Source organism: Trachypithecus francoisi, unplaced genomic scaffold (genome assembly GCF_009764315.1).
Source record: "Trachypithecus francoisi isolate TF-2019V2 unplaced genomic scaffold, Tfra_2.0 Lachesis_group17, whole genome shotgun sequence".
In the NCBI taxonomy this organism is placed as follows: Eukaryota; Metazoa; Chordata; class Mammalia; order Primates; family Cercopithecidae; genus Trachypithecus; species Trachypithecus francoisi.
Window position 1 is genome coordinate 43,557,596 of NW_022681462.1, and position 72,089 is coordinate 43,629,684.

The 72,089-nt window shown below is 45.1% G+C and overlaps 3 pseudogenes; 1 reads left to right on the forward strand and 2 right to left on the reverse strand.

The window, feature by feature from the left end:
* Positions 1 to 3,166: 3,166 nt before the first annotated feature.
* On the reverse strand, positions 3,167 to 12,345 carry LOC117062834 (annotated as a pseudogene).
* Positions 12,346 to 15,605: 3,260 nt separating this feature from the next.
* LOC117062835 lies at positions 15,606 to 29,455 on the forward strand (annotated as a pseudogene).
* A 1,811-nt stretch (positions 29,456 to 31,266) lies between these two features.
* On the reverse strand, positions 31,267 to 45,658 carry LOC117062836 (annotated as a pseudogene).
* Between the last annotated feature and the right edge of the window lie 26,431 nt (positions 45,659 to 72,089).

Consider the following 72,089-nt stretch of genomic DNA (forward strand, 5'->3'; position numbering starts at 1 on the left):
TAGCAAACTGAATCCAGCGACACATCAAAAAGTTAATTCACCATGATCAAATAGGTTTTATTCATGGGAGGCAAGGTTGGTTCAACACATGCAAATAAATAAATGTGATTCACCAAATAAACAAAATTTGCAAAAGACACAAACACAAGCAAAAATTTCATGATCATCAATAGATGCAGAAAAAGTTTTAAATGAAACCCAACATCTCTTCATGATAAAAACTGTCAATAAATTAGACATCAAAGGAGTATACCTCAAAATAATGAGTCATCTATGACAAACCCACAGCCACGCTCATACTGAACTGGCAAAACCTGGATGTGTTCCCCGTAAGAATCAGAACAAGACAGCGTTGCCCATTCTCACTATTCTGACTCAACGTAGTACTGGTAGTCATAGCAGAGCAGTTATGCAAGAGAAAGAAAAAGAGGAAATCCAAATAGGAAAATAATAAGTCAAACTGTCTCTCTTCGTAGACGATATTGCTGAATACCTAGAAAACCTTAAAGACTACCAAAAAATTCCAACAACTGATAACTTCAGTAAAATTTCAGAATATATAATCAATGTACAAAAGTCAGTAAAAGTTGTATATAGCAATAACGTCCAAGCTGAGAGCCAAATCAAGAATGCTATCCCATTTATAATGGCCACACACACACAAAAAAAACACCTAGGAATATATCTAACCAAGGGTGAAAGAACTCCATAAGAATCACAAAAATTTCTGCTGAATGAAATCACAGATGACACAAACAAATTGAAAAACATTCCATGTTCATGGATGGGAAGAATGAGTATCATTAAAATAGCCATACTGCCCAAAGCAATCTCTAGATTTAACACTATTCCTATTAAACTACCAATGTTGTTTTTCACAGAATTAGGGAAAAAAACTACTCTAAAATCCATATGGAATGGAAAAAAGAGCAGGAATCACCAAAGCAATCCTAAGCCAAAAGAAAAAGAAAAAGAAAAAGAAAAAAGCCAGAGACAATCACACTATCCAACTTTAAACTGTATTAGAAGGCTGCATAACCAAAACACTACAATACTGGTACAAAAGCAGATACATAGACCAGTGGGACGGAATAGAGAATCTAGAAATAAAATCACACACCTACAACCAAGTGAATATCCACAAAGCTGACAAAAATAAGCAATAAGGAAAGGACTCTCTATTCAATAAATAGTGCTGGGATAACTGCCTATCCATAGGCAGAATGAAACTAGCTCCTGTTCACTGATCTGTGTCTTCTATTCCTAGAAGCCCAGTCTCTATTGCCCTGTGACCAGCAGGTATTGGGAGATCCATAGCTAAGACACCAGAACCTGCTGCAAGCCTAGAAATGGAACTGTTGACATTCAGGGATGTAGTCACAGAATTCCCTCCAGAGCGTGGCAATGCCTGGGCACTGCACAGCAGAATTTGTCTAAGAATCCGATGTTAGAGAGCTACAGAAACCTGGTCTCTCTGGCTTTGTGTTCTCGTTTCACCCAAGATCATTGACCAGAGCAGAGCATAAAAGATTCATTCCAAAAAGTAGTACTAAAAAGATATGGAAAATATAGACATAAGAATTTACAATTAATGAAAGCCTGTAAGAGTGTGGATGAGGGTAAGATGCAGAAAGGAGGTTATAATGAACTTAGCCAATGATTTTCAACTACATAGAACAAATTTTTTTTTCAAATGTCCCACATTTATTTACATATGAAATGTGTTTCGTACAGTTATGATGGATGGAGTGTACAATACCTGACAGCAGTGAGACCTTTTGAGGAACTGAACATTGACTACACTGTATCATGCAAGTATCTATATATACACAAAAGAATTCTTTTTCTTAAAAAAAAAGTACAAAACATGTTCAGGGATAAATACAAGATATAAAATGCAAAAGAAAACACAAAACGAAACCAAAAAAACATAACTATCTCAGAGAACTATAAACAGAAGGGACAGAAGAGTACCTCTGCTGCATTTTAGTAAAGCAGAACTACCGACGTTAAATATACTTCTTGAAATGACTGAACTAATCCCTCGTGGCTCAGTGCTTAAGGTAACGACCAATTGCGATACACAGCCAGCCGCAATGATAAGTCGGTGGTTGACGTCGTGCATTCCAACTCTAAGTTCTAGACCGTTTGGCAGTAGCACGCAGAACAGGAAATGCCAACTCTTTTGACAGCAAAGGATTAAGTCGACTGATTCTTTTTTCTATCAAGAGCCAGAGAAATACTTGACATTCTTAGTTGTGTTTCCGTAATAGTTAATAAATCACGTGACAAAAACTCGACTATATAGATCTATTGGTCTAACTACGTATTTGTAACTTTTATAGTTGTCCAGTCCTTTTGTTACTTTCCCTCCTTGTGCTCTTAAAGCCAGCCTTGCAGATCTGCCCAGAAAACTAGTCCCATTTTTTTTTTCTTTAAAGCCTTCCCCATTCCTCAAAATGAAACTGAGGAAATCAGCATTCCTTATTAGAGTCCTGGCTTCAGTTTTTATCCATTGCTGGGAAAGGAGCAACTGCAAGGCTGCTTTAACACCCTTCGGCATGGCCGGAAGGCAAAGGCACGCCTACTCTGGAGTGCAGTTGTCTCAAACGTGCACTTGCTCCCTCAGAGTAGGTGCACTGAGGAAGTGCTAAGACAGTTAAAAGTTCCTAGTGTTTTTGAGACCCACAATTACTTATAATTTATGTAGTGAATTCTAAAAATTAAAAACACTAAAAAAGCCTTTGTTTTAGTCTGAAATTAATTAACCCATTCAAATTCAAAACATACAAAATCATTTATTTGAATTCAGGAACTGCCCCTGTTACTAAGAACTCTGTTTTAAAGAAACAGTACAAAAAGAAAAATTCTAACCCAAAACAACTGAAAACGTTTTCCACTAAATACTTATACAAACGTGTAACAAAGAGTATAAAAAGTTATTCATTTAAATATATACAAACTCTTTTAAACTCAAATACTGTTTTAATACTTAACAAGGATATATACCAGGAGGTGAAGAAGGAAGACATGTTGAAACAGAATATATTGCAACAGCCTAGACAGTACTGTTAACCCTATTATACTGCAAACTTTTTGTAACAAAAATGTCTTTTTTATTCCAATGTGGACAGGGATTTTCCTCATGGAGCATCTGTGGCTGTTTCTAGGCTGAGCTCATCCTTTTGAATTTGATGAAGGCCATGCCGTGTGTCCGCATGTGAGTGTTTAAGGCAATTTCAGTTTCGAAAGTTTTTGCACATACTTTGCACTTTCTGTCTGACACAGCGTCATCAGGAGATTCATCCTCATGGCTGGGTTTGTTCTCCTGTTGGTTATCTTCCCCAGCCCCGTTTTGCTTGGACACTGGCTGAGGTTCCTTTAACTTGTGTATGACGAAGAGGTGCCTGGACAGAGAGGCACGAGACGTGTAGCAGAGGCCACACTCCCGGCACTGGCAGGAAGAACCATCTGATTTGTGCTGAGGGATGTGTTCGTGGAACTGCAGCACATTTTCGGCGGTGAAGCCACACACGGCACTCTTGTGAACCTTAAAAACGTTGATTTTCAGCTTTTTCGGTGGTTGAGTGATTGCTCCTCTGGGAGGCCTGAACTCCAGAACCGGTTCTTTCAGCTTCCACTTGGGCCTGGGGACCTTAGCGTCTTCTTTTGTTTGTTTTCTCCTCATTGGTGGCGTCTCACTTCTTTCAGGCCAGGGTCCTTGATGCCATGCATCGCTGGAAATGCTTCTCCAGCATCAACCATTTGGTAAAGGTACCTCTGGAGTCCGGGCAGTGCGAGCAGGCGTACACTTTCCTGACGCCTTTGTGCTTGATGCGGTTGTGTGGGCACAGGCTGTGGGACAAGTCTAACGGCTTGTCATGCTGGCAGCAGGGGTGCTTCTTCATTTGCTTCCTGTGCTCCTTCCTCACGTGGGATATGTACACATCTCTCTGCATGAACAGGTGGTCACATCCCAACACGTCCACCCAAGACTGGCCACTTTCTTGGTTTCCATTGATTTTTTTTCAAAGGAGATGGAGATTTCTTTTCCAATTTCTCTTTCCCATTCATGGATTTGGTGTCCTCTCTTTTCTGATATGCTGAATTTTGAGTTGCAGGCTTAATGCTCAAAGGCAAGTTTACACCCAAGTTCAGAGGCCCTTCAATACTTTTCAATGTTCCATGCATAGACTTGATATGGTCCATCATAAGGTGCTTCTGTGCATATAAAAGAGAACAGTCTGGACACTTGAAAACAGAGACTTTCTGGTTTTCAAGGTGTTGGTCAAGGTGGCGATACAGCAAGGTTTGCAGGGTGAACACAGTGTCGCACATGGAACACTTATATATCATTTTTGGTTCTCCTATCTTGATGCCAGGATGCTGTGTGTAGGCGTGGGAATGTGTGCTTGGGGCAGACTTAAACGCTATTGGACAAACAGGACACTTGTGAAGACTTCACAGTGAGAACCTTGAATGCGAGACTTCAGAGCAGCCACATCAGAGTACACAACATTGCAATGCACACATCGAAAACCAACTCTCCTCGTGTAGTGCAGACAGTTCTTGGTGACGTGGGTCTGGAAGTGCACCGACCTGCAGATGGCCCTGCACTCAGGGCAGGTGTAGGGAGATTTGTGCTGATGGATTCTCTGGTGTGATGCATAACTGCACCGGTTAGGAAGCAGCATCTGGCAGACAGTGCAAGTCTTCTGTCCGCTTATATCTGCAGCCTGCTGGAAATGTGTAGCCAGCGATGTCTTGTCCTGGAAGATTTCATTACACTCCAAACATTTTAGACTGTGTCTACACGGTTTGGAGGGGTCTTCATCTAGGGGTATGGCTGTGGTGATGGGAGTGCTTGAAGGAGCCGATATGACTATCCCAGTTATGCCAGACTGAATTTTTGTGACACTGTGTGTGCCGGCTCCCACAGGGCTCTGAAGAGTGGAAGATGAAGAGGAAGTACTGCTTGATGGAGAAACTATCATTTGACGTGCTGGGACTGGCTTTAAAATTGAGTAGGAATATTGCATTACCACCCCTTTCTCCTTACACCCACGGGCATGGGAAAAGAGGCTGCATTTGTTGTAAAAAACGAGGTTCTTTGTACAATGGTTGCACGTTACTTTGATGCTCACGCTCCATCTGTCGTAGTTCTGGGTCAGACTCTTTTCAAGTGCAAAGTAGTCCCCACACTCCAAGCACTTGTATCCACTCATCGGTAATGTGATCCCTGCATTGGCAGGAGGACTGAGGTTTCGGATGTAAACAGGGACTGGATTGACACTGCCCAGCACCTTGTCGAAAGTTTCCACCACAGAACTCTGCAAGGACGACACCACCTGGACTCGAGACACCTTTTTGGGGGGTTGCGAGGCTGCTGCATTGATTATTGCCTTCTTTATTTGTTGCTGAGTTTTGGTTAGCACTTGGCGGAGTTCAGAGGTGGCCTGGGCACCCGGAGGCAGAAGGTTAAGGTTGGCGAAGTGCACAGTCTTTGGCACAAGTTTGGCGTTGGCCAGGCTAGATGCTGGCACCATAAAAGTTTGCTGCTAGATGGCATTGGCTACTTTCATGATGGTGCTGCTGGCGCTCTGGACAGAGGCAGCAGGTAGGACCGTGGCTTTCACCGTGATGTTGTTGGCGAGCTTCAAATTAATGACTTGGGATCCTGCTGTCTTCACAGCAGACACTGGGAGGAAAGCAGTCGCCATAGGCTTAATTGTGACCTGTTTAGGGTGGGCTCTGCAGGGGAAACTGCATTGGTCACCACCGCAGACTGGAGAGGCACCCTGGGGGGAGAGGAAAGGATGGTGGCTGATGCTGGAGACAACAGAAGGGATGTCACAGAGACCGTCACAGATGCCGTCTGCTTGGAAGGTTTCTTCCCAGAGTCAAGATCCACTTCTGGCAATACCCTGGTCACCATTCTCTTGACTTCCCCAGAAGACATCTTAATGGTTTTTATGCAGACTTTGGGGATTGGTGTTGTGACCCTATGGGAGAGGATGGGGTTCCCTTGCTGCTGTTCTCACTTGAGATGTTTCTGGGACTATCCAGTTGTTTTAGGGATGGTTTTTTGGTCCTGTCAATGAGATTCTGGGATTCAGGAGATTTGTCAGCGGCACTCGGACTGTTGTTTACTTCTTTTGGTACACTTCGCTTCCGCCGTACCTTTTAAGAGAGAGTCACTGCAGCCTTCGGTAAGACTTCCTCCTTTTCTTCCTTTTTCTTTCTCTTTTTCTTTTTCTTTTTTTCTTTCTCTTTCTCTTTCTTTTCTTTTCTTGTCTTTTTCCTGGAGATGGAGTCTCCCTCTGTCGCTCGGGCTGGAGTGCACCGCTCCCGGCCAATTCCTTCGTTTATTAAATCTGTTGTGCACGCTGCTGTCTATGCACAGGTACATGTGCGTACACGTGTGTGTATGTACATGTATATGCATACGTGCATATGTATACGCACACAACACATATATGCATTCTTCTCTCTGTGTATATCTCTATGTGTCTATATGTACACACATACTTGTACAGAATTGGCCACTTGTTCTCTGGAGGAGTCTGAAGTGCCTTTTAACGCTGAGAGCTGTGATGGCAGCGATGCAGGATGAGAGCTTGGAGGATGACTTTGTCTTTGATGGCCCAATGCCAGGGAGGCCAAGAATTTCGTATACAGTCAAACAAACTTCATAAGCAAAGGAGAAGATACTTTTCAGACAAGCAAATGTTAAGGGAATTTATTACCACCAGACCTACCTTAAAAGAGGTCCTTAAGGGAATGTTAAATATAGAAACAAGCCAAGCACAGTGGCTCATACCTGTAATCCAAGCACTTTGGGAGGCTGAGGCAGGCAGATCACTTGAGCCCAGGAGTTTGAAACCAGACTGGGCAACACAGTGAAACCTCGTTTCTACAAAAAATATAAAAATTAGCTGGGAATGGTGGTATGCGCCTGTGGTCCCACCCACTCAGGAGGCTAAGGCAGGAGGATGACTTGAGCCCAGGAAGCAGAGGCTGCAGTGAGTCCAGATCATACCACTGCACTCTGCCTGGGCAGCAGAGTGAGATCCTGTCTCAAAATAAAATAAAATAAATATGAGAACAAAAGACCATTACCAGCCACCACAAAAACACACTTAAGTACGTAGACCATTAACACTATAAAGCAACTACAAAACTCAAGGCTAGTCTGCATAATAACCAGCTAAAAAAAAAAAGAAGAAGAAGAAACATAAGGACAGGATCAATTCCATATATAGAATTATTAACTTTGAATGTAAATGGGCTAAATGCCCCAATTGAACTGCACAGAGTAGCAAGTAGAATAAAGAAGCGAGACCCACTTGGGTGCAGTGGCTCATGTCTGTAATCCCAGCACTTTGGGAGACCAAGGTGGGCAGATCGCTTGAGCCCAGGTGTTCGAGACCAGCCTGGGCAACATGGGAAAGCCTCGTCTCTACAAAAAATGTAAAATTAGTCAGGCATGGTGGCATGCACTTGTAGTCCCAGCTACTCCAGAGGTTGAAGTATAAAGATCACCTGAACTAGGGAGATTGAGGCTGCAGTAAGCCATAATCATGCCACTACATTCCAGCATAGGTGAAAGAGACAGATCGGCCTCAAAAAATTTTAATAAAAGAAACAAACAAACAAACAAGACCCAACTGTATGCCATCTTCAAGAGACCCATCTCACACATGCAATGACACAGATAGGCTCAAAGTAACGGGATGGAGGAAAATCTACCAAGTAAACAGAAAACAAAACAAAACAAAAAATAGCAGGGGCTGCTATTCTAATTTCAAACAAAACAGACTTTAAGCCAACAACAATCAAAAAGTACAAAGAAGGGCATTACATAATAGTAAAGTGTTCAGTTCAACAGGAAGACGTAACTCTTCTAAATACATATGCATCCAACACAAGAATTATGAGTGCACCCAGGGAGCACCCAGATTCATAAAAACAAGTTCTTAGAGACCTATGAGGAGACTTAAATTCCCACACAATGATAGTGGGAGACTTCAACACTCCACTGACAGTATTAGACAGATCATCAAGGCAGGAAACTAAAAAAGATGTGTGGGACCTGAACTCAACACTTGACCAAATGGAACTTACAGACATCTACAGAATTCTCCACCCTAGAAAAACAGAATATATTCTTCTCATCACCACATGGTGCACACTCTAAAACTGACCACACAATCAGACAAAAAACAATTCTCAACAAATTTTAAAACATTGAAATCATACCAATTATGCTCTCAAACCACAGCACAATAAAAATAGAAGCAAATACTAAGAAGATTGCTCAAAACCATAAAATTACATGGAAATTGAGCAACCTGCTCCTGAGTGACTGCTAGGTAAATAATGAAATTAAGGCAGAAATAAAGAAATTCTTCAAAATCAAGGAAAACAAAGATACGACGTACCAGATTCTCTGTGACACAGCTAAAGCAGTGTTAAGAGGAAAGTTTATAGCATTAAATGCTCACATCAAAAAGTTAGAAAGACCTCAAATTAACAACATAGCATCACACCTAGAAGAACTAGAAAAACAAGATCAAACCAACCCAAAACTAGACGACAAGAAATAACCGAAATCAGAGCTGAAATGAAATAAAGTGATGCATGAAAAAACATACAAAAGATCAATGAAACCAGAAGTTTTCTTTTTAAAGACTATATAAGATAGATAGAACACTAACTAGACTAACAGAGGAAGAAAGAGAGAAAATCCCGATAAACTCAATCAAAATTGACAAAGGGGACATTATCAATGACCCTACAGAAATACAAAAAACTCTCAGAGACCATTATGAACACCTCTAGGCACACAAACTAGAAAACCTACAAAATGTGGAAAAATTCCTGAAAACAAAACAGCCCAAAATAGAACCAGGAAGAAACTGAAACCGTGAATAGACTAATAATGAGTTCTGAAATTGAATCAGTAATAAAATAATTTCCATGTAATTTTATGATTTTGAGCAAGAAAAAGACCAGGATCAGATGAATTCACAGCCAAATTCTACCAGACGTATAAAGAAGAGCTGCTACCATCCTGCCTGAAACTATTCCGAACAATTGAGGAGCAGAGATCCCCCCACTAACTCATTCTATGAGGCAAGCATCATTCTGATACCAAAGCCTGGCAGAGACATAACAAAGAAAAAACTACAGGCCAATATCCTTGATGAACACAGATGCAAAAATCCTCAACAAAATACCAGCAAACTGAATCTACCATCACATCAAAAAGCTAATCCACCATAATCAAGCAGGGTTTATCCCTGGGACGCAAGGTTGGTTCAACGTATGCAAATCAATAAATGTGACTTATCACATACACAGAACTAAAAACAAAAACCACATGATCATCTTAATAGATGCAGAAAAGACTTTTAATAAAATTCAACATCCCTTTGTGTTAAAAACCCTTAATAAACTAGGTATTGAAAGAACATACCTCAAAATAATAAGAGCCATTTATGACAAACCCACAGCCAACATCACGCTGAACAGGCAGAAGCTGGGAGCATTCCCCTTGAGAACTGGAACAAGACAAGGATGCCCACTCTCATCACCCCTATTCAACACAGTACTAGAAATCCTAGCCAGAATAATCAGGCAATAGAAAGAAATAAAGGCAGCCAAATAGGAAGACAGGAAGTCAAACCATTTCTGTTTGCAGATAACAGGAGTTTATACCTAGAAAACCCCACAGTCTGTGCCTAAAAGCTCCTAGATCTAATAAACAACTTCAGCAAAGTTTCAGGATACACAATGAAGGTTCACAAATCAGCAGTATTACACCAACAATATCCAAGCTGAATGCCAAATCAAGAATGCAATTTAATTCACAGTAGACACACACACACACACGAAAATACCAACGAATAAAGGTAACCAGGGAGGTGAAAGAGCTCTACAACAGGAAAACAAGAATTACAAAACACTGCTGAAAGAAATCAGAGCTGACCCAAAGAAACGGAAAAACATTCCATGCTCAAGGATAGGAAGAATCAATATTGTTAAAATTGCCATATATTATCAAAAGCAACCTCCAGATTCAATGTTATTCCTATCAAACCACCAATGTCGTTTTTTACAGAATTAGAAAAAAAAAACTATTCTAAAATTTATAAGGAACTAAAAAAGAGCACAAATCACCAAAGTAATCCTAGGCAAAAAGAACAAAACAGGAGGCATCACACTATCTCACTTCAAACTATACTACAAGGCTACAGTAACCAAAACAGCAAGGTATTGGTACAAAAACAGACACATAGACCATTGGAACAGGATAAAGAACCCAGAAATAAAGCCACACATCTACAACCAACTGATCTTTGGCAAAGGTGACAAAAACAAGCAATAGGAAAAGCACTTCCTATTCAATACATGATTCTGGGATAACTGGCTATCTAGATGCCAGAATGAAACTGGACCCCTACTTATCACCATATACAAAAATTAACTCAAGAGGGATTAAAGACTCAAATGTAAGACCTCGAACTATAAAAAATGCCAGCACTTTGGGAGGCCAAGGCAGGTGGATCACCTGAGCTAAGGAGTTCAAGACCAGCCTGGGCAACATGGTGAAACCCCGTGTTTACAAAAAAAAACCCAAAAAAACAAAAAACCCCGAAGAATTAGCTGGGCGTGGTGGCACATGTACACAGCTGTGGTCCCAGCTATTCAGAAGGCTGAGGTGGGAAGATTGTTTGAGCCTGGGAGGTGGAGATTGCAGTGAGTCAAAATCTCACCACCGCACTCCAGCCTAAGGGACAGAATGAGACCCCTCTCAAAAAAGAAAAAAATTCTGGAACTAGATAGTGTTAAGAATGTCCTAAATGTCACTGAATGATACACTTTAAAGTGCTTAATCTTATGTAAATTTTTCCTCAATTTAGAAACTTTTTCAAATTCTTGCAAAAAGAACTATGTAACATATATAAATATATACATAAACATAAATATATAGTATAAACATTTATAGCATACATATGTAATCTCTCTGCCATTTTGGGCTACCTTACCAATAAGACAGAAGCAAACACATAAAAATTAAATATACAATATATATATATGGAAAATAAAGAGAGATCAGACTGTTACTATGTCTACGTAGAAAGGGAAGACATAAGAAATTCCATTTTGACTGGTACCTTGAAAAATTGCTTTGCTGAGATGCTGTTAATTTGTAACTTTGCCCCAGCCCCTTTGCCCCAACCTTGTGCTCACAGAAATATGTGTTGTATGGAATCAAGGTTTAAGGGATCTAGGGCTGTGCAGGACGTGCCTTGTTAACAAAATATTTACAGGCAGTATGCTTGGTAAAAGTCATCGCCATTCTCTGGTCTCAATAAACCAGGGCACAATGCACTGCGAAAAGCCGCAGGGACCTCTGCCTTGGAAAGCTGGGTATTGTCCAAGGTTTCTCCCCATGTGATAGTCTGAAATGTGGCCTCATGGGATGAGAAAGACCTGACCGTCCCCCAGCCCAGCACCCGTAAAGGGTCTGTGCTGAGGTGGATTAGTAAAAGAGGAAGGCCTCTTGCAGTTAGGATAGAGGAAGGCCACTGTCTCCTGCCTGCTCCTGGGAGCTGAATGTCTCGGTGTAAAATCCAATTGTACATTTGTTCAATTTTGAGATAGGAGAAAAACTGCCCTATGGTGGGAGGCTAGACATGTTGGCAGCAATGCTGCTTTGTTATTCTTTACACCACTGAGATGTTTGGGCAGAGAGAAACAAAAATCTGGCCTATGTGCACATCCAGGCATAGAACCTCCCCTTGAACTTAATTATGACACAGATTCTTTTGCTCACATGTTTTTTTGCTGACCTTCTCCTTATTATCACCCTGCTCTCCAACCACATTCCTCTTGGTGAGATAATGAAAATAATAATCAATAAAAACTGAGGTAACTCAGAGACCAGCGCTGGTGCAGGTCCTTGGTGTGCTGAGTACCGGTCTCCTGGGCCCACTGTTGTTTCTCTATACTGTGTCTCTGTGTCTTATTTCTTTTCTCAGTCTCTCATCCCACCTGATGAGATATACCCACAGGTGTGGAGGGGCAGGCCACCCCTTCATATATATATATATATATACACACACACACACACATATAAATATACATATTTATAAATTTAGAAATACAGAACATAGGTGACTATTCAAAGAAGCATATATATTTATGAGCATATAAATATATAGGTAACATACATAAATATGTTTAACATAAAAATTTACACATATATATGTAGCACTCTGCCACTCTGGCATACTTTGCTCACACAGGGTAGAGGCAAACATATATACTCACATACATGTGTATGCACACACATAGGTATGTTTTTATATATGTACATACAACTACTTATATTTATTAATATATATAGAAACACATAAAAAGAGTAAATAGATACATAAGGGTATTATTAAATTGAATTGTATACTGCCCTAAAGCTGCCTCCACACTTATTTTAAGTTTGGCCTAATGAATTCTCTATACATAGCTCATTGTTACCTAACTTAAGTGTAAAAATAACTGTAATTTAACCCAAGACTATAGTCTTATAACATGTAACTATGTCTCAGCCAATGAAAACAGCTGAGTCTTCAGCCAATCAGAGGCTGAAAGCTGCCAAAACATGGCTATATAAGGCAAATGCCAACAGCAGCCAATCAGGCTGTTTCTGTGCACTTCTTTTTCTCTAGCTGTAAATATACCCTGCACATATGGTGGCATGGAGCGTTCTGAGCCATTTTTGGTGCAAACTGATGCCTGATTCCTAAATTGTTCCTTTGCTCAAATAAACTCTGCTAAATTTAATGTATGTAAAGTTCTTCTTTTTTAACAGATTAATGTAGGAAATGCAATCTGAAGTAGAATTTCCATCAAACCCCAGAAGCATGGAGTGCCCAAGCTCAGCGACCCACCAAGCCCGTTGTGCATGCAGATATCTCACAGCAGCAGGGGTCTGGGCAAGTTCTCTCTCAAATTTTGAAGCTCCAAGAATTTGTGTTTTGAGCTATGTATTTGTTTAAGCAAATTTTGTTTTTTATCCAGATTGGGTTTGGAAATTGATTCTGAAATAATAAATAAATGCTAAGTGAGATATTTAAACTAAATTTGTTGTAATTTTGTCTTTTGAGAGTTCTGGCAAGCTGGATGGGATCCATCTCCCAAGACTCCTTGAGGAATGCAGGAAAGACATTGCTAGTCCCTTTGCCCTCCTTCCGAGGGTTGTACATTCCTTTTAGGCCAGACTCTATTCTTTTTGCATTGAACCTTGATCCTTTTGGGTTTTGAATCCAGGGTTTTGTGCTGTGAGAGGGCATATAACCTTGGGGTGGGTGCCAGTGGCCAGTTTGTGCTGTGAGACAACATATGGCCTTTTGAGGTTTGGGTAACTGATGAGTCATTGGCAAAAAACTGAACTGAGTCCAATGTCAAATTGGATTTGACGGTGAACCGTATTGGATCCAGGTAAGAGGCCACTCAGTCTGACGGTCAGATGGAAACTGGAGTGGGCTCAGTAGATAGTAAGCTTGGCCTCCCTAAACATAACCTAGAGTTACAGTGGCGACAGTGGGGAAACGCTTACAAAGGTAAGCAGGTGGATGTCTTCCCGGTTACAGCAACTGCAGGGATTGAGAGTACTTGTACTTGTGCATGCAAACTAAAGACCCCTGTGCCCTAAGATGTCTGCCTTTTTTGCAAATAGCCAGGCCACTGGAAAAAGAATTGTCCACTTTTACAGCAGCCATCTCATGGGTCATCCCTTTGACCTGGACTGTTTCCCCACCAAGGGAAGCCCCCAATGGCATCACTCTTGGGACAACTATCAACTCATCTAATTAGCCCTCCCTGTTTTTTCTCTTTCTCTCTCTCTGATCCTGCTTCTCCCATAGGAACCCCTCAGTTGACTGAAACCACTCTTTTCAAACCCTTGCTGCCGCTTCTTTCTTATTGTCATGAACTTTGCTATGTTCCCAAAGTCTTAGTGAAAACAAGGCTTTCTGACTTAATTTCCTTGTTGAGAAGAAAAGGGTGGCCAATAGCTAGGCTAGTGATAGAATTAATTAAATACGCCTCCAAATTGATTAATTCCTACCATGTTGAAAGAGACACACTAAGAATGCCAGTGACCACGTAACATGGATTTAAGCTACAAGTCATAGAATCGTGATGAGAAGCCTCAGCTCTGTAAAACAGAGGGTGGAGGAAAGCATTTCCTCTTTCAAATGAGCTTTCCCAGGTATACTTCTTATAGAATAGGAAGCTGAAGTGTGTTCAGGACTTTTATATCTATTCTACTTTGGCTTAGTTTAAATGATTGTTAGTTTATTGGCCTAGAAATGGCCAAGAAAACTTAAGGCTCAATAATTAGTTATAAATATGAAATATCCCCAATTTTTAAGATAAAAACAACTCATAAATGTATTTGTCTGTAAAAATTGTGTGTATTTTAACAGAACGTCAATTTCTTTAAAACAAAGGGAGGGAAGTCTCTCATTAGTTTTTTTCATACCCTTGTGAACTTTGCAATTTCTATGTTTAGGAACTTATTTCTTAAAGTTTTTCTGTGCTAAACTCTGTCCTGGTCAGTTCTAGAGTGTATGAAGAACCAAATGATGTAATTGCATGCGACCCGGCTGTAGTGGAACAAATTTGACTCTTAAGTAGGCAGGCTGTAATATTCCTGTCTGGTTTTGGTAAGTATTCGTTAGACAGGTTTTTTTCTTTGAAAACCTGGGATTGAGAGGTTGATGAATGAAAATTAATCCTTTCATTTTGTTATATATAGGTTTGCAATAATTAGGTCAGAGTGGAATTTTAAGGTCATGAGGGGGGCTGGTGACGTAGAAATAACCGGCTCTGATTGGGCAACTACTCATCTGAGTTCCTTCCATTTGACCTAATTAAGCTTGTGAAATTTACACTAAGCCCATGAGCTCATCTTTAAAAAGCTTTTACTAAAAGATTTTCAGCTGTTCCAAATGGGACTTACTAGTGGAATGTGTTTAAAACGATCACATCAGATGAATAAAAGGTATTTGATCCCTTGTTTCCTTAATAATAAAATGATGGCTTGGAAAACTAGGCTAGAGTCTAACCACAGTGCTATTATTAGGCTTTCTTGTTAAACAAGCCTAAGTATGTCAATACAACAAATACTGTTTATTTCTATTAATTAAAAAAAAGTCTTTCTGGCATAAGGACAGTTTTCATCTGGTTATTTTAAAACATTGTTGTAAGAAATTTACATCTATAAAGAAAATTTTTATTTGTAAAGAGGGGTATGTCTCTGTGCACTGGAAGAGAGGGAGGACTAAATCACTGGGAAGTCTTACGATAAAGAAGCTGTTGGTTTAAATCAGCAAAGCAAAGCCATCCCTTTGTTTAAGGTGTTTTTCCTGGCCATCCTGTCTTAACTAGAACTTTACCTACAGCCTCCTTTTTGATTTAGGCAAATGATGATATCTAAACCTGAAGTCTCAGCTCTGTGCCTTTGAGATATAAATGTTCTACCACGTCTTCTCTAGAACCTGATAACTATCTCTTTAAAATGCAAGCCTAGGGAGATGACTCATCAGAAAAAAGAAGAAAAAAGGTATTTGGAAATTGTGCAAATTAAAGCAGCCCCTGATGCCAAAGTCTACACATTCCTGAGTGAGTCAGTTCTGTCAGCTGGAGCTGGATCAAGAGAGCCCTGCTGGACGGGCCTGAAGAGCACCTGGATGCAGACACCTGAGGAGCCAGGTGCCTAAAACTTCCTCCACCTGCTTGAGGAATGCCAAAGCCCAGGTGCTGGCTGGACAACCCCTTCTGGCTGCCTAAGAGGTGGCAGAGGATGGAAACAAGGTCAGAGACAGAGTGTTGAACCCTGCTTCCCAGGTGGGTAGAAGATGCCTGTCACCAAACTAAGGCCCAGCTTGCCAGGTGAGGTGGGTGAACTGGTGATCCACCAAGAGAGTGGACGTCGGAACTACATGGTCTCGGACTTCACCTCGGCCAGCGAAGGAGAGAGGGTTAATGTTAACTGCACGAGGCCCACTCTAGCCTTAAACTCTGCAATGCAAACCCTTCCCTTTGAGGCAAACAAACTTGACAAGGAATTCTGAGGTCAGAGGACAAGAACCACAAGTTCCCTAGTGGGAGACTGATGAGGCAGTGTCCTTCCTGCCCTTGGTCTACTGGCTAAGAACCTTCCTCAGCCTGGCTTTTCCACATTGCACTTTCAGCTCTGTTTGCAATTTTCCTCCCTTAGTGCTGAGGGAATCCCAGTGTTTGATCCTGAAATCCATGGGTTCTTAATGGGTGGTTAAAAGAAACCTTAGTGAGAGAAGCAGAAAATGTTTCCTCTTCCTGGAAAACTGTAGAAAGGCAGGCACCTTTCCTGGTGAGGACATGGTCCTTGCAAATGTCTTTTTTATATTTTGTTTTATTTTGAGACGAAATTTTGCTCTTGTCACCCAGGCTGGAGTGCAGTGGTACAATCTCTGCTCACTGCAACCTCCACCTCCCGGGTTCAAGCAATTCTCCTGCCTCAGCCTCCTGAGTAGCTGGGATTACAGGCACCACAATTGGTTAATTTTTTATATTTTTAGTAGAGATGGGGTTTTGCCATGTTGGCCATGTTGGTTTTGAACTCCTGACCTCAGGAGATCCACCCGCTTCAACCTCCCAAAGTGCTGGGATTACAGGAATGAGCCACCGCATCCAGCCTGCAAATGTCTTTAAAGACAGCGTGTTTCAGAGGCTGTGGCGGTGCCCTGTGAATGTGCCAAATCTCGCAGTCCCAGGAGCTCTAAGGGGCAGGCCAGGCTCCTTGCCAGGCTGATGGTACTAAAACCCTGCTCTCCAAGACATAACCTGATGGCCCTGCAAGATGTCTTAATCGACTGTGGACTGTGAGAGTCTGCATCTCATTTTAATTAAGACAGGAAAAGAAAGAACAAAAGAGCAACTCCCAGGATATAGAGAAACTGGATTTTAGTATAATATTCAAGTGTAGCATTGCTGATAATAACAAACATTTCCCCTCCCAAATGGTAAACTCTTGCACTGCCTATTATACAAAAATTCAGCCACCCTCTCTGTTCCCCCCACATCTCCTCCGCAGTGACCCGCCTCTCATGTGGCCTCATGAGCCTGGCCAGTGGTGAATGGCACTTTCAGGAGCATGAGACTCCACGTGAGTGGGACTCAGGTGGGCTCCCTCTCCACGTGGGAGCTGGAGAAGCCGCCCTAGTACCAGCTGAAAGTGTCTGTGGTGTCCCTGCTGCTGAGGTAGGGGTCACTTCTGAGCTGGTCTCGGGGTGTGAGCTGCTGCTGGTAGTGGGCTCTGCCCTGAGGGCCTGGTGGCTGGTCGGAAGGGCAGGCACACACGGGTGCCTCCCCAGGGACTCAGACCACCTCCCCACCACAGCCCCTGCACTGTGTACTCCAGGCATGTGCTGAGTGCCTGGTCAATCACCAGGGCCCCATTGATCCCAGTCTCCAGAGAGATGATTTAGTGTCACTCCACAGAGGGGGAAACTGAGGCCCAGAGAAGTAAAGTGACTCTCCCCAGTCACAGGGCTGGTCAGCAGAAGGGTTAGAGGCTAGTCCCTTGTTGTCTGACTCCCTGAGCCCATCCATAGCCCAAGGCAGCCAACCTCTGCCTGCCCTGGTTCAGGCCCTGACTGGCCCCTGTGGTGGCCGATGTCTGTCTTCCTGGCCTTTGTGCTCCCAGCCAACTGGGAGGGAGCAGCCAGCTGGCGTGACAGGTTGTAGCTACGGACAGACGGGTGGCTGTGAGGCTACCAGGAGTCTCACCAGCGTCCCCTCCCAGGGCCTGTTCAGAGTGAGGTCTGGGTATCCCAGGCATTGCCAGACCATAGGGTCTGATGCTGACCAAGAGGCCATGGCCACAGGCTTTCTGAGGCGGGCCCCCAGGGAGAATGCAATCCTACTGTCCCAATTCCTGCCCTGGCCTTACACAGTCTCATCAAACTGCTTCATGGTCCCAAACCAGAACCCAAGTGCTGCTTGGGCTCAAGGTTGTAATTATTTGCAGCCAACTGGTGCAACGGACCTTCTTGGTTACTTTGCATTCCTGGGGCTAGAGGGAAAAACGGGGTGGTGACAGGGCCTGGACAGGGATGCTGGAGGGGCCCGGTGGGGGTGCTAGATGGGGTGGTGGCCAGTCTTTGCTCATAGGAAACCCCCTCCTCCTCTCCAGTCCTGTCCAGACCCCGCCTGTTCTCAGAGCTGGCTCAAACAGCTGCTCCTCCAGGAAGGTGTCCTTGGTTTCAACCTGGTACTCCCACCCGCCAGTCTTCCTGGAGCGTCTCCTCCTTCCCTCTGTATCCCCATAAATCTAAGATGAGGGGGATGGATCTGCCCACTGCTGCTCACCTTATGACTCTTGTGAGGTTGATCAGTCTCCCCTAGAAAGCTGATAACTGAAGTCCATTAGAAAGGGTCCTCTGGCCCAGAGGCAGCCCCTGCCCACCCCTGTCATACTGCACCCAGGATGCAAGACCCAGGTCAGGTCTGGGTGACAGGAGGGCGATAAAGGGGCTGAGGCTCAGGGGCCTTCTAGCCTAACCTCTCTGGAGACAGTTGGGGAAACTGAGATTCCAAGCAGGAAGGTATGGCTCCGAGAGACTATTCGCATTAACCTGGAACATTTTTGCAAGCTGTTAGGTATAGGAAGTCTGTCACAGGTAAGAGAAATGCTTTTTGAGAGCATGAGAGACAGCAGGGTTGTGACAATATTGAAGCACCACTGTGCAGGTTCACCAATTGCCACCACCGGGAGCCCCCTGAGAGTCATTGCAGATGCATGGCCCTCCCCTGCAACCCCTGGACCTCCCCTTGGTCTGGCGCCTAAAGGGTTATGCCTCATGGTGGAAAACAGGGCCCTCAGGACGCCCTGCCCACTCCAAGGTCTACCTCTGCTCTGATTGGTCACTAGCATTCAGATTGTCACCCAAATATAAGGACGTTAGCAGAAAGACTCATTCAATGCAAGTGGGCTCAGACACAGAAGGGAATTGGGTTGCAAAAAGCCCCTTTTGTTTCTTTTATTTTATTTTGGAAAAAACTTTTATTGTGAAAATTCATATATATATAGAGAGAGAGAGAGAGAGAGAGAGTAAAAAATTCAATCATTGCGAAAGGATAGACAATGAACAAATGAATTCCCCTTCCACTCCAGATTCCCACCCCAGATCCAGACCTCCTGAGCCCACTTCCCCCATCTCATCACGGATCCAGACCTCCTGAGCCCACTTTCCTGATCTCATCACCAGTGATTTCTTGGGCTCTGCATTAGTTTTCTATTGCTGCTGCAACAAACAGCTACAGACTCAGTGGCTTCCATTTCTGTCTTACAATTCTGGTTGCCAGAAGTCCTAAGAGGATCTCACCCGACTAAAGTCAAGGTGCTGGCAGGGCTGTGTCCCTTCTGGAGGCTCAAGGGAAGAATCAGGTCCCTGCCTTTTCCAGCTTCTAGGGGCTCCAGCATCTACGTTTGTGGCCTCCTTCATCCATCCTCAAAGCCAGCAACAGCAGGTGAAGTCCTCACCCATCACGCATCACTCTCCCTTCTGCCTCCTTCAACTCTTTTTTTTATATTTAGGGGGAACGAGTACAGGATTCCTTCATAGTCAAAAAGCTCCTTAGAGAGAAGCTTGGAACTTTCAATACAGCTTTGTCTTTTTTGCCATTTTAATTTTCCATTTAATTTAAGTGTATTCTCTCATTTGACCTTCGTACTCTGTGGAGAAATATTTCTATTTCAGCTTGTATCGACAAACTGCTTCCACACAGCCCCCACATCACCCAACCACCCAGCAGAGATCCTCATTCACATGAAACAGATAAAGAAACTGAGGCCCAGGGAGGCTAAGAGTCCTGCCAGGATTATTTACCTTCCAAGGTAAGGAGTCAGTTCCAGACCCGGGTTTGTGCAACTCCAAGCTCCCCTATCTTTCTACAATGTTATATTTAGACTACAGCAATCTGGCAAGTGTGGTCAGACAATGGCCAAGTTGGATTTAGATGATGTTCTCTATAAATCCATTCTCGTCTCTCGTGTAAGCAAGGCAAAGCACTCCAGGCCATGGGGAGTCCCTGAAGACTCGAACTGCAGTGGCCACATCAGAAAGTTGCAGGTTGACCAGAACTCACCGACACAGCAGGAGAGCAGCTTGGAACCTGCAACCCAGCCAAGACCCAGTGCCTTGGACTGGGGGAGAAAACATGCAGCCATTCCTCTCTCTCTGCTGGCTAGAGGGGATTCTGGCTCTTCCTGCCAGAGCCACCCCTTTCCCTCCTCCTAAAGTTGATGGTGGTTCTTTAAGGAAAGGGAGAAGAGAAGTGCGCGGTGTGATAGGGCAGGAAGAGAAGAAAACGGAGGAGAGGAGGGGACTTTCCCATGAGGAGGCAGAAGAAGAAAAGGCAGCTGTGGTGTGTGGTGGACATGGATGCAGCGGTGTCCAGTGTGGGGTCAGCCCTAGAAGAGAGGCAGAGAGAGAGACAGACAGTGAGAGAGTCCTGACCTTTGCGATTAACATGGGATCTGCCTGCAAATGCTGTTTAGGGCCATCGCCTCTTCCTGTGCTGGTATTTTTGAGAGTGATGGTCCTGAGCCCCATGACCTAGTCAAGCTTGATGTCCCCTTGAGCCAGATTCAGTGCTGGGAGTCCAGTGTGACCTGCCCGGATCTTGCTGCATAGAGAACAGGGCAGATCTTGACCCCAATATAGGGGCTGGATATGAACAGGCAACAGCTGCATTTCTGAGTCAGAAAGACTTGGTTAATTGCTAATTGCTTAGGCAAGTAATTTAATTTTGTTGAGTCAGATTCCTCAGCTATAAAATGCAGATGACAATACTTATTCTTCCAGGTTGTGGGGAAAATGGAGATTCTAAGCACGATGTCCATTTCTCAGAAAGCTACCAATTTGGTGGCTCATTTTCCTTTCTACCTTCACAAGTGGCTGTCCTTGCCACCAAAACAGACCCTGGACTCTCAAGTGGATGGGGTCCCATTTGCACAGGGGGTAAACTAACAGCCTGCGTTAAGTCTATACTTACCACTTAGTGAGCATTGTATCCCCTCAGGGGCCTATGTGGGCACCCATCTCTTCTGCAGCATCTTTCCTCCCCACTGCTGGGTCTGCACACCACCCCATTCTTGGGTAAGGCCTCTGATCAATGATGACCTTGGTATGGTGGTGATGGTCAGTCTTGGCATCAAATGAGCTAGGTTATATCATCAGTTATTCAATAAAATACTCATCTAGGTGTCACTGTGAAAGTATTTTGTGACATTGTTGTGTACATGTTGTTACAAATGTGCATGATGCATTTACTACAGCATAGAATTTTGCCTGGGGGCCAGCCTGAAGTCTGTCCCACAGGTCATAGCCATGTTAGTCCCACAGTCACAGGGGCCAATAGATTAAATTCTTTTCTCTTCCTTGAGAACTAAAAATAAAATCCTAAGCCCCCCATCCGACTTAACAGACCCCCTCTTGGCCAACAAACCTCAAATAAATCTTAAAATTGAGTTCTTGGCCATGACAGGATAGGAGGTCAGACATACTTCCCTGTACGTCCCTCCCTCTTATGGTTTAGACCCAACAACTGAAAAGCGTTAATGTTAAAACAGAGACCATGAGACTGACAGAACAGACTCTTTGTGGCAATAAGACCCCAAATTATAAACAGGACCTAGGGCCATGCCAGGCAACGGTTAAGTCTTGCACCCTACCCTTAACGAATGAACTAGATTCTAATTACCATATGGTTTTTATTTTTCTCTAGCAGCCAAGCAAGCACTGGCCGTAATAGAAGCAGGGTTAAAACAATTACAACTCACCCAGTTCACAGGCGCTGAGTAACTGACCTCCTGCCCCACCAACCTTAACGACAGCTTTCAGTGGGCAAGGGACTGATTTCAGTAACTTCCTCCTGATAAGAGACCATCCTCCGTGGACTGGTTCTGGCCAGTTTTAGAGGCTGTGCCTTTACAGAGGCTGTGTACCTCCATGTCCCTGCTTCACTTTTTGATGTGTAGGGCCTAATTATAATACATTTAAATGTCAAGTCTCCACCCCAGAATGAACATGCATGTGTATTGAATATGCATGTGTTAGAACCTCTTTTATGAGTATTCTCATAAAATGATATAGCTCCTCCGAAATCCTGTTGAATATGTATATGTAGCCAACTTATTCGGCTCAAATTCCTGTCCTCTCCTTCCCTCCCTGGAAGTACTTGCCTCTGGCCTTGGCTGTCGGCCACACTTCCCAGCCTGTCATAATGGCCACCTTGCAGGCTGCAAACCTTTATAAGAAATAAAGCTCTCTTTTCTAAACTTATAAATTGTGTGATTTTTCAGTTGACAGTCTCTTTCTACACACACACACACATTTATACAGAAAGAAATCTGGAGAGTATATGTGGGAATGGATATTAAATGTGTGGCACAATGGTGGAAGTAACATAAAGTTGGATTAGGCTAAATGTATTAATGTGGGCCCACTAAACAGAGATTCTGGATTCAGGGTTGTAGGTCAAAGCTTTCGAAAGGGCTCCAAGGGTTGGTTTGATCAGTTACTTGGTTGGTTGCCTGATTGGTTGGTTGGTGCTTGATTGGTTGCTTCATGGCTTGCTTGGTTGTTTGGTTGGTTTGTGTCTTGCTTGCTTGCTTGCTTGTTGGTTGATTTGTTGGCTGTTTGCTTGTTTCTTTGGTTGCTTGGTTGGTTGGCTGAAACAGAATCAGAGTTTACCTAAGGTACACAAAGTTGAGATGCCACAACTTCCTTGGTTTATGTGCACAGGAAAGTTGTGCACATAACTTTCCTGTGCACATAAGGAAGATTGGGTTTATTATGTCAGACCTGCTCACTCACACTGGAGGATTTAGAGAACATACTTCTCACAACGATCACAAGAAAGAATATTGTGAGAGGAGCCCAGTATCCTGAAAGAGCTTTGAGCTTGTGTTCTCAGTAGGCAAAATGTTACAGCAGGAACTGCTGCCACTGGACTGGGATCTTTAAATAAAATGAGGATAATTGAATCCTGGGGTGGCAGGGAATATGAGCTGTCCTTAATCATCAAAGATGAGGTAAGTGTGATCACCACAGTGGAAAGCAGTGTCAAAGCAGCAGTCAGAATGGTTTGACTCACAGAAACCCACAGCATTGTGCAGTCCATGGTATCCACAGGGGAGAGCTAATGGGCTGTACCAAAGTCTTACTTGTTCTTTAAAAAATGAAGAATTCTAGGTCAACTGAATAGAAGACTAACTCAAATTAATGACACACAGATCTAAAACCCGCAGTCAATTCCCAGACTTGAGCCAGTTCACAGGCCCACAACCCCTTAAGTGAAGGGGAGGCTGGGTGATCTTGGGGAAGTATGCTACCACATTGCCAAAATTTTACATTGTTAATCTTTCTCCCAGTTTTCCCCAAAGGGACCTACAGCCTTCTACCAGAATGACTGTGACTTGGGGCAAAAAAAAAATTCTCAGAAATTTGGGGAATTAGTGGACACTCGCTCTGATTTGGCAGGAATTCCCAGAGACCAAAAACATCACTGTGGTCCACCGGAGTAGGGACTTATGGAGGTCAGCTGGTGGATGGAGTGTTAGCTCATGTCTGTATCACAGGGAATCCAATGTGTTCCTGAACCCACCCTGTGGTTGGAATAGACACATACTCAGCAACTTTCAGCATCCCTACGTTCGTTGTCTCACCTATGGACTGAGGACAATTATGATAGGAAAACCCAATTAAAAGGCACTAGGACTGGTTCGACCTAGTAAAATAGTAAACCAAAAGCAAGAGTGCATTGAGTGCTATGTAAATGCTCTCCAACGTGGCCTTGGTGGAGAAGGATTTCAGTAATCAAGCAGATAGGATGACCTGTTCTGTGGACACCACTCAGCTTCTTTCCCCAGCCACCCCTTTCATTGCTCAATGGGCTCGTGGATACAGTGGCCATGGTGGCGGGGTCGGAGGTGATGCCTGGGCTCTGCAACATGGACTTCCACTCCCAAGGCAACCTGGCTGTGGCTCTGAACCACTTCCATGATAGAAGGGGCAGGGTCTTGTTCTCACCGAAACAGACACTATGTATGAGAATTTCCCCTCCTACCCTCAATGTTCCTGTCACCATACAATTTACACCTGATAAATTGTACTTCATAAAAATTACACTACTGTCTAGACTTACAGAGTGCCTTATCCATCCTTGTGGTCTCCCACACAAATTGGTTCTCATCATCACTATTACCCCTAGTGACACACTAGCAAAATTTTCATTTCCTGTCCCTCAATCTTATGCTCTGCTGGTCTAGAAGTCTTGGTCCCAAAAGGAGGAGTGCATCCCACAGAATACAAAGAAATGATTCTATTGAACTAGAAGTTAAGATAATCCCTGTCCACTCTGAGCTCCTCATGTCTCTGAATAAACAGGCAAAGAAGGGAGATACCGTGCTGGCAGGGGTGGTTGATCCTGACTACCGAGGGGAAATTGCTTCTACTCCACAGTAGAAGTAAGAAATAATACTTTTGGAATACAAGAGATCTTCTAGGGTGTCTTCAGTGCTACCTACTACCATGCCCTGTGATTAATTTAACAGAAAACTACAACAACTCAATTCAAGCACAGCTGCCAATGGCCCAATTCCTTCAGGAAGGAAGGTTTGGGTCATCATCCCATATAAAGAACCAAGATCAACGGAGTTTCTTGCTGAAAGCTAAGGGAATACCGAATGGGTAGTGCAAGAAGGTAGTTATAATAACCAAGTAGGAACATGTGACCAGATACAAAAATGAGGACAGTAATTGTTGTGACTTTAACAAGGGAGACAAGGCAATTCACTGGGCAGTAAATAGTCTTTTCAAAAATGTCCTGGGACACTAAAGCAATGACACACAGCTGGGATGTAGAACAAGTCCCTACGTGTGAGTGCCTCCCTCTCCCCATGCAGATGGCTGTGGGCCTGTGGCACCCATACCTGGCCTTACTTGCCATTCAATGAGACTGGCAGATGCACCTCAGGGCATCCTGAATGGCCAGAGCACATAGTGCCCCATTGAGACACGACCCTCAATTACTGGGAAACAGTAGAAGCTAGACATCACCAGAAACGTGCATCCTGGTGGTTCTTCCCTTTGGCCATGTTTACGTCCAAAGTGGCAACCATAATCGCAGAGTGGCAACTGAGGCCCTGGCTAAACACATGGCTGCAGCCTTTGTGATACTCATCATCCTTTTAATCTTCTCAATGAAGAAACCATCGAGTGAGGTGTGTCCCTCTGCAAAATTGTGTGACCCAGGACATATGACCTAAAATCACATAACTGCTGCCCAGGGTGGAACTTGTGCGTTAATTAAAACACAATGTTGTATATATAGCCCTCACTACTCTCGTAACATAATATAGGCTATGCTGGCTTTAGATAATCAGAGTCCAGTCAGTCTTTGTCTTATGGTCCTATCACCTCATGGTTTAATCAAGTCCCAGACACATGGAGGAACTTTGTATCTAGTGTAATTGCAACTGCATTTATAATCCTTTATTGTGGCTTATATTGCTGCTGGGTTGTTTGGCAGCAATGCTCTTCCACAAAACTGGCCCCAGGGAAACCACAGAAAAACAGTGTGGTGAGAATTTGAGGGCCATTCAAAGGTATGCTGGGGTGCAGCGCAGGTTTAGCTTGTCCGGTCAGACAGCTACAACTCAAGCATCTTCTGAAAATGACTGTACGTTCCTTGGTGAATTTTTGTTCCGTGTTCCCAGCTGAACAAAAAGGCTAATCCAAATGTTTACATCATATCTATAAGGAACACTTCAGTGCTGGCACATTCCTTGGATCAGAGGTCATGCAAGGAACCAAGCCCTTTTGTTTTGGGCTAGGTGGAGGTTTCTTGGCAGAGGTTGCTAAGTGGAGGTTGCTCTGGGAAGAATATCATATAATCTGCATGCATTTGACAAACACGAGGGGATTTCTTGTCTCACCTGCTGCTCCTGGGCTCCCTGTACATAAATTCCCTGAATAAAGCTTATGTCGCAAAAAAAAAAAAAAAAAAGTCCTGGGACAGATTGATGTTCACATGTACAGACTGAAGTTAGTCCCCTCCCTCACACCATTTATAAAAGTTAACCCTAAATGGATCAAAGACCTAAATACAAGAGCCAAAAGTTTAGTACACGTAGGAGAAAATATGGGACTGAGACTTTGTGACCTTGGGTTAGGCAATGATTTTATAGATATGATACCAAAACCACAAGTATAACAGAAAATATACATAAACTGTACTTTATAAAAATCACAAACATTCGTGTATCAAAGCAGACTTTCAAGAAAATGAAAAATAATTACAATGTGAGATAAAATGTTTGCAAATCCTGTATCTAAAAAGAGAATTGTATAAGAATATGTTTGGGCCAAGCGTGGTGGCTCACGTCTGTAATCCCAGCACTTTGGGAGACTGAGGTGGGTGGATTAACAAGGTCAGGAGATCAAGACCATCCTGGCCAACATGGTGAAACCCCGTCTCTACTAAAAACACAAAAATTAGCCGGGTGTGGTGGTGCACGCCTGTAGTCCCAGCTACTCAGGAGGCTGAGGCAGGAGAATCACTTGAACCCTGGAGGCAGATCTTGATTCATTGCAACTGCACTCCAGCCTGGCGACAGAGCAAGACTCTCTCTCTCTCTCTCTCTCTCTCTCTCTCTCTCTCTATATATATATATATATATATATACACACACACACGTATATGTTTGAACATTTACAAGTCAATAGTAAAAAAGAAAATAACACAATTTTAAAATGGAGAGACAATCTGAATAGACATTTCTCCAAAGAAGATACACAAGCAGCCAATAAACACACGAAAACATGCCCAATCTTATAACTCATTTAAATAGTGCAAATCAAAACCAATGAGAAAGCATTCCACATCCATCAGGAAGGCAATAACTAGAGAGACAGATAACAATTTGTTTGTGAGAACGTGTAGCAATTGGACCCCTCGACATTGCTGGCAGGAATATAAAATGATGCTGTCCTTTGAAAAGCACTCTGGCACTTCGTCAAGAAGTGAAACACGGGGTTGCCATATAATACAGCAACTGCACTCCTAGATCTGGAGCGATGAAATCATGTGAAAAGCCTGTATGTGAATGCTCAGAGCAGCATTATTTACAATAGTCAAAAGGTAGAAACAACCTAAATCCCACAAACTGCAGAAGAGATAAAATATGGTGTAGGTAAGTAACAGAAGTCAAACCTAAAAAGTAACAAGCTACTGATACATGCCATGAACATGAATAAACTTTGCAGACTTTGATAGAAGCCAGTCACATAAGACCCAGTGTTGTGTGACTTCATTTATATGAATGGTCTATAACAGGCAAATCCATAGACTGAAAGTGATTACGGATTTCCTAGGTCGGGGCAGATCGGGGAAATGGGCAGTGCCTGCTGATGCGCACACGGTTTCTTCTGGGGTGATGAATGTTCCAAAATGATGGTGACAGCCACACAACTCTGTGAATATACAAAAACCCCTTGCATGGTACACTTTAAATAGACGGGCTGGATAGCATGTAAAGTATATCTCAATAAAACTATAAAAATAAAGAGAAGCGCCCGGAAGTGCCGCCTTGGAGTCAGGGAGGAGAAGGCGGCCACGGCCGGGCCTGGAGCCTGAAGAGGAGTCGGAGTTGGCGGTTGCAGAGGCTGTGCGCCATATACACCCGCAGAACTTCTCAAGCTCTCTGCTTGAGACTCTCAATGGGCAGAAGCTGGGTGGGCACTTCAGCGACGTGACTGTGTGCATTCGTGAAGCTTCACTGCGTGCGCTCCGCTGCGTGCTGGCAGTCGGCTCGCCCTCCTTCCAAGATAAGCTGCTACTCGGCCACTCTGAGATCCGTGTACCTTCGGTGATGCCCGTGCAGACGATGCGCCAGCTAGTCGAGTTCCTGTACGGCAGTTCGCTCCTTGTGGCACAAGATGAAGCCTTGCAGGTGCACACGGCTTCGTCGGTGCTTCGCATACAGACAGTTATCACAAATGCACACAGATTATCGCAGGCGCTTGAGTCCCAAGCACCTCTGCACCCACGCCCCTGCCCACCCCTGTGCCCCCGCCGCTGGCACCTGCGCAACTGCGTCACCGCCGGCGCCACCTGCTGGCTGCGCACCCCCGGGGCACCCCTGTGCGGCGCACAGCTGTAAGCAGCGCCAGCCTGCGCGTTTGCAGCTGCCTGCGCCCCCCACACCTGTCAAATCCGAGGGGCTTGGTGCTGATCCCTCACTGTCCGCGGCCCCTGACGACCGAGGTGACAACGATGACGAAGAAACTGACGATGAGACCGATGGCGAGCACGGCGAAGGTGACAGCCCGGGAGAGAGCCAGGCCCCTCATTCCTTCCCAGACTGTGCTGCCGGCTTCCTCACTGCTGCTGCTGACAGCGCGTGCGAGGAGTCCCCTGCACCCACTGGCCTCACTGACTACAGTGGTGCGGGAGGGATTTTCTTCGGGGATCTGGGGCAGCTGAGGACGTATTTCCAGATGGCGCTGTCCCCGAAGGCTGTCCCACCGAGACCCCTGTCCAGCCCGACTGCATACTGGTTGGACCCCGCCCGCCTGGCGTGAAGACCTCAGGGCCGCCTGTCGCACTCTTCCCCTTTCACTTGGGTACTCCCGGACCCCCCGCACCACTCCCTTCAGCACCATCCGGGCCAGCCCTGCGCCCCCACCCGCCTTCTACCCCACACTCCAGCCCGAGGCAGCCCCCAGCACTCAGCTGTGGGAAGCCCCGGCTCCCTCTGCTGCTCCCACCACAGCCCCCTCAGGCACCTCTGCTCGCACTCCAGGTGCCGAGCCACCTGCTTATGAGTGCGGCCACTGTCCCAAGACGTTCAGCTTAGAGAAAAACTACACCAAGCACATGTTCATCCACTCGGGGGAGAAGCCGCACCAGTGCGCCGTGTGCTGGCGATCCTTCTTGCTGCGCGACTACCTGCTCAAGTACACGGTCACGCACACCGGCGTGCGCGCCTTCCAGTGCGCTGTCTGCGCCGAGCGCTTCACGCAGAAGAGTTCGCTCAATGTGCACATGCGCACTCACCGGCCAGAGCGCGCCCTGCCCCGCCTGTTGCAAAGTCTTCTCTCACCAGGAGCTGCTGGAGCGCCACCTGGCCGTGCACCCCGCGCCCTGGTGGGGCTGGGGCCTGGTCTCGCCCACGGTGGATCCGCGACCTCCCTCACAGTCGGCCACGACCGCTTCAGGACCCGTGGTTCCCGCCACTAGGCCACGCTCCCTCCTGAGAGCAAGTCTTCTTTTTCCCTTCACCCCTTTCTCCATACGCCCAAGTCCGCCTTACTCCTCTCCTCCACGTACTTGAACCTTCCAGGTGGTGCCGGACTGGGGCTGGGCCTGGGACTGGTTAGGGACCAGACCACCTCTGAGAACTAAACCATTTCCAGCCTAAACCGGGCGCTCAGGCCCTTGGACCTGGCCCGAGATTTCACTCCGGTTCGCGCCCCTCCCTCTGCTGGGGTGGGGGTGGGGACTGGGGCGGCTCCCCTGCTCAGGTGTCAGGCCGGGCAAGGTCCCTGGCTCCCTACCCAAAATATCACTCCCTCATGGGGCGCCTAAGGAGGCTCAAGTGGACCCATCATATATGGGGGCTGGTCCTCGGGACCCTCACTCTAATAGAGGACTGTAGGCTATGGGGCCTAAACCGTAAATGAGTGAAGAAAGGGAAAGAAGGAAGGGAGGGAGGCAGGGAGGGAGAGTCTAGTTCAGGAAAGAAGGAAGGAAGGAAGGAAGGAGGGAGGGAGGGAGGGAGGGAGGGAGAAGGAAGGAAGGAGGGAGAGAGGGAGGGAGGGAAGAAGGAAGGAAGGAAGGAAGGAAGGAAGGAAGGAAGGAAGGAAGGAAGGAAGGAAGGAGAGAAAGAGTAGTTCGTAGTCCCCTTTTGTGTTAGGTGTAGTCCTATGACCAGCTTTTGCCAAAGGGAGACAATGGACTAACGTGAGCCACTTCCAGAGCTGGCCCACAAAAGCCTCCAATGCCTTTCTCACACTCTCCCCTTCTACCGGTAGATGCAGGTGGGAGGAGATCCCAGAGATGATGAAGGCACCTGATGGAAAGATTCTGGGTTCCTGCATGGCCATGCAGTGGGGAGCAGCCTCAATCCTGAACGCCCAGCCCGCAAGCTCTGGTGGGCCCAAAATATGTGAAGTCAATCTGGGGGAGTCATCTGGTACTTCAGTACAATATAACTAATTCATCTGCTTAAAACCTTGGCCCGGGGCCGGGCGCGTTGGCTCACGCCTGTAGTCCCAGCACTTTGAGAGGCCAAGGCAGGCAGATCACTTGAGGTCAAGAGTTCAAGACCAGCCTGGCCAACGTGGTGAAACCCCATCTCTACTAAAAATACAAAAAATTAGCCAGGTGTGGTGGTGGGTGCCCGTAATCCAAGCTACTCAGGAGGCTGAGGCAGGAGAATTGCTTAAGTCCAGGAGGCAGAGGTTGCAGTGAGCCTAGATGGCGCCACTGCATTCCAGCCTGGGGGGCAGAGCTAGACTCCATCTCAAAAGAAAAAAAGAAAAAAAACTTGGCCAGAGGCAGTGGCCCACGCCTGTAATTCGAGCACTTTGGGAGGCCACGGAGGATGGATCACCTGAGGTCAGGAGTTCGAGGCCAGCCTGGTCAACATGGCAAAACCCTATCTCTACTAAAAATACAAAAATTAGCTGGGCGTGGTGGCGACTGCCTCTAATCCCAGCTACTCAGGAGGCTGAAGCAGGAGAATCACTTGAACCTTGGAGGTGGAGGTTGCAGTGAGCCGAGATTGCACCACTGCACTCCAGCCTGGGCAACAAGAGTGAAATTCCATCTCAAAAATAAAATAAGTAAAAACTTAACCACACTGCTAACTTAGCTAAGTATTTTTCTAGACATTTAAACCCATTTTAACCCAGCCATTTTGTCTCAGAAAACTTTGTTCCTATGCTATGTTTGATTCTGTGCTAAATAAAACATTTAAATCAGAATTATACCAATATTTAAATCTTTTTGTTAACAAAGTATTTTCCAGCGCATTTTTTTTTAAAGCAGCTGAAACAGGCACTTGTTTATTTCCCCGGAAGGAGGCAGAATGGGGTTCTTGGGGAGTCTCTGTCCCAGCCTGGTGCCTTGGACAGGCAGATCTCACTTCCAGAAGAGCACATGCCAGGAAAGCAGCCAGCAAGGGTAGAGGCCCAGGGACAGTAGTGGGAAGAGCAGGGCGCCTTAGGTGTGGTGCTCCAGCACACCCTGGGCCAGTACTGCAAGGAAGAGCTGCCAGCCTTCGGCCAGTGACAGTGGTGCCTCCTGCAGCTCCTGCCACAGGAATGGGTTGCCAGGGAGCGTGGCCGCCGGGCTTGTCAGTGCCAGCAGGGCAGTGTAGAGGGTCCGGGGCCCATGAGGCTCGGCGAGCGCAGCGGCAGGCACCATAGTGGCAGCCAGCAAGAAGTCCAGTGAGAAATTGGTGAGGATGATGCAGCCCAGCTGCAGTGCTAGGCAGATCAGGGCTACCAGCTTCAGCACCATCCAGCCCCTGTCTGGGACCTGAGGGCTTACCACCCTGTGCTGGGGGAGGCGGGACACTGGGGCCAGGGACCCCTCTCGGGCTCCTCAAGACCCGCTCCAGCCTCAGGCAGCTGCATCCACAGTTTCAGAGCCTTGAAACCAAGGACCAGGAGCAAGAAGTCGGTGGCAGGCAAGTAGAGGCCGATGGAGACGAAGCGAGAGAGGGTGGGGAGCAGGTAGAGGAAGAACGGCTGGTGCAGGTGCTGCAGGAGGTGATTGAGCTTGCAGAACATGCCCTCCAAAGCCTTGCCCACTGCCACCAGGTCATACTTGCACTGGCGGAAGCTATTGATGCCACACAGGGTTCGGGCCTCCACACGGTAGCACAAGAAGAGGCCATTGGAGTGGTGGGGGCGGCGGGAGGCCTGCCACAGAGCCATGAACAGTCGTGTCTGCAGGCCCTGCAGCAGTCTGGCCAACGACATCCAGTCCTAGGGCGGCAGCTTACCCTGAAGCGTGCACAACAGGCCCCCTTTCTGGCAGAAGGTCTGGAAGAGATTGAGCAGGTCAAGGTTGGGCAGCTGTCCAGGGCAAATTTTATTCAGACATTTTAAAACCTTGATCCATTTTATAAAACTACAGGATAGAAACCCAATTATAACTCATCCACTTTTTAAATATATATATATACAGAGTCTTGCTCTGTCACCCAGGCTGGAGTGCAGTGGCATCATCTCAGCTCTCGGCAACCTCCACCTCCTGGGCTCAAGTCATTCTCCTGCCTCAGCCTCCTGAGTAGCTGGGATTACAGGCATGCCTCACCTATGCCTGGCTACTTTTTGTATTTTCAGTAGAGACAGGGTTTCACCATGTTGGCCAGGTGAGTCTTAAACTCCTAGTCTCAAGTGATCCACCTGCCTCGGCCTCCCAAAGTGCTGGAATTACAGATGTGAGCCACCATGCCCAGCCTCTAGCTCATCGACTCTTATTTTTAATTCACCAGAACTATTTTATCAGGATTAATCATTTTTTATTTAAATAACTCCATTTTGGGCCACATCAAAATTTACTGACTACAGATTCTGCTATTGTAAGTTTTCTTCAGGAATCAGCATTTCTTTAAGTCAACTTTTCTGGATCAAATTACACACAACAAAATATTTTCCAAAATCTTTTTCTTCCAACAATTTTTAGTCATCATAAGTTGTACCACATACAGTTTTAACCATTATCCATTTTGCATGGATTATTTGTATGATTAGTCTTCACTATGAGAATTAAAGTATCTCTAGTCAAAACGGTGGGGTCAAAGCATTCTACTTTTTTAGTTTACAGAGATTTAAATTAGTCTTAGCTTCTAGGAACATGCTGCTTGCCTAGACGTCTCCATAAACCCCTGTGCTGGCCTTGCCCCATTGATGAAACAGAAGAGGATTTTCTCAGAGCTCCTTACAAATTATAGGCAGGTAGAAGCCAACACATTGCTTCCTATCATCCTGCTTAGGCACTGAAAACAGCCGTCCTACTCACACATCCTGGCTAGGAGTCGTGACTTTTTCTCTCTCTTCAATGAATAAATACCAAGAAAAGAGAGTCTGTTTTAGACAAATAAATTCCCAATTTATCTAAGGGTAACTCAGTCCCTCCCCCTCATCTTGCAGTTCAGTGTAGGGAGACAACGCTGGTCTTCACCCGGGATTTTCATACTTCCCTCTTTCTTAAGAACAGAGGGCTCAGTTTTATCCCGGGCAGCAATTTGCCAAGCAAAAAGGCTACTGCTCCTAACTAACCTACCTTGTAGCTAAGGTGACCAGAACAAGTCCAAGCTAACTGGGCATGAGCAGAGGCACTGTGAGGGGCTCGGGGAAGCTGCTTGCCTGGAACTCACACAGCTGAGCGGGTCTTGGTCCTTCCTTCTCTCCTCTGCCTACCTCTGAAGCACAGCCCTCTGGGGTCCAGAGACAGCATTGAGGACAGAAGTCAGCTACTGAGACTCTGGGACAGCAGGACAGGTGCTGGCTGATGGCCATGGGGACAACCCAAGTCAGCATGGACAGCCACCTCCAGAGTTCTTTAACAGGAGAGAGAAAGCATTCTCTCTGGTCTGTGCCACAACTCTTCTGAACTTTCTGCTGTGTGTAGACAAATCCAACTCCAGCTGAGATACTCACTTTTCCCTGAATCTCTGTGAGCTGGGACCAGTCCTGCCCTTCCCTGGGACACACGCAAGAGGCAGGGGTGTAGGCGACTGGCATGATTATAAAGATCTGGGGCTCTCACCGGTCCCACATCCATGGCCACTTCTAGTAGTCACAGAGGTCCAGTTTCCCCTTGGGGAACTACTCCCTTCCCCAAAGTCCATGTGGTTAAGTAAGTTTGGCTTACTTCCTGGTTGCAGGAGACAGGAACCAGGGGACATGTGGGACATGCGCTGGAGGAACCATTGGTACCGTGCAATGTGCTGTGCAGTGTGGCTCTGGTGCACCTGCCACCTGGGGCCCATGCAGACCCTGTGTGCACATGTGGCCATGGACATGAGGCCCAGGCATCCCCCTCAAAGTCCACACATGTCCACTCATTAGGAGGCCCAAGGGCACCCAGAGCACATCCCACACACCCACCAAGTATGGAGGAGTCGGACAGGGTCCACGGTGAGGCCTCCATATGCAGTTCCAGTCCAACTCCTCATTAGACACTTGGGAAACCCAGGCCCAGAGAGAGGAGGGGCTGGCCCAGGACACAGGACATGGGCAGAGTCCAGTTACCGCTTCCTAGGCCAGGGCTGAACCATATCCCATGGGGTTGTTTTGGGAATGGGAGCCGCTAGAATGCTGCAGATCCCCGCTCACTTTTCCCAGGAGAGGCTGTTTCCTCTCAGCATCCCCATGGTGCATACCCACAGGCACACACAAGCTGACATCACAGGGGATGACTAAGGGTAGGGTGGGAGGAGAAGCGGATCCTGGGCAGGTAACAAAGGGAAAGAAGAAAGAGGCTGAGGCAGCTCTGCTACAGACAGCAGCATCCAGTCACCAGCACCATGACCAGGGCCCATAGAATGGGAAAAGGAGAGATGCCAAGAGGCTAGGCTGGGGGATCCCTAAGGTCCCTCAGGTCGGCCTGGTCTGGTGCCACCTCCAGGGCAGTCAGGGAGAGCAGGACCTGGAGTCCTGCGTCCACTGCTCTGGGCGGCTTCAACCAGGATGAGCTCCCTAGACTGAAGGGGCTACAAGAGAGAAGGCCTCAGTTTCCTTCCACACATACTGAGGTGCTGGGCGTGGGTCACCCCAAGACTCCCACAGGCTCAGAAAGCCTCCGTTGCCCCAGCTGTCCATAGATGACCCGCTGTGCTCCGAGGTCCTTAGAAAATGCTTTCTACCGCTGGAGGCCCTTCTGAGCAGAGGAAGGCAGGGCAGTTGGTGTCCTGAGACTTGGAGTGGCCCAGGACATGGTAGAGCATGGACCATGCATCCCTGGACAAGGGCAAAGACCCCAGTGTGGGAGACTCGGGTCCTCCTACTGTGGAAGTGGAGCTGGGGCCACCTCCCTGGATGTGGTGAGGAGGCCTTTGAAGTGTCTGGACCCCGGGACAGTGCTGGCAGTAGGGGTAAGAAGAGTTTCTGATATTTCTCTCAATCCTCTTGGATTTTTGCCGCCTGGGATGCAGGAGAGTGGATTTGCCTTGCAAGTTCTGTGTCGTGGTTTTCCTTCTTTGGATGCAGTGCTAGCTCTGGCCACCAGGTGGAGACATGTGCCCACTGTGTTCTACAGGAGCACCTGAGCCAGGGAAGAGCCAGGAGTCATTCAGGCCATTTCCCGCCTCCAACCTGACCTGCTTCTCCTATTGTCAGCATCCATCTCCACAGTCTGAGCTGGTCCGTGGTAGGATGTGGGAGCAAGGGGCTCCAGATCCTCCCATTTACTCATTCAGTCGTGATGTCCAGGGCCTGAGTTAAGCCTGGGTGCTGCCGTGAAAAAGACAGACATGGTATGGTCCCTGCCCTCTGGGAAGGCACCATCTGGAGGGGGAGAGGGACCAAACCACAAAACATATAAGTGGGGAAAGGAGCAAGTGCTGTGTCGAAGTAAAGCAACTGCTGCAGGAGAGGCTGGGGGCCACTTCTTGGTGAGGGGATCTGAAAAGGCCTCCCTGAGGTGACATTCATGCCATGAGCAGAACGATAAGAGGTAGCCGGCCCTGCAGACATTTCCAGCACAGTGTGGGGAGGTGAAACTGTGCAGGGGCTCCAGGGCAGACGAGTTTGTCCAGAAAGAAGCTTAGAAAGGGAGACAGTGTGGCTGGAGAGAGCTGGGGGCAGAGCGGGGGAGGGAGGGAAGGGTGGAGCAGATCCTGGGCCAGGTCTGCTGTATGAGGGCCCCACTGCTGTGTGGAAACACTGCCCCACCCATAGCTGCCCATAACAACAGGCACTCACTATCTCTGTTTCCACAGGAGGCCCAGGCCCAACCCAACTCAACAGGGTGCTTCTACCACATGGTCTCTCAGGGGGCTGGGCTGAGGTCTCCTCTGAGACTCAACTGGGGCAGGATCCACCTTCAACCTCATTCATGGGGCTATTGGAAGGATTCCATGTGGACTGAAGGGCCAAGTTCCCCTCTGTTGTCCTCTCTGGGTCCTAAGCCACAGGAGCCTCCCCTGAGGATAGCTCCTAACAGAGCAGCTGCTCCCCAGAGCCAGGGCTCAGAGAGAGGAAGGGGGAAAGAGAGGGGAGGCAAAGAGAGGGAGACGGGGGAAGACAGAGCTGAGAAGATCTGGGAAAATGTCAGCCATAGTTACTAACAACTAAACCTTGGAGGAGATATCCCATCACTTTTGCCACATTGTGTGATTAGAACAGGGTCTAGTGCACACTCAAGGGGAGGGCATTGCACAAGGATGTGTATCCCAGGGGTGTGGATCACAGGGAGCCATTAGGGAGGCTGCCTACTACATAAGCAAGAAAGGTACTTGGATTTGAATCTGGATATAAAGAGAAGCCACTGGAAGGATCAACGGAGGAAGACAATATATGAAGTCATTTAACTTCAACATTTTCATGGTGCAGACAGAGAAATGAGGCCAGAAGGAGAAATGACATTTCCAAGGTCACATGGCAGCAATCCAGGCCTTCCACAGGAGCTGTGGGGAGGCGGCGCTGCACATACAGAGATGTCATGGAGTAGGAGGCTGAGCAGTCAGCACCCCTGGGGAGCATTTGGGGTCCTCTTATCAGATAAATTTGGGATAAATCTGTTTTCTGACCTAAATCCTACTTGCACAGCATATTGACTTTGTGAAAATTCATAGCCTTGTATGTTTCATCTGTGCATTCTTTTTTTTAATTTAATACCAGAAAACTAGAAAAAGACTTCTGAGAAATCTTGAAACCTCCAAACATGTGGTTTGACCCTCTATCTCTAAGGATGGGAGGGAAACTCTGCCAATGTCTGGGTTGTAGGTGGAGTAAAAAAAACTTGTAAATTTGATGAAAAACAGGTAGTCCCAGACCAGGATGGAGAGATCTAGGTGCTAGGAGGAGTGGGTCTGCCCAGATGGGCCCAGAGCAGTTTCCTCCCCCAGTGCTGTGATTCAGGCCTGGAATTCAACACCCATTTTGAGTGTTCTCTGGTCTTGTAGGTGAGGCAGCAGCACACTTTAGATGACTAGAGGGTGGCTTCTCCTGCATTTGGTGAGCCTGGGGCTTTGGACCCCTCTTCCATTATTTGTGTGGGGTGCACACAACTGAATGCAACTGCATTCAGTTCATCCAAAGTCACCAATATGCAAGAAAGACAGAGACATCCATCTGGTAAAGGAACCCTAAGCCCAGCCCACTAGAAGAGTCTGACTCTTGGTTTCATTTGCTTTCTTTTCACTTTTCTAAATCAATTATTAGCTCAGAGAGATGACTCCCCTCCCGCCCCCCAGGGGAGAAAGTCACAGGAGAGAGGAGAACATCAGTCTAGAGGAACAGGTTGGGCAGGGCAGGAGGTGGAGGGCAGACCGGGACTTCTCTCCAGTCTCTCCTGGATGCCAGGCTAAAACCCTACACACTATGCTTTTGGGGCCATGGACTGGCTTGTTATGAGCACTCCAGGCAGCCCAGCAGAGTATCCCCCAGCCCCTGTTCATCAGCTGCCTTCCCTTCCCAGGTGAATCTGCACCAGGCCTGTCATCTCCTCTAAGGCCAGCCTTGTCTGAACTGCTTTTATGCACAACTCAGTTCTAACACTTACTAAACAGAGTTAGTGCAGACCCCACAGGTTAAGGGCTCAGCCCCATAAGGCTGCCCTCACTTTGGACACAAGCCCCAGGCCTCTCGTACTTCTGACTGGCCAGCTATCAATGGAGGGTTTGCATAACGCCATCTCCAGGCTCCATGGTTTGCTGGAATGATGCACAGAACTCAGGAAAGCACTCAGCTTCCTATCACTGGTTTTTACAAGGGACTCTACTCCAGAACAGCCAAGAGGAACAGATGCACAGGGCACTGTGGTAGGGAGTGCACAGAGCTCCCACACGCTCTGGGCACAACACCCTCCCAGCACCTCCCTGTGGTCACCAACCTGGGAGCTCTCAGAACCCAGTTGCTTGAGGGCTTTATGGGGGTTCCATCATGTGGCATGATTTATTAAATCACTGGCCACGGGTGACTCACTCAATCTCCCGCCCTCTTCTCTCCCTGGGGGTGCAGAGGTGGGACAGACCGTTTCAACCCTCTGATCATGTGAGTGGCCTTTCTGGTGACCAGGGCCACACTGAAGCTTCCTAGGGGCCTACCAAGAGTCACCTCAGAACAAAAGGAGCTCCTGTTACCCCTACAGTTCTCAGAAAACTGCAAGGGTTTAGGAACTCTACAGTGCCAGAGACTGGGGACACAGACCAGACACGTGCTTATCATATCACAAAATCACACTGTGAGAGCAAGACTGAGCCTTTAGGAAACTCTGGGGGAGATACTGATCAGTCCCAGGATGAACGCACACTCGGCCCTCAGGGTCCATCGGAGACTGATTCCAGACCCCCAAGGACACCAAAATCCACAGAGGTTCAATCAAGTCTCTGATGGAAAATGGTGTAGTATTTGCTTATGACCTGAGCATATCTTCCTGTGTACCCTCAATCATCTCTGGATTCCTTATAACACCTAATATAGTGTCAATGCTATGTACTGCTATGTGGGGAGCCGGAGAAGACACTGCTCTTTCCCATCACCTTTGAGGTCCAATGAGCCATCATGCTCCTGATCTCCTCACCCAGAGCCTGCACCCTCCCACCGACCTGTGCAGGACCCAGGCCACCTGACATCAGAGCTGCTGTGGGCAAAGAGCTATGAAACCAGAGGAACATACCAGCGTCCTAACAGAGACACCTGGGCTCATGGGCAGGGTTGATACACGGAAGGAAATCCCACCTGGGAGGAACTTGAGGCCCAGTAGAGCTGAAAGGTAGAGCAGCGGGGCCTGAGACAGGATCACACGCCTTGAGATCTGTGAGACTGCCGGGTCATGCCACGGTTTTAAGCAATCCCACTCTTTTACTCCCCAGGAAAGACAGCACCTTTCAGGCCCTGCCAGCCCTGGACACCCCTAAGCCATGTCTGAGGCCCATGTCCTCCTCCACAGTAGCCAGAAGGGTCTTAGCACAAATACAGAACATCAGTCAGTTCTTACACCACCACATCCTCCAAACAGGATGGCCTCTGATTCTCACAATCAAAGACATTTATTCTTCCCAAATATATTTGTTCCTTACAAAAGAGAAGGCATCATCTGTCTGTGCCCTATGGGGGAAGGTCTGGGGCTTCCTAGGAGCCTGGGCTTAGGGAAAGGAATGAGTCAGCTGTGGCTGTTACTGAGAGCTGGCTGTGGCCTCTAGGAAGGGAAAGGATCAGGGAGAGAGGATAACAGTAGCTTGCTGCCCTGCCATTGTCCTGTTTCACTCACTTGCATTTGTGAAGTGATCTCGTTTTAAAAATTGCTATTTATTTATTTATTTTTTGAGACGGAGTCTCACTCAGTCACCCAGGCTGGAGTGCAGTGGTGCAATCTCGGCTCACTGCAACCTCCACCTCCCCAGTTCAATGGATTCTCCTGCCTCAGCCTCCCGAGTAGCTGGAATTACAGGCGCCCGCCATCACACCCACCTGATTTTTGTATTTTTAATAGAGACGAGGTTTCACGATGTTGGCCAGGCTGGTCTCCAACTCCTGACCTCAGGTGATCCACCCGCCTTGGCCTCCCAAATTGCTGGGATTACAGGTGTAAGCCACCATGCCCAGCCTTTTATTCATTCATTCATTCATTCATTCATTGAGATGCAGTTTTGCTCTTGTTGCCTAGGCTGGAGTGCATTGGGTGTGACCTCGGCTCACTGCAACGTCCGCCTCCCGGCTTCAAGCTATTCTCCTGTCTCAGCCTCCAGTGTAGCTGGGATTACAGGCGCCCACCACCACACCCAGCAAATTTTTGTATCTTTAGTAGAGATGGGGTTTCACCATGTTGGCTAGGCCAGTCTCAAACTCCTGACCTCAGGTGATCAACCTGCCTTAGCCTCCCAAGGTGCTGGAATTACAGGCATGAGCCACCGCACCTGGCCGAAAAATTGTTATTTTTAATAGACTGTCATTAGAAAGACAAAGCAAAAACCCGATGAACAAATGTTCCGGGGCTCGTAAAAGTGAAAATGCTCAAGAAAGAACAAGCCCCATGCCCTGGGCCTCTCAGGCCTCCCCCATTGCCTGGAGATGCATTTGGCACGAGGCGGAGTGGAGGAGGCTGTGAGCCTTAGGGGCCGAATCTCCCCACGGAGCATCCAGGGAGAGTGAAAGACAAGAGGCCTCGCATATCCCAAAAGTGGAACTTGAAGGTTTGGGGTGGGCAGCCCTGAGTTCAGAAGGGTGGGGAGAAATCCATGCCCCTGAATATCTTGATGGGGCTCAGGTTTCCCTGTGCCCAAGACCCCACCCCCTTCCTGACATAGGCTGGGGGAGAGGCACTCCCTGCTTCACAAGCTTGGGTGTCAGCTCCCACCAGCTCCCCTTGCCTGTCTCCATATGTGTGTGTGTCAAGGTTCTCCACAGAAACAGAACCAATAGGATATATATATATAGACATATAGATAAGAGGAGATTTATTATGGGAACTGGCTCACACCATTATGGAGGCTGAGAAGTCTCACAATCTGCCATCTGCAAGCTGGAGACCCAGGAACGCTGGTGGCATAATTCAGGCTGAGTCTGAAGGTGTGAGGCCCAGAGAAGCCAACAGTGTCATTCAGCATGAGGCCAAAGGCCTGAGGACAAGCTGAGGGTGGGCTAGGGAGGGAGACTCTAGTCCTCAAGGAAAGAGAGAGTCTGCTCTTCTTCTGCTGTCTTGCTCTGTGCGGCCCTTGTGGATGGGATGAGGCCCCCCCATGCTGGTGAGGGAGATCTTCTTACTCCGTCCACTGGTTCAAATGTTAATCTCTTCCAGAAGCACCACAAAAGCACACCCAGAAATCATGCGTTACCAGCTATCTGGGCATCTCATAGCCCCGTCAAGCTGACACTGAAATTAGCCATCACACCACGTGGCACACTCTGGGGCAGCAGGGAGTACAGCACTCTTGGCTCTGCACAGGGAGGTGGTGGGGACGGGCCAGGAGACCAGAACGGTCAGCATGGTTGTGTGGGCTTTGCTCATCTACCTCTGCCAAGTGAAAATGTTCCCAGATCCCCATCTTTTCTTCCCATGTCAGCCTGGGAGGATGCACGAGGCTTGGAGCCAGGGGCGCCAGGGCCTGGGCAGGTGGGTAGGCACCTCAGCTCCTGGCTGCTGGACATTGTAGCCCTGAAATCTTGCTGGGCTTTGTTCAGGGTACCCTCTCTGCTCTCACTCACCCCAACAGGAGGTGGCCAAAGAGAGGCGGGCAGAGAAAGAGCTTGGCCAAGCAGCCTTGGAAAGGCATTTCTGTGTATCACTCATGTTCTTCTCTCCACTAGAAAGGCATTTCCACATTGGAGTGGAAGGAAACCGCTGTGCTATAGGAGAGAATGGATCCATACAAAAGAGCAGGGAGGAAGGGAGGAAATGTGCCAGGTGCCAGAATTTTGTGTCATTGAAGACACGTGCCAGCGTTCTGCTTTCGGAGGATGCCCATTTTGACAGTTTTGCGAGTCAAAGAGCTGCCTGTTTTTTGGTTTTTACTGTGTGGCAGGCACTATGGAAGGGCATTAACACACACGGATGTGCTTCCTGCAGCAGAGCTGGAAACACCTCTTAAACACTACCTTCAAGAAAATTCAGTGTCAAGCAGCTTGCGTGTATTATCTAAGATCACATGTCCTGAAAGAATTGGGGTTCAATGCAGAATTCTGTATCATAAATTATACGGGTGTATTTATATTTCAAACTTTAAATTTCTGGATTTTTTTTTTTTTTCATTTTTAACCACGCTTTCTACCTTGAACCACTTTCCCTTGGGATTTTTGGCCTTCATTACTTGGATATTTTGATTTTTTTTTTCTTTAGACAGGGTCTCACCCTGATGCCCAGGCTGGAGTACAGTGGCACAATCATGGCTCACTGCACCTTGACCTCCTGGGCTCAGGTGATCCTCCCACCTCAGCCTCCCAAGAAGCTAAGAATACAGGTGCGCATCACCATGCCCGGCTAATTTTTGTATTCTTTGGTAGAGATGGGGTTTCACCGTGTCACCCAGGCTGGTCTTGAACTCCTGCGCTCAAGTAATTCACCCCCCTCAGCCTCCCAAAGTGCTAGGATTAGAGGCGTGGGCCACCAAACTCAGTTGATGCTTTTGATTTTTTATAGGTTTTAACATACGTGGTTAAAGAATACTTCTTAATTGTTTTTGTTTTTGTTTTGAGATGAGTCTTGCTCTGTCACCAGGCTGGAGTGCAGTGGTGTGATCTCAGCTCACTGCAACCTCTGCCTCTCAGGTTCAAGCGATTCTCATGCTTCAGCCTCCCAGGTGGCTGGGACAACAGGTGCGTGCCACCATGCCCAGCTAATTTTTGTATTTTTAGTACAGACATGTTTTCACCATGTTGGCCAGGCTGGTCTGGAACTCCTGACCTCAGGTGATCCACCTGCCTTGGCCTCCCAAAGTGCTGGGGTTACAGACGTGAGCCACTGAACCAGGTTTCTTAATGTTTTAATAATTACACAAGAGGTAAATATGTTTACTTTGTGTAAACTTCCCAGAAGAAAAAAATAAAGATTTCTCTTTTAAGAAGCAGTGTTTGAATAGTTTCTAGTAACTCATAAAAGAATTCTGAGTTACTTAAATAAGAACCAAAACAAAAACTAAGCATGTATTTATTTAGAAAATGTTGAGTCGTTAGAATGTTATAATACAACATAGGTGTGGAGAGGTAAAAATATTTGATATTGGATTTTAGGTTTCTTTATCCATAATAAGTAGCTTTGGTTTCTATGTTACTATCTCAAGCATGACCCGGTTATTTCAGTAGTTTAATGGAATTGGATCATTCAGCCAATCAACATGCAAAATATACATCGCTTGACCAATGTTGTCATTTCATACAAATATATCTCTAACTTGTTTAATTTTTAATCCATTACATTGATCTAGTTAATATCTCTCATTACTAGGATAATGCAGTCAAAGTTCCTAACACTAGAGTCTTATTATTATCCTGCCCTAAGGTGTGTTGTGATGTAATGACATCATTTTTGTGCTCAAGAACTAAATCCCTTTAGATAAGGTCCAAGGGAGATGAACTATAAAATAAATCTCATTTTATAACATAAATTTTATTTCATAAAATAAATCTCATTTTATAATATAAAAAGTATAATAAAAAGCATATTTTTTAAAAACTGAGGCTAAGAATGATATTAGTAGATGTTATATAATAAAAACATTTTGCTGAATCACTTAATAATTGCAGATTGTCTTAATTATCTTGTAATAATTGAATACTCCATAGATCTAAGTATTTCAAATTATGATTATGTTATTTGGCTCATAGTAGGAAATGACCATTAAGTTCAAAAATATCACAGAAAAAGTAAATTAAAATAAAAATATTTATTTGGACATATACATGTGTTAGATATTATGGTGTATTGCACACATTTTCATGTATGTGGTGTTACACCAGAAGCGTTATTCAACAGTTGGGGTTTTTAAAAAAATCTGAACTATGTTCAGAAAATCTTTCCACCACAGTGCACAGAGATTGATTTCATTTGTATAACAGATGGATGAGCCATATTATAATTAACTGTTTAATTACCCTGTTATCCAGTTGTGGATATTTAAGTCCAAACATTGCAGTAATAAATATGCAAGAGTGCCTTTAGACACATTAGAGAATGCGGCTCTAATTTAGGGACGTAGAAGTAAAATTGCTCAGCTGAATTGCTTATGCATTTTGAACGATAAGAGTTACTGCCAGATTTTTGTTACAAAGGCTGCAGTAATTTACACTCCTGACACTGAATGAGTGCCCGTATGTTGACGCATCCTCAATGCTGGAGAAGATGAGCTTCTAAATTTGTCTTACCCTCATCAGTTGTATTGGTCATTAATCTGTCAGGAAAACAGAAACTTCACAAGCTTACTATAATAAAGAGATCTGGCCGGGTGCAGTGGCTCATGCCTGTAATCCCAGTACTTTGGGAGGCCAAGGTGGGCGAATCACTTGAGGCCAGGAGTTCAAGACCAGCTTGGCCAACATAGCAAAACCTCCTCTCTACTAAAAACACAAAAACATAGCTGGTGTGGTGGTATGCACCTGTAATCCCAGCTACTCGGGAGGCTGAGGCACAAGAATCACTTGAACACAGGAGGTGGAGGTTGCAGTGAGCCAAGATCACGCCACTGTACTCCAGCCTGAGCGGCAGAACGAGACTCTGTCTCAAAAAAATGAAAAAAAAAAAGACTTGAATACAGGGAATTTAACAAAAAGATGCCACAGATCTAAAACTGTGCCAACCGCAAGGCTGGAGGAACCACGGTAAGAGTTTGGGGTTCTCAGAACCTAAATGATTGAAGAGATAGAAAGTGGGGCTGAAATTCTAAGAAGGAACCACCACCTGGCTGAGGGAGGGGTCTCTCAGAGGTGGCACGACCACCTGGCTGTGCTGGTGTCTGTGAAGTGGAGGAGGGTTTCTCAGAGGTGTGATGGCTGCCTGGCTGTGCTGGTGTCTCTGGAGTGGAGGAGGGTTTCTCACAGGTGTGATGGCCGCCTGGCTGTGCTGGTGTCTCTGGAGTGGAGGAGGGTTTCTCACAGGTGTGATGGCCGCCTGGCTGTGCTGGTGTCTCTGGAGTGGAGGAGGGTTTCTCACAGGTGTGATGGCCGCCTGGCTGTGCTGGTGTCTCTGGAGTGGAGGAAGGTTTCTCAGAGGTGTGATGGCCGCCTGGCTGTGCTAGTGTCTCCGGAGTGGAGGAGGATCTCTCAGAGGTGGAATGAGAGTCAGGCAATAATCCCAAACAAAAACATGAAATTTGTGTGGTTTTGGTTTTGGTTTTGCGTGTTTTGTTTGGAGACACGGTGTAGCTCTGTCACCGGCTGGAGTGCAGTGGTGATGGCAGCTCACTGCAGACACAACCTCCTGGGCTCAAGTGATCCTCCCGCCTCAGCCTCCCTGGTAGCTGAGACCACAGGCGTGTACCACCATGCCCAGCTTGTTTTTGTTGTTTTAATTTTTATTTTACTTCCCAGGACTCTAAAAGACTTGCTGATCTATTCACGCACAAACTAGTGCCCATATCCACACTCCCCATCTTGTCACTTTATCCCCACCCAGTCCCTTGCTGCCCCTGCCATCCCCTCGGTGTGACTGAGTTGCTGGAGGTACCCTGCCCCATCCTTGCTTTCTTGCCCCAGGCCCTGCTGGGCCCCCTGTCTCTGCCCTGCCTGCCTCAGCTCCCCTCTGTCTCTCTGCCTTTTCACCTCCATGCTCCCAGCCTCACATCCTTGGAGCCAAGTTCACCTCTCACAAAGCACAGCCCCCTGTGGTCCCCAGTGCTGCTGGTGCCAAGGCCATCCTGCCCCGCCATTGTGTCCTCACATTCCCCAACACTGGGATCAGGTTTCCGCTGGGGGACTGAGCTGTCTTCCCTTAGTCACACCTTCCTCCCCTCCCAAGCTCATCCAGTCCCTCTGTCCTCTCCCCACCTTTCACCTTGGATCAGGCCCACAAGGCCACCGAGGGACATTTTCCATCCAAAGTAACTTAACAACATCTCCTCCTGTACTGTCTGGTCACATGCTCTGAGGTCAACAGTTGTGCGTCCACTGATAACACATTTCATACCATCCAGCGCAACTCACAACCCTGCAAACATAGATTAAAGGAGAAATGCTGGAATAAGGGATGGATGGCTAAGCATTCTAATTTGAATGAGCACTTTTAAAACTACAAGGGAAAACTATCACCAGGTTCACCTCGCAGGACATCTGGGTTTTCTTTCAGGAAAACGAGCAACTGGACACACTGAGACCCTCATTCTGGGTTAAGGGCCCAGTACGCTTCCCCTGGGCTGCCTACTGTATGCTGTTCTCGTCTCCCTGCTGTTCCTCACTCTGACACACACACCTGCAGTGGTGGCCTGGTCGAGGGATGCACTTACCTCCTTGGCATGAAAGGAAGATGGGCAAACAGGAATCCCGCAAACGGCGCCGTCAAAGTGAGAAGTGCAACAAAATGAACTGAGGGTAGGCACTGTCATTTGGCAAACTCTGACTAAGACCTAAGACCAGGATTGCTTTTGAGACTGGAGTGAAACAGCAAAGACGGAAGACAAGAGTGACTCTGAGGCCTTTACTTGGCTTCCACACTAAAATGTGTTAGACCCAGGAATCAGCTTCTCTTTTCTTCCTCTTCATGTTTAGATGGTGAGAGAGGTAGCGCGTAAGACATACATTAGGGCCCCACATGAGGGCCAGGGACAGGTCAGACCAAGACTTGGACAGCCCAGCTCCACGGCAGCCCGATGGCCTCTGTGGGGGTGGACAGGTGTCCTGCTTATTCCCTTTCAGGGCGACCTCAGCTCTTGAAGGGGAGGGTTCTGGTTAAGCCTCAGGTGGGATAGTTATGGTAAGTGACAGTTGCCAGAAGAACACTGTGACAATTTCTGTTATTTTCAATTGATCCAGTCTCTTGTCCACCACACAGACTCCTTGACGGAAAGCCCTTCAGGAACAAGAAAGGGTTCAGGTTCTCAGGGTAAAACAGGCTTTGCAATTCTCTAATTTGCTAATTGTCAACTTCTGAAGACGGTGTTTTCTCATGGTAGTAGGAACTAGTATGAGTAATTTACCAGAGTGAAACAGGCAAGATTCCATTCACCTGCGGAAATACAGCCTGAGTTACAGCACCTCCTTTCTTGAATTCTTGGATTTCTTCCTCAGCTCCTTTCCTAAATCAGTTCATCTCTGACATAACCCGCAATGGGCATCGAAGAGAATTCTTCCAGGAAGTGCCCTCCCCATCACTCTTTACTGGTTTTTTGTTTTCTTTTTGATGTTTTTGTTTTTGTTTTGACGCAGCACACAGCGAAACTGCTGCAGGAAGCAGAAGGATGTGTGTGACATATCACCTTCCATTTTGCATTAATAAACATCACCCCAAATTTGCCTATCCGCTGTTAAAATAAAGATCTAACAGAATAGAAACTCAACAGGAAAACTCACTGTTATTAAGGCCGACAAAAGACAAACTGGAGAAATACTAGTCATAAATACAGAAAATAAAGGATGGGTGAACAAATTGAGATCCGGTTTGCTAGGTGTCACGTGGAGAGCCTGTGCAGGAAGAGCCAGGACACCAGAGCTGAGGGGGCTTCCACCATCCCTGCTGCTCTGTGCATCCTGGGCCCCGGGTTGGAGCCTGTCCCCCTCCAGCTGGTGGCGCCATCCTCTCTGTGCTCTACCAATCTCACCAGTAAACTGCAGCTACAGGGCACATAGCATGGAAGAGGGGGACTCCGGGCAAGGCCTCTCTGGCTGGGGTGGGCCCAAGGGAGACCTCCCTGGATGGAGGTGGCAGGTGGGGAACCCGCAGGACGTCACTGTCACCGACACCTCATTGTGATGCACCCACCTGCTGCCCCTGCCCTTGCGTGCAGACCCCTGTGGCCTCCTGGACACCTTTGAGGTCCTGAAGCCTAGCGAGGCAGCTGCCCTAAGGCCTGAGCCTCTGCAGGGACCAAGGAGCATGCCATGTGCGTGACAAAACCTTTCCCTAAAGAAAGTGTCCCGTCCACCCCTTGAGGTTCTGGAAAACGTTTCTTAAGACCCATTGAATGGCAGGATGAGATAAAAGGAATTGAATGTAAAACAGAGAAGGAAATGCTGGAGCTTGGTCTCACTGCAGAGGGAAAACTGAGCGCCAGAGAATGCAGTTGTTTCCATCTGTGCGTCTTCACCTTGCCAATACGAAGAGCTGGGTCTGTGCCCGAGGACGGGCCTCCACGTGGTCCTGAGGAATCCCAAAGTGTGGGTAAAACATCCTTCCCAGAATGCCCCCAAAGAGATCCATGTGTGATGGGAGAAGACCTTCCTAGGGGAAAGCAACCGTGCTCATGCTAATAAGCCCGCTAAGCTTCTCCGCAAATTCTCCCCATGGCTGACAGCCAGAGGAAGCCCATGGTCCACTGGCCCCAGGGACCTCCTGCCATTCCCCATTCCCCTATTCAATAGCCTCCTCACAAACCACTAGCAAGCCCTGATCTCCTTGCATCTCTACCTTCACCTTTCCAGAAGGGCATGTAAATAGAATAACGCCACCTCTTCTCTCCACCACTCTCACCTGGCCATATACATTGAAGGCTCACTCCTGCCTTTGAGCGACTTGACAGCTTATTCCTTTTCATCGATGAGTAGTATTCCATGATGTGAATGTGCTTCAGCTTGTTTTTTACTCACCTATTGAAGGACATACTGATTTAAAGTATCTGCAAACTTAAAGTATCTGAATAGAGGGTGCTGTACATAACTGCATTTTTTTTGTTTGGACATAAGTTTTCAAAGCAGTTGTTGACCTAGGAGCACAGCTGCTTTCTTAGACCATATGGTGAGACTATGTTTAGCTTTGAGACAAAACTACCATTGGTACTGCCAGTGGCTGTATCATTATGCCTTCCACCCACAGTGATGAGCTCCTGTTTTTCCTAATCCTCCACAGCAATTGCTATTGCTATTGTTTTTATATTTGAGTTGTTCTAAGAGAACCAATAGGAATTTTATATTTATATACATATATGTTTACATATATATACACACATATCTCTATATAGAGAGAGATATTTGTGCCCAGTGCAGTGGCCCATGCCTGTAATCCCAACACTTTGAGAGGCAGAGGTGGGTGGATTGCTCAGGAGTTCGAGACCAGCCTGGACAACATGGCGAAACACTGTCTCCAAAAAAAAATTAGCCAGCATGGTGGTGCACACTTGTGGTCCTAGCTCCTCGGGGAGGTGAGGTGGGAAGATTGCTTAAGCCCAGGAAGTCAAGGCTACAGTGAGAGCTGAGATGGCACTGCAGGACAATAGCATGGGCAACTAAGCCAGACTCTTTCTCAAAAAAAAGAGAGAGAGAGAGATTTATTATGGGAATGGACTCCCATGATTATAGAGGCCAAGAAGTCCCACAGTCTACTGCCCGCAAGCTGGAGAACCAGGAACACCTGTGGTATAACACACAAGCCTGAAGACCTGATAGTCAAGTGGGGAGCCACTGGTGCAATCTCAGAGCCCAAAGGCTTGAGGACCAGGAAGGACAGAAGACGAAAGTTGCAACTCAAAAAGAGAGACTGCATTGCTTTATTTGGGCCCCCAGTGGATCGGATGGCACTCACCCACACTGGTGAGCATGGCCCAACCTCAGTCTACCCATTCAGTGCTCATCTCTTCCAGAAACACCCTCAGAGCCATGCAGCTACCTCACTGTTGTTGTAACTTGCAATCTCCTAATGACATATGCTATTGTGCTGCTTTTGGTAATACTTATTCACCATCTTTATATATTCTTTGGTGAGGTGTCTGTTCAGATCATCACCCACTTTTATTGGATTGTCTGTTTCCTTCTGGTTGAGTTTTACTTTCTTGGTATACTTTGAATAATCGTCCTTTTTTAGATAGATGTTTTCCGAATATTTTATCCCAGTATGTGCGTTGCCTTTTCATTCTCCTAATGGGGTTTTTTATGGAGTAGACATTTTCGTTTTAATAAGGTCTACATTATCATGTTTTCCTTTCATGGATTGGCTTTTGGTGTTGTGTATAAAACCTCATCACCAAATACAAGGTCAGGTAGATTTTCTTCTCTGTTCTATCCTAGAATTTTTACAGTTTTCTACTTTAAATTCTAAGTCTATGAATAATTTTATGTGTATTTTTGTGTAAGTTGTAAAGTTCATTTGTACATTCATTTGATCCCACAAGGTCATATGGCTGTTTCGTCACCATTTGTGGAAAAGACTCTTTTCTCCACTGAGCAGTTTTTGCTCTTGTACAGAATCAGTTGGCTATATTTATGTTGGTCTACTTGTTCCATTTGTCTGTGTGATCATTTCTTCCCCAATGTTACTCTCTCTTCATAAATTTATAAGTCTTGGAATCTGGATGTGTAAATTCTTCAACTTTGTTCCTCCTCAGTCTTATATACTGCCTATTTTAAGTTTAGAAACATTTTATTGGTATCTTTGCCGGGATTTTGATTGGAATTACACTGGGTCTATAGATCAAGTTTGGAGGAATTATTGATTTAGCTTTAATCTAATTTTTTTTTCCATCTGTGTTTCAAAGTTTTCTGAATGAACACTGGTACGTATTTTGTTAGGTTTATACATGGGCTTCAGTTTTAGGGGTGGTATTGTAAATGATTTTTCTTTCTTTTCAAATCAAATTCCAATTGTTCTTTACTGACATGTAGGAAATCAATTATCTTGTATTATTGCCCTTTTTTACTTTGATTCTTATATCCATCCATTCTGATCAAGACACAGAATAGCAGGCTCCATTTCAGTTTGAATTTCCAAAATTACCGCTTGGCATAATCTGTACACTGAATTTCAGTGACGCATTGGCGCAGCCGCGAAGCGATGCACGCAACTTACTCCAAAATAGTGGGCTCAGGTGGTCTTGCACTGTGTGCTGACCACCGGCAGGGTGCGCCCGATCCCGCTATTTTCCACCCGTGCGCCCTGCATGCGTGCTCAGTGTGCAGCCGGGGCACGGCGTGCGCCGGAAGAACCCAGCTCCCTTCCCAGGAGTTAGGTCGCGCGGAGCGCGGAGGGGAGCGGCCCGGACCGAGGAGGGAGCTTTGCCGCGGCTTTCCCTACATTTTCTTTTTTTTTTTTTTTTTTTTTCTTATTTGAGATGGAGTCTCACTCTGTCTTCCCAGCTGGAGTGCAGTGGCGCGATCTCGGCTCACTGCAACCTCTGCCTCCCGAGTTCAAGCAATTATCGTGCCTTAGCCTCCCGAGTAGTTGGGATTACAGGCGCGCGCCACCACGCCCGGCTAATATTTTTGGCATTTTTTGGTAGAGATGGAGTTTCACCATGTTGGCCAGGCTGGTCTCGAATCTGACCTCAAGTGATCCTCCCTCCTCGGCCTCCCAAAGTGCTGGGATTACAGACATGAGCCACCGCGCCCGGCCCTCGGACAGCTCTTAAAAACTGCCCACGGAAGCGGTCACTTTTCTGGGATTTTCCCACGTGGCTCTTTACTTTTTCAGAGAACACTTTAAAAACACTTACTTTTTAGCAGTTTCGCCTCCTCGAGGCTTTGCCTCTCCTGGTCATCGCCTATCGCGGTGTATTTGCGGATTCTGGCTTGTTTCTGGGAGAGTCCCCGATGCTGAGACGCTGGGGCCTGCAGGGTGGGCGCCCCGGTTGCCGAGGTTTTGGTGGTCTGTTTTCCCACAGGGCCAAAGCCCTGCACACGCGTGGAAAACAGCTGCGCAAAATCCACTACATTACATTTAAATATATTATTTATAGCAAAATCAGATCTCACTACAGTCTTCTTTTCCTGGCTATAATGGAAGTAACTGCATCAACAATACTTCTCATTCCTTTGTTAAGAAAGTCACCGTTTAATTGGCAGCAGATTTATAGGTGTGCATAGGTAATGCATGCTTTTAGTCATCGGAGTCGTGGATTCGAGGAAATGTTAGCTGTATCAAGTATTCATATTAAACCATAAGATGAATTCAGGAGAATCCCATTTTTGTTTGTTTGTTTGTTTGTTTTTCTAGGTCTTGACCATTTGCAATACGGAATTAGCTGAAAGTCAGTTAAACTTTAGCTGTGAACCCATATGGTCGTGGGGTCATATGACAGCTCTTTATGTAAGTTGCAGTTTGTGTTTTCCTTATTTCAAGGTCCATTTTAGTAATTTACATTTTCCTATGAAATCACCCATTTCCTCTGGGTTTCCAGTTTGTTCAGTTAAAAGACTTGATTTATCCTCTATTTGTCATTTTATACAGAATACTTTGTTATTATTGTTGTCATTATTATTAGAGTCAGGGGTCTCACTATGTTACCCAGGCTGGTCTCGAACTCCTGGGCTCAAGCAATCTGCCAGCCTCAGGCTTCAAAAGTGCTGAGATTACAGGTGTGAGCCACAATACCCAGCCCAGGATTCTTAATTTTATCTACTTTTTTATTCTTTTCTTTTCCATCAGCAAAACTATATTCTTAAAATATATTTCTTAGAGTATATTGTTTTCAAGTGACATAATTGCTATGTTTGACAATTTCTTATGACTCAGTAACGTATTGTGTGTGCATATATGTGTGTGTATATATGTGTGTGTGTGTGTATATATATATATAGTTACTGGAACAGTACCAGTACTGTAGCAATTACAATGCAATACAATACCAGTAACTGATAAGATATGCTTATTAATTTATTAAGTATGCATAGCTAATAGAACATAGCTTGTGATATGATACATTTGGTCATGATTGGCTACTTCTGTTATACAGATTGAAAGGTCAGAAGAGTATTTTACTTCTGATGTTCTTAATTATATCTCAGGTTTAATGTGACTTCCTAAGAGCATTAAAAATTCCTTTTAAACTTTTTATACAAATAAGGCACAGATCCCTTTTTATCGTTAGCTACATGACTAGCTATATGGACATCATAACATCAGCTAAAATTGGGAACATTCCAGTGTTTGGGCTTCCAATAATTCCTTCCAATAATAGCTCTATGAGGTAATTTTCTATTTTACAAAACATAACAACACCTAAAATCACTCATGGTATCCTGTAATTTTTGTTTATCTGATTTCATCACTTTCTGCAAAGCATCTAGAAAATTATGAGATTGAATATTCTTTTACACACTTCTAAAAAAATCACTTCTGTTTTAGAAAACATCACAGTGAAACATCATCATCATAAATTGTTAACATTCTTCCAATCCTTGAATATTGGTTTTCTAGTGACAAGTATTTGTATCACTGCTAAAAGATGCTCATGAAACAGAACTAAGAGTAGTTTCTTTGGAATAAGAAAGCCACTCACAAGGAAAGAACTCACCATTGAAGCATCATTTTATAAAGCTACTCTTTTGGAAATGTTGACCGTGAATTGAAATAGATTCTCTAAAGCCTGCATCTTTCCCTGGTGAAAGGTAATCAGCTGTTTACAGAGTGAACCCTTGGCCAGGCATAGTGGCTCATGCTTGTAATCCCAGCACTTTGGGAGGCCAGGGCAGGAGGCTCACATGAGCCCAGGAGTTGAAGACAAGCCTGGGCAACGTACAGAGACCCATCTCTACGAAAATTTGATGGTGCACACCTATAGTCCTAGCTACTCCAGAGACTGATGGAGAGGATAGCTTGAGCCGGGGAGGTCAAGGCTACAGTGAGCTATGATCACACAACTGCACTCCAGCCTGGGTGACAGAATGAGACCTTGTCTCCAAAAAAAAAAAAAAGAGAGAGAGAGACAGAGAGTGAGCTCAGGACATAGCAACACAACAATGAAAAGTAATAATAATGTAACACATAACAAATAATTATATGCATTATCATAAAATATGTTAAAGTGACGTTATTTGGAATTATATGTTAGTCTGTATCATTTACTTTTCATTATAATAAATGTTTTTAATGCTCCTATTAAAAAACAGTAGGGACCAGGTGCAGTGGCTCACTCCTGTAATCCCAGCACTTCAAGAGGCCAAGGTGGGAGGATTGGCTTGAACTCAGAAGTTCAAGACCAGCCTGGACAACACAGTGAGACCCTGTCTCTATAAAAAATTTAAAAATTAACCAGGTATGGTGGCACGCACCTGTAGTCCCAGTTACTTGGGAGGCTGAGGTGGGAGGCTGAGGCTGTGATCACACCACTGTACTCCAGCCTGGGCAACAGAGTGAGACCCTGTCTCAAAAAAAAAATAAAAATTAAAAACAGCCGGGCATAGTGGTACACTTGAGCCCAGCAGTTTCAGGCTGCAGTGAGCTATAACGGTGCCACTGCACTCCAGTCTGGGCAACAGAGGGAAACCCTGTTTCAAAAAAAAGTACAACCAGTTATCACTGTCAATTACTAGTGATTAATAGTACAACCAATTAAACAAACAGGTGTTTGAAAAAATAATGTTTTTTAGTAGTTTTTATTGTTGAATAGTTTCAGACGTACATAAAATTTGGGAAGATATCACAAAGACTTTTCACGTTGTCCAGACCCATCCGTATGTTTCCTCTCTTGCTAACATCTTACATCAGGATATACATTTATCACAATGAATGAACCAATATTAAGTCATTATTACAAACTAAAGTTCATACTTTATTCAGATTTTCTTAGTTTTCCTAATGTAGTTTGGCTGTGTCCCCACCCAAATCTCATCTTGAATTGTAATCCCCAAAATCCTCAGGTGTGTGGTAGGAGGGACTGAGTGGGCTGTAATGTAATCACAGGGGCGGTTTCCCCCATGCTGTTCTCCTGATAGCGAGTGAGTTCTTGGGAGATCTGATGATTTTCTAAACGTCTGGTATTTCCCCTGCTGGCACTCATTCTGTTTCCTGCCGTCCGGTGAAGAAGTCCCTTCTGCCATGATTGTAACTTTCCTGAGGCCTCCCCAGCCATGGAGAACTGTGAGTTAATTAAAGCTCTTTGTTTCGTAAATTAAACCTCTTTGCTTCATACAGTCTGGGGAAGTTCTGTATAGCAGCGTGAGAAAGGACTGATATATTTCCCTTGTTTGTTTGCGTTCCATCAAGGATACCACTTAGTAGTGATGTCTCCTTTGGCTTCTCTTGGCTGTGGCAGTTCATCAGACTTTCTTTGTTTTTGATAACCTTGAATGATATTGAGGAATGCCGGTCAGGTGTATTGGAGAATGTCCTCCAGTTTAAATGATGTTTTTCTCATTGTTAGATTGGGGTTATCGGTTCTGAGAAAGATGATCTGAGGTAAAGTGCCATTCTTCTTACATCATAGCAAGGGCACATGCTCCCAAGACCCTGTTCACATTAACGCTGATCACCTGGCTGAGGTTATGTTTATCAGCTTTCTTCACTGGGAAGCTACTTTTCCCCTGTCTATACTGCATGTGGCCTTTGGAAGGAAATCACTATGCAAAGCCCTCACTTAAGAAATGGGCAATTTGTGCTGCCTCCTTGTTGATTGGTTATCTGCATTAATCATTAGGAGTTCTTCTGCATAAGAGACTTCTATTCATTCATGTATTCATTTAATCATTTATATATGCCATCATGGACACCTGGATAGTTATTTTAAGCTTTTGATTATAATTTAATACTACATTAATTATTTTGATGCTCAAATTGTTCCTGCTTTGGTCACTGGGAGGGCTTTCCAAAAGCTCCTTCTTTTGTTTGACAACATTGGATTTTCGTGGGTGTGTTTAGTTTTGTTTTTTGAGCACTTTCTTATTTTCAATCTTACTATCCAATCTTGTATTTTTGCTGCCCCAATCCCATTGTTATCGATTTCTCCAAGAAGCTCTGGTTTCTTTTATTGGAAGATCGTATTAAAAACTTATATCTGGAATTCTGCCTAGATCCGTAAGGGAAGTGAGGTCACAGGACAAGCCTCAGCCCCCCAGAGTAGAGAGACCAACAGTTAGATACAAAGAACCACAACTGGCTGGGCACGGGGGCTCACACCTGTAATCCCAGTACTTTGGGAGGCTGAGGTGGGTGGATCACAGGTCAGGAGTTCAAGACCAGCCAGACCAACATGGTGAAGCCCTGTCTCTACTAAAAATACAAAAAATAGCTGGGCGGGGGGGGGAGGTGGTGGTGCGCACCTGTAATCCCAGCTACTCAGGAGGCTGAGGCAGGAGAATCACTTGAACCCGGGAGGAGGAGGTTGTACTGAGCCGAGATTGTGCCACTGTACTCCAGCCTGGGCGACAGGGCAAGACTCTGTCTGAAAGAAAAAAAAAAAAAAGAACCACAACTACTGCAGCAGAACCAGAGCGCCAGGTGGGAGGGGAGCCTGCAAAGCTGGTGGTGCTGGGCTCAGTGAGGATGGTTCTGATAGCTGCAGGGGAAGCCAGTCATGGGGGCACATGTGTAAGCCTTGCCTCCTGGAGCTCCACCAAATTCTCACAGTGAATCCTGGAGAGAAATCTCAGAGGGCTTCAGGCAGGTGGAGGAGAACAGGCACCATTTTGAAATATGCCAGAGCATTCTCCTCTGAATAAGATCTGTCCTTGGGAGAAACTTTTATTCCAGCTTGATTGAGGTATAATTGAGAAATGAAAATTGTATATATTTAAGGTGTGCAAGGTGATGATTTGAAATACATATACATTGAGAAATGATTGCTACAATCAAGCTAATTAGCACATCCCTGGCATCCCGTGTGCACGTGGGGTTAGAACACTGGCTATCTACTCTCTTAGCAAACTCAAGTATCCAACACAGCATTATTAACTAGAGTCACCATGTGTGCATTAGATCCCCAGAACTTGTTTGTTTTATACCTGGAAGTTTGTGTTCTTCGGCCAACACCTCCCCATTTCCCCACCTCCCACACCCCCAGCACCTGGCAACCACCAATCTACTGTCTGCTTCTATGAGTTTGACTTTTTCAGATTCCACATATATACAATATCACATAGTATTTGTCTTTCTATGTCTGGCTTATTTCACTTAGTATAATGTCCTCGAGGCTTACCCATGTTGTTGCTGCCAATGGCAAAATTTCTTGCTTTTTAATGCTGAATAACATTCTGCCTTATATTCTATATATACCTCACATTTGCTTTATCCACTCACCTGTTGAGAGACACTTGGTTGTTTCCATAACCAAGGTTCTTGTGAATAATGCTGCACTAAACATGTAATGCAGATATGCCTTCACGACACTGATTTCATTTCCTTTGGGTATCTTCCAAGAAGTGGGATTGCTGGATCATATGGTAGTTCTGTTTTTACTTATTTGAGAAACATTACATTCCCAAGAGCAGTGTACAAGAGTTCACTTTTCTCCACCATCGTTATCTCCTGTCCTTTTGATAATAGCCATCCTAACAAGGGAAGCCTTGCTTCTCAGTGCTCTCTGCTCACAGTACAAGGAAATGTGTGTATTCTCACGTGGATACAGACTCCTGGAATGTGTGTCTAAATTAAGGTAAGCATGAGTCACACTGATGTCTTCAGCACTAACCCATTAGCGTAAGGCTCATTCTAGCTTCTCTTCTCATCTGTGACTTCTCACTCCAGCAGTGAGAAACCAGGCTCACGCCCATCTGCCAGGTATTTAATTCATTGTGCAATTCCACACTAGAGGTAGAGTGGCGTCAGAACTGTTAGCTGTTACCCTTGTGGGAAGGAACTTTCTAAAAGAAACAGCACCATTTAAGGCCAGTCCCTTTGCCTTTAGCTTTCTGGGTCTCCGTCATTTCCAAAGCCACTTTGATCACACCCTTCTCCCACCATCGGTGGGACGTTTGTTTCATACATTTGTGACATGGTTAGGTTCTTTGTCGCATTCTGCATTCCATCCTGACATCCTCTAACCTCCTCAGTGACTATGTTAATTTGCATACCTTACCACATATTCTTTGGGTTGTAACCTTCTATGGGTTTTAATTAATGCATAACAACAGGTGTCCACCGTTAAAGCATCATAAAGAATGTTCCTCTTCAAGCTCCCTGCTCCCAAAACCCCTGGCAACCACAGATCTGTTTACCCTCTTTGCAGATTTGCCTTTTCCAGAATGTCATGTAAATGGGATCATATAGTACATAGCCTCATCAGACCGACTCATTTACTCAGCAATATAGATAGAGTTGAGTTCATCCATATCTTTGCATGGGTTGATAACTGGCTTTTTTTTTTTTTTTCTATTGCTTCATTGCATGGATGTAGCCTGGTTTGCTTATCCATTCACCTATTGAAGTGCATCCTGATTTATTCCAGTCTTTGACTATTGTGAAGAGAGCTGCTGTACATATTTATGTGCTGCTTTTTGTGTGCACATAAGCTTTTTTAAAAGTTGGCTGAATAAGCAGGAGTGTAATTTGCTGGATCATAGAATGAGATTATATTTAACTTTGGGGGGAAAGCATCAGACTGTCTTCCATAGTGTCTATACCATTACACATTCCCACCAGTAATGAATGAGAGTTTATTTTCTTCCACATCCTGGATGACTATTGGTATTGTCTTTTTTTTTTTTTAATTTTAAGATTTTAGCCTATCTAATCAGTGTTTAAGACTATCTCATACTGTTTTAATTTTTCTTCCCTTAATGAAAAATGATGTTGTATGTTTCCTGTTTATTTCTTATGCTTACCTTGCTTACCTGTATATCTTCTTTGGTGAGGTGTTTAGATCTTTACCCATTTTTAATTGGGTTGTTTGTTTTCCTGTTGTTAATTTTTAAAGTACTTTAGATACAAGTCCCTTTTTAGCTATGTCTTTTTCAAAGGTTTTCTCCCAGTCTGTGTCCTGTCTTTTCACTCTCTTAACAAGGTCTTCCACACTTCTGAAAATTTTAACTTTAATAAATTTCATTTTATCGGCCAGGCACGGTGGCTCACGCCTGTAATCTCAGCACTTTGGGAGGCTGAGGTGGGTGGATCACTTGAGGTAAGAGTTCGAGACAAGCCTGACTAACATGGTGAAACCTTGTCTCTGCTAAAAATACAAATATCAACCAGGCATGGTTGTGGGCACCTGTAAGCTCAGCTACTTGGGAGACTGAGTAACAAGAATCACTTGAACCGGGAGGTGGAGGTTGCAGTGAGCCAAGATCACGCCACTGTACTCCTGCCTCGATGACAAGAACAACACTCTATCTCCAAAAAAAAAAAAAAAAAGTTCATTTTATTAATTTTTGTCTTTTATGGATCATGCTTTTGGACTTGTGTATAAACACTCATGCAAAACCCAAGACCACATAGATTTTCTCCTAACATTTCGTCTAAAAGATTTTTAGTTTTATATTTTACATTTAAGTCTGTGAATTATTCTTAGTAAATTTTTTTATGTGTAAAGTTTATGTCTATATTCGTTTTTCCCCATATGGTCACCAAATTGTTCCTTTACTATTGTTAAGAAGACTATAAGTCAAAAGGCTCCTTTTTCTCTGCGACAAAGATTGGTTGACTGCATTTACACGGGTCTAATTTTGGTCTCCCTCTTCTATTCCAATTATCCACATGTTCAGAGTGACTAGAATAGTTTGATAATAGACAGAAATTGGAACTGTCAGAGCATACTAGGAAAAATAAAATTCCCAAAAAGAGGTTGTGTTCCAATTCTGCTTTAGTTCCAACCCAAAGGCTGAGAAACACTCCATGGAATTTAATTATAGGGAGATAACTGTGATCTTACCGAGATTTATGAACAGGAAGATCCTTGGTGATTGTTGTCAGTCAAAGGGTGGCTTTGACGTAGCACCTGTCTGTGTTAGGGCAAATACAGCCAGGGAAAAGGTGATATTTGGAATCATCTGGGATTGGGCTCTTGATCGATAGATACGAAAAGTCAGATGGACTTGAGAATTGTTGGTCCTCGGTATGTATGTGTTGCAATGCGTAACGATGAGTAATGTGAAGGAAAAATAGAATTTGGGATCCCAAACTCACTATGCCAAAGGGAAAGTCAAGCGTGGGAGACTGAGTCAGGCAAAAACTGCCTTCCTTTTGTTCCCAAACAGACAGCTGTAATTCCACATGCTTGTGTTATGGGAAATGCGAATTCATTGAGCGCTAATCAGAGCCCCACAAGAATGAAAGCACTTGCCTCGCTGCCTACCCTCCCTCCTCTTTTTTCCTCCCCTCCTGCTTGCTCTTTTCCCTTTAAATATTGAAGCTCCCAAAACTCTCTTTGGAAAAAGCATAGGTCACAGATCCTACTGTAACTTGCATTTCTTTTTCCTGGGTATATTCTCAACCTGGGCAAAATAAACTTCTAATCAATGAAGATCTGTCTCAGGCACTTATTGGTTTACAGTAAAAATGGGGAGACGTGGGAGCTGATGTTTGGGGTATGGAGTAGAACCTGGACATGGGGTAGGGTAGGGACTGTGTGTGCAGACTGAAAAGACAAGGCTGTGATAACAAGGAAAAGCCTCTCCTGGCTGGTCAGACAGGAGACATATCCTGGTAAAACCTGGCTCTGGTGTCCACCTCTCTCAAGACAAACACATGTAGAAATTTGAGACAGAGATGGGCAGAGCTTGGTTTAAATTCTAGTTCTGTCATTTTGTAGCATGAGACTTGATCACATTCATAAAGCTTTTAGAACTTACTTCACATCACTTGTTATATGGACAGCTGATCCATAAATAGCACAATTATTGTGAGGATTTTTTTTTTTTTTTTTTTTTTTTTGAGATGGAGTCCTGTGCTGTCACCCAGGCTGGAGTGCAGTGGCACGATTTTGGCTCACTGCAACCTCCGCCTCCTGGGTTCAAGCCATTCTTCTGCCTCAGCCTTCCCAGTAGCTGGGATTACAGGCACACACCACCACACCCAGCTAGTTTTTATATTTTTAGTAGAGACAGAGTTTCACCATGTTGGCCAGGCTGGTCTCAAACTCCTGACCTCATGATCCACACACTTCAGCCTCCAAAAGTGCTGGGATTACAGGTGTGAGCCACCACACCCGGAGGATTAAATAAGCAATTGCAAGTAACTGATTCAGAGAGTCTCAGTTAATGCTATGGGAATTTTTTTCTCTTTTGGGGACCTCACTCAAGGAGTTGTCTTCCCACCCTGTTCATGACTCATTATCATTATCTGTCCATGCAATACATCCAATTATTAACGTTGTTCTGGAAAGTAGTCTACTGTTGGCAAATGCTTCAAAAACATAACTTATGAAATGCTGAGATGTTCCTGCCAATGATAATTACTAAGGCAGAACTCCAGCTACCATTTCACTAAGATTTCCAAAGGAATCAAATGTCCCCCAAAACTAAGCTCCTTCCTCCTGTATTCTATGAGCTCCACTGCTGTAGGGTGACTGTGAGACACAGCAGTAGCATTAGAAAGGGCTCACTCCCTCTTCCTTTTGGTAAAAGGGGTTTTGTTGCTAAACTAATATAGTGAGCCACTGAACCCTCCAACAGGGGATGAGGCTTTGAACTGTTATGTCCACTGTTTAACAGATTCCAAAGGTGCTTGGCTGCACATTCAGGCCCTGGGGCATGGAGCTAGGATTGAGTCTCTGGTGCTGCCTGAACCCGCACGTAGAGGAGTCAAGATGATTGAGGGCAAGTGCATTGGAGGGTGCGGGCAGGGAGCAGCGTGGGGGCTGGGGGACAGAGCAGGGTGGAGAGGAAGGGGGTAGGGCAGGACAGGACAGGGAGGGTGAGGGCAGGGCACAGCAGTGAGGTTGTTGCTCTGCAGGGCTGGGTGAGTGTTACGGAAAGAATGCTAATGCACCTAACCAAGAAGTATTAAGTCACAAAGTTTTGTTCTTGGTTGTGCAAACAAGAATCACCATGTGGTATGAGTCAGGTCCTCCTAGGATTTGCCCTCAGGGAGGGAATTACATGATCTCCCTGAATACCAGGTCTAAGCAAAGCATAAAACACTATAATTGTCCTCTTATTTTTCTATAAAATGAGGATTTTCATATGTTCCTTATGTGCTGCTGTAGCCAAAGCCTTCTTCCTTGTGACCTGGGAAAAAGGGCTCCTCCTGTTTGTCTTAGGTCACCCTGCAGGTGCATGTGGGTTGGACCTGGTAGCACTCACTCCCAGATGAAGGCTTGGAGGTCCATGACGGGATGAATAAGACCGGGCTTTCATGGTTTCTTCATCCTTCTTCAGCTTTGTCTGCTTAGTTTTCAGACTATCCTGAGGGAGACTGTGAAGGAAGACAAGTGGCGGCTGAGTTCCTGACAAGGAACCCATGGGTGCGTGGGGACTTGCTCTTTCTGCTGAGTTGATTACCCTTTGCCAGCAGATGAGCACATTTCTCCTCTCAGCCTGGATCTTCTATTAGTAAGTGTGTCCGGGAAGTATTCATGAAAGTTCTGTTTCTCCAGAACCCTGGAATGCTCACGGCAGGTCAGGAACTGATCATGAGATCATGTCCTTCCCAACATGTGCACCAATTTTTTCATTCTCCATTGAGGATATCGTTTCAGGGAACATAAGTGAAGTGCTGTCCTTTTCTCATCCATCCAATGCTGTGATGGGGAAATGACTCACTCAATCAACCATGTCAGTGGCTGCAGGGGTCTTAGGTGTGTGGTGACCACAGGTGACAGGGATGTGTGACAGCAGGTGCTGAAGGTCAGATATGGAGGTAGGTAATTCATCAGGTGCTCAGCCCATCAGGCCAGGCAGCTTCCACATACGCTACTTTGTCCCTATCCTCATCTGTTTTCTTTCACAGCACTTACAACTGCCTCAACATTGTTTGTTTACTTAAATCTAGTTTATCAACCACTAGAACATGATTTCTGACCACAGCTTTTTGTCTTTATTACAACTCCATCTCCAACATTGAGAACAGTGCCAGGAACTCAATGACTATTTTTCTGAATAATAAATGGATTAAATGTTTACTAAGTGACAATACTGTTTTAAACACTAAGTTAGGGTTTGAGACCACAGTAATAAAAATAACAGCCATTTTTCTTTTCCAGACAGAACCTAGATTGTTTCAATGGATCTTAATTTTATTGGATTAATTACGAGAATAAATTCCAAAACCCACTGTGGAAATATTTAAATCTTCACTGCTTCTGAGACTGTCTGGAGCTTGGTGTCAGGGGTTCTCCTTCCTACTCCAGGGAAGGGCCGTCAATGTCCTTGGTATTCAAGGTGCTCTTCCTTGGGTGCCCTTCTATGCTCACCTTGTCTTGTTGGGAGCCTGCCCCAGATCTGAAGATCCTGCACAGTTCTCACACAGAATTCAAAATCCATGCAACTTTCCCCACAGAGCATCAGCTCTGCAAATCATTCATGATTTCCCAGTTGAAGCAAGGAGCAGTGCTGTGGAGGGAAGGAAGGATTTCCCCAGAGCCCAAATCCAGGTAGGCTGCAGACAGATATGCTCAGTGCAGGAGGTGCCTGGTCAGTGAGGGACAGAACTTTGATAATGACAAATGCAGATGACCTTGAGTGAATGATATTTTTAGAAAACTGTGAGAAGCTGTTGGGCGCGGTGGCTCACGCCTGTAATCCCAGCACTTTGGGAGGCCGAGGCAGGCAGATCATGAGTTCAAGAGATCGAGACCATCCTGGCCAACACGGTGAAACCCTGTCTCTACTAAAAATACAAAAATTAGTTAGGCATGGTGGTGCACAGCTGTAGTCCCGGCTACTCAGGAAGCTGAGGCAGGAGAATTGCTTGAACCAGGGAAGCAGAGGTTGCAGTGAGCCAAGATCATGCCACTGCACTCCAGCCTGGTGACATAGTAAGACTCTGTCCAAAAAAAAAACCTATGGGAAGCCACTGGGAGAAAAATTCCATACATAATATTATTATTTCTCATGTATAAACCAATTTTGTTCACATATATTCATGTCTTCATTAGAGTTAAAGCTTCACATTGTGGCCTTTGACCTGGTCCCTTCCCTTTGATGATTTTCCTTTTCAGGACCTCTCCAATATCACCTCTTTATTTTTCTCTTCATTCTTGAAAATACTTCATAATTTTTAATTTCCCAAAATGTCTTGAGTTTGGCCAAATTTCTGGTTAGTAAACATGAGAGAATTTGCACTAAAGAAATAAAATGATTGTAATCAGGATTTTAGATCAGAGTGAAGTGGCCTCGTTGACTGCGGGGAGGTTCTTGTTCTCATGGCCATGGAGATTAAGGACACAGACAAGGGTGAGGTCTAGAGCAGAACTGTAATAGGTGAAAGAAAGAGAATAGCTCTCTGCTACAGAGAGGCGTCCCAGGAAAATGGGTTGCCAATCTGTGGTGAAATGCAGGGGGTTTTTATAGATGAGCTAGTGGGGAGATGGTGACTGATCTACACAGGGCACGAAAAACCGGCTAGGACCAGTTGTGCCATTTACATAGGACATGAATCTCTGGCAGCCCCCACCCCAATCTTTGATTATGCAGGTGTGTAGCTACTCCATGTTGCTTATTTCTTTCTTACTGTATACATGGTAAGGAAAAAAGGGAAGGTGGAGCCCCATGGTGGACATGCCTGGCCCCAAGTAGCCCTTTTCTATGGGTGTAGCTGTAGGCCTCCCGCCATGAAAGCTTCCAGCTTCCTTATCGATGCTTGCAGCTCAATCTTTCAGGCTTCTCTTTGTTAGAAAAGCAATGATTTCTTGGGCTGCTTTTTGTTAGAAGGGAAGTTCTGTCGAGTACTCTTTGGCCCTCACTATCTGCCTAAATAATTTCTTTATCTCTCCTATATCAAGAGCGCTCACTGTATTACACACACACACACACACACCACACACACACACACACAAGAATTATAGAGAAGAAAAATCATATGAATGTCAGATATGCGGGAAAGCCTTCAGTCAATTCTCTGTCTATGGACAACCTGGGAGAACCTACATTATAAATGTAATAAGTGCCTAAGAGCCGTCAGCAGTAGCTCTAAACTTTATAAACACCAGAGAACTTACATGGGGGAGAAATTTTATGCCTGTCATCAATGTGGAAATGCCTTCACACCTAACTGATCCTTTAAACAACAGGAGTGAACTGTACTGGGGATAAGCCCTTGGTCTGTAATCACCTTTAACAAGCATTCAGTAGAGGTCCAGCTTCAGTGTGCACAAGAAAACCCAGAGGAGAAATAGTCTCTAACAAGAAATAGGATAGACATTCTGAATCAGGAAGAGGAAGCTTCCTGGGTGTTTTAGGGAAATACTGGAGGATGTGGTATAGTAGAGAATACATCTAACACTGTCTTTAGTTCCTATCACAGAGCTTCAAAAACCCTTGGAATTTTCTGAGTGATAGGAGTGTCTTAGACATGCTAGTGAGGTAACTGTGGTGAGCCCCTAGATAGCTTCAGGGTAGGGACTGGTCACCAGAAAGATCAATATGCAATTATAGGGTTGATACTTTGAGCCAGCTCAACCTGGGGGTGGGAGGAGCAGGAGATTGAGTTTGATTATGTGGTCAATGATTTAATCATCCTAGCCTACATAATGAAACCTCAGAAAGATCTCTAGACACTGAGGCTCAGGGGAGCTTCTAGGTTGGTGAACACTTTGCTGACCAGGAGGGTAACCAGCAGTGACTCCATGGGGAGAGGGCACACAGCTTTACATTCCCTCCAGACCTCGCCCTATACATCCCTTCATTTGTTGTTACCAAGTTGTATGTTTTATAATAAACCTGTAATCATAATTATTGCTTACTCTTGAGCTCTGTGAGTCACTTCAGTGAATTATTGAATCTGAGGGGAAATGAAAACCTCTGATTTTACAGCCAGTTGTGTAGAAGTACAAGTGGCTTGGGGCCCCCCAAGGTGTGCCTGGCCTCTGAAATCTTAAGAGCAGCTTGGTGGGAATGAGCCTTTAAACATGTGAGGTCTGATGCTAACTCTTGATAGTTAGTGTCAGAATTGGATTTCCATATACCGCTGGTGTGGTTAAAATGGAATAGGGGAACATCAGATAATTTATACTGGAGAAGGAAGTGAAATAAACATAAGAAACCCTTTACTCACAGAGCAACTCTTGTAGGACACACAAGGATTCACATGCTACAGAACAATTTCAGTGTAACCAATGAGGGACAGGGCCCAGTGACCACTCAATCCTCAGTCAGTATTACAGTTCTCACAGTGGGGCAATACTAATCCTAAAGTCAAAGTAGAAAAACTATCTGCTGGAATTCATCAGAAAACTCAAACCAGGAAAAAACTCTAAAGAACCCTTTAGGAAGTCCTAGCTAGCTAGAGCAATCAGACAAGAGAAAGAAAGAAAGGGCATCCAAATTGGAAAGGAAGAAGTCAAATTATTCTTATATTTGACATGATCTTAAATTTGGAAAAACCTAAAGACTCCACCAAAAAACTATTAGAACTGGTAAATTCAGTAAAGTTGCAGAATACAAAATCAACATACAAAAATCAGTAGCATTTCTATATGCCAACAGTAAACAATTTCTTTCTGAAAAAGAAATCAAGGAAAAATCCCATCTACAATAGCTACAAATAAAATAAAATAAAATATCTAGAAATAAACTTAACCAAAGAAGCGAATGATCTCTACAATGAAAACTGCGAAACACTGATGAAAGAATTGAAGAAGACACAAAGAAATGGAAAGATATTCCATGTTTATGGATTGGAAGAATCAATATTGTTAAAATGTCCATACTACTCAAAGCAATCTACAGGTTCAATACAATCCCTATCAAAATACCAAAGACATTCTTCACAGAAATAGAAAAAAAAAAATCCTAAAATTTACATGGAACCACAAAAGACCCAGAATAGCCAAATCTATCCTGAACAAAAGAAACAAAACTGGAAGAATCACATCACCTGACTTCAAGTTATACTACAGAGCTATAGTAATCAAAACAGCATTGCACTGGCATAAAAACAGACACATAGACCAATAGAACAGAATATAGGACTCAAAAACAAATCCATACATCTGCAGTGAACTCAATTTTAACAAAATGCCAAGAACAGACATTGGAGAAAGGATAAATCGTGCTGGGAAAACTGGATATGCAAATGCAGAAGAATGAAACTAGACCGCTGTCTTTTGCCATATACAAAAGTCAAACCAAAATGGATTAAAGACTTACATCTAAGTCCTCAAGCTATGAAACTACCCCAAGAAAACACTGGGAAACTCTCCAGGACATTGGCCTAGATTCAGATTTTTTGAGTAATATCCTACAAGCATGGGCAACCAAAGCAAAAATGGACAAATGGGTCACTTGTTAAAAAGCCTATACACAGCAAAGGAAACAATCAATTAAAGTAAAGAGTCAATCCACAGAATGGGAGAAAATATTTGCAGACTACTCATCTGACAATGGATTAATAACTAGAATATATAGGGAGCTCAAACAACTCTATGGGGAAAAAAATCTAATAATGTGATTAAAAACTGGGCCAAAAATCTGAGTAGACATTTCTTCAAAGAAGACGTATAAATGGCAAATAGGCATATAAAAAGGTGCTCAACATCATCGGTCATCAGAGAAATGCAAATCAAAACTACAATGAGATATCATCCCACCTTAGTTTAAATGGCTCTTATCCAAAAGACAAGCAATAACAAATGCTGGCAGTGAGGTACAGAAAAGAGAACCCCTGTCCACTGTTGGAGGGAATGTAAATTAGCTCAACCACTATGGAAAACAGTTTGGGGGATTTCTCAAAAAACGAAAAATAGAACTACCGAATGATCCAGCAATCCCACTGCTAGGTATATACCTAAAAGAAAGAAAATCAGTATATCAAAGAAATACCTGGACTCCATGTTTATTGCAGCACTATTCACAATAGCCAAGATTTGGAAGCAACCCAAGTGTCCATCAACAGACAAATGCATCAAGAAAATGTGGTGCATATACCCCATGGAGTACTATTCAGCTGTAAAAACAGAATGGGATCCTGTCATTTGCAACAACATGGATGGAACTGGAGGTCGTAGTGTTAAGTGAAATAAGCCAGGCACAGAAAAACAGATTTCCCATATTCTCACTTATTTGTGGGAGCTAAAAATCAAAACAATTGAATTCATGGAGACAGACAGCAAAAGGATGGTGACCAGAGGTCGGGAAGGGAAGTGGAGGGTGAGGGGAAATAGGGATGATTAATGGGTACAAAAATTTAGTTAGGTGGAAAGAATAATATCTAGTATTTGATAGCACAACAGGGTGACTACAGTCAACAATGATGTATTGCACATTTTAAAATAACTAAAAAAGTATAATTGGGTTGTTTGTAATGCAAAGAAAGTATAAATGCTTGAGGGGATGGATTCCCCGTTTACCTTGATGTGATTATTATGCATCGCATGCCTGAATCAAAATATCTCACATACTCCGTGAATATGTACCTACTACACACGCACAAAAATAAAAATGAAAAATTTCTGAAAAGAATCCTTTAGCTCGCAATTCATTTAAGAACTCAGAATTTTTCCATGTAACTCAATTTTTAAAAGTAAGATAAAAATAGGATTGTGATATGATTTGGGTTGTTGAATGCAAAATTTTGTGACAAGTAATAAGTGATGAGGGTAAAGGTTAAATACTTTTTAATAGATGAATACTTTTCAATACACATGCAGCCAACATTGCTGAAAAATACCATATGTTGGTCAGTTTCTAGCTTTTTATGCAGCTCTAAACATAATTTTATTAGTAAAAATGTGGATCCATCAGAAAATAACTGAATATGAACTGAGAAACATAGGACACAAAATTATGCATCTTAACCATTATATTAGTATTACGTGTTCATACACATGGCAAATATTTATATGAACGTGGATAAATAACACATAATTTATCTGAAGTCTGATGTTAATATAATTGTTCCTTTAAAATGTCAAACCTGTCCATATTTTCCCACCTACACTCCCATGATTATTCCTCACCTTGACAGGCAGGAGGAGAGGGCAGAGAGAGGAGGTTAGGAGGGAGGAAATAGGCAAGAGACGCCACGGGAGCATGCAGTATGCGGGTGAGTGTCCCTAGCCGTGGCTGGGGCAGGGATGGACTAGTGGCAGGGAATGAAGGGCAGTAGGAGCAGAAAGAAGGAAGAGGGTTGGACAGGCAAGGCACTGATGAGGCAAATGAGGCATGTCAGGTTTAGTATCTAGAGCATCACAGCCAAAAAGGAGAGGAAATGCAATGAAGATGTGGGTGTGCTGTCCTGGAAAACTCACACCTCCTCATGAGGGTGCTACCAGTTCTTGTGAAAATCAGATCAGCTGAAGCACACAGATCACTCTCGCTGGTGAACAGCGGGTACTCAATTCCTGTTGTTTCACTCTCTCATCTCTCCCAGTTCTTTCTGACAAACCTTGAGCTGCTGCTTCTTGTGAATTAGAATCTCTGATTTTCCAAGTTGGAAGGGGACCGAAAGGCTATTTTGGTAGACACAATTCTAACACACCTCCTGAGTTTCTGTCTCCTGCAGTCCACCCCTGTATAATCTCCTCCCATTGAGAGGGGCCTGGACTTCTGAATATATTGGGATGCCATTTCCCTAATTAGATAACCTTACATGGCAATGCTGGGGGGGTGGGGATTGCAAATGTATTTAAGGTGCATAGTATTCTGACTGTGATATAATCAAGAGATATTTGTTGTCTAATTAAAAGAGTCCTTTGGAAGAGAGAGAACCTACGGGTCAGAAATGAAGGAAGTCTGAGAGACATTCAACATAAATCAATTGGTAATTTGAGGTTTCCGGTAATTTGTTTCACATAAATAGAACTAACAGAGGTATCTAGACTCCTTTCCCCTGCTCCCTGAGTCCTAGTCCTAGTTCTAACCAGTTAGTAAATCCTTGTCAACAAAGGATCATCCAGCCTGTTCCTAAACAGCCCTAGTGTAGGGACCTGACTGATGCCTAAGGTAGATTACTTTGGTTTTATAAATAGGTTTTATAATTACAGTAGTGGGGCTGGGCGCAGTGGCTCACACCTGTAATCCCAGCACTTTGGGAGGCTGAGGCGGGCAGATCATGAGGTCAGGAGTTTGAGGCAAGCCTGGCTAACATGGTGAAACCCCATCTCTACTAAAAGTACCAAAATTAGCTAGGCGTGGTGGTGGATGCCTATAATCCCAGCTACTCAGTAAGCTGAGTCAGGAGAATTGCTTGAATCTGGGAGGCAGAGGTTGCGGTGAGACGAGATCACGCCAGTGTACTACAGCCTGGGTGACAGAACAAGACTCTGAATCAAAAATATAATAATAATAATTATTATTATTATTGTAGTGATTCCTGTTACCTGTTCAGCACTAAGTAGATGCCAGCTACCGTGCAAAGTCTTTGATCTTATCAAATTTTTTAGCTGTCTCTGGACTTTGATGATGGTGACGTACGGATGGGGTTTTGGTATAGGTGTCCTTCCTGTTGATAGTTTTCCGTCTGACAGTCAGAAGGACTGTCTGTTGGTCTGTTGAGATTGCTTGAGGTCCACTCCAGACCCTGTTTGCCTGGGTATCAGCAGCAGAGGTTGCCGAAGATAGAATATTGCTGAACAGCGAGTGTACCTGTCTGATTCTTTCTTTGGAAGTTTCCTCTCAGGGGTGACGCCACCCTGTGAGGTGTGGGGTGTCAGACTGCCCCTAGTGGGGGATGTCTCCCAGCTGGGCTACTCAGGGCTCAGGGACCCACCTGAGCAGGCAGTCTGTCCGTTCTCGGATCTCAACCTCTGCGTTAGGAGATCCACGGCTCTCCCCAAAGCTGTCAGACAGAGTCGTTGGCGTCTGCACCGCCCCCGCTCTTTCCCCTAATGGGCTGCAGCTGTGCGCTGTCCGCAGAGGTAGAGTCTACAGAGACAGGCAGGCTTCCTTGAGCTGCTGTGAGCTCCACCCAGTTCGAGCTTCCCAGCGTTTTGTTTACCTACTTAAGCCTCAGCAATGGCGGGCGCCCCTCCCCCAGCCTCGCTGCTGCCTTGCGGATAGATCGCTGCAGACGGCTGTGTTAGCAGTGAGGGAGGCTCCGTGGCGTGGGACCCTCCCGGCCAGGTGTGGGATATATTCTCCTGGTGTGCCTGTTTCCTTAAAGCGCAGTATTGGGGTGGGAGTTACCCGATTTTCCAGGTGTTGTGTGTCTCAGTTCCCCTGGCTAGGAAAAAGGGATTCCTTTCCCCCTTGGGCTTCCAGGTGAGGCGATGCCTCGCCCTGCTTCAGCTCACGCTGGTCAGGCTGCAGCAGCTGACCCGCGCCGATTGTCCGGCACTCCCTAGCGAGATGACCCCAGTACCTCAGTTGAAAACGCAGAAATCAGCGGTCTTCTGTGTCGCTCGCGCTGGGAGTTGGAGACTGGAGCTGCTCCTATTCGGCCATCTTGCTCCGCCCTCAAATTTTTACAATAGCCTCATGAGGACAGGTGAGAAGGGCAGTGTAGCTAGGTGAGAATCAACCAGTCATTTAGTTCAACCTCATTCAGTTGTGAGGAATCTCAGGCCCAGCTATGTCAAGCTCAGGTGTTACAAAGCCCCCTGCTGCTGCTTTCAACCATTGGCATAACCCAGAACACCGAGATGGTTCCTATATTTTCTATGAACTCAGCAAAAATATCATTTACCCACACAATCTCCTATGGGTTATGCTTGTACGCACTACTCTTGTGCTATGATCAGAATTAGTTCACAGCAGCCTTTCATGTTGTCACAACGTTAACTTAGCATGTCTTCAACACTGCCAGCTTGTGATGTACTTTAGAGAATTGCATATTTCTGGCTATACATGATTTAAACACACTCAAACTTCCAGCATACTGAAAATTCCAAAATTCATAAACAAATCTATAAAATGCTTTAGAGGCTCAGAAAAGAAGTGAGCTGGCATCGAGAAATCTCTTCATATATTTGAGTTTGTCATTAATTTTAATTAAGTTTGAATGACTGTAATACTCATTATTATCCAAATAGATTTTAAAGGGACTCTTGTATGACATCACAGTTTTTTCTGGAGATAAGCTAACAAATGGTATAACTTGCTATGGAACAGGTTTTATTGTTGAGGGAAGAAATATATATTCAACAAAGCATATGGATTGTCCATAAAACATACCACATTACGTGACCTTGTCAGTAGTTAAAAATCAAGTCAAGTTCCAGACAACCCTAACATTCATTAGGCTAAATTTCTTAAAAACAACTGTATCATATTAAATAATAATTGTAATTATTTCTCAAAGTTTCTAATCTTGCACCTATTACAAGTGGGTTTTTTTTGTTTTGTTGTTTTTGAGATGGCATCTCACTCTGTCACCCAGGCTGGAGTGCAGTGGCATGATCTCAGCTAACTGTAACCTCTGCCTTCCAGCTTCAAGCAATTCTCCTGCTTCAGCCTTTCAAGTAGCTGGGATTACAGGTG